General features: G+C 42.3%; 1 protein-coding gene, 1 long non-coding RNA gene and 1 other non-coding gene across 9 annotated transcripts in view; 2 read left to right on the top strand and 1 right to left on the bottom strand.

Annotated features, from left to right (window-relative positions):
- Nucleotides 1–6,703, top strand: part of LOC120725715 — a 20,339-nt gene extending 13,636 nt beyond the window's left edge. Inside the window, exon 3 of the long non-coding RNA XR_005694198.1 lies at nucleotides 6,692–6,703. This is a non-coding gene — a long non-coding RNA (uncharacterized LOC120725715). The remainder of the gene's footprint in view (nucleotides 1–6,691) is intronic.
- Nucleotides 6,704–16,263: 9,560 nt separating this feature from the next.
- pfkpa (phosphofructokinase, platelet a) lies at nucleotides 16,264–38,010 on the top strand. 7 transcript variants are annotated; one of them, XM_040018728.1, is made up of 23 exons: nucleotides 16,264–16,534; nucleotides 19,099–19,172; nucleotides 19,983–20,060; nucleotides 21,164–21,353; nucleotides 21,609–21,774; nucleotides 22,038–22,082; nucleotides 22,169–22,277; nucleotides 22,924–23,019; nucleotides 24,197–24,289; nucleotides 25,948–26,073; nucleotides 26,674–26,738; nucleotides 26,988–27,057; nucleotides 28,000–28,146; nucleotides 29,285–29,355; nucleotides 29,571–29,658; nucleotides 30,388–30,540; nucleotides 33,151–33,315; nucleotides 34,481–34,542; nucleotides 34,796–34,907; nucleotides 35,231–35,330; nucleotides 35,658–35,663; nucleotides 36,978–37,083; nucleotides 37,207–38,010. In XM_040018728.1, the coding sequence occupies exons 1-23, from the start codon at nucleotides 16,441–16,443 to the stop codon at nucleotides 37,361–37,363; spliced, it is 2,373 nt and encodes a 790-aa protein (XP_039874662.1). In that variant the 5' UTR covers nucleotides 16,264–16,440; the 3' UTR covers nucleotides 37,364–38,010. The 7 variants fall into 7 exon arrangements, with proteins under 7 accessions (XP_039874662.1, XP_039874667.1, XP_039874666.1 ...); XM_040018726.1 differs by lacking the exon at nucleotides 30,388–30,540 and adding an exon at nucleotides 31,572–31,724 and having other exon boundaries at nucleotides 16,266–16,534; XM_040018727.1 differs by lacking the exons at nucleotides 22,924–23,019; nucleotides 30,388–30,540 and adding exons at nucleotides 22,473–22,568; nucleotides 31,572–31,724 and having other exon boundaries at nucleotides 16,266–16,534.
- Nucleotides 27,323–27,395, bottom strand: trnat-ugu. The gene has a single exon. It is a non-coding gene; the product is annotated as a tRNA-Thr (tRNA).
- Nucleotides 38,011–72,089: the final 34,079 nt, after the last annotated feature.

The following is a 72,089-nucleotide window of genomic DNA, read 5'->3' as shown; positions in this document are numbered from 1 at the left end:
ATCTGGTTGAACTAATAGGACAGGAAGTGACTCTGCGTTCTTTCATCAGGGAGAATACTGGGGCGTTTCATGCTGGAGCACATACTCCTCCGTGATTGATCACTCTGCTTATAATTTCCTAATTTCCAATCCACTGGGGGACTTAACTGGAAGTAGCCATTTTTCCTGAGCACCGACCAGCTTCCTTTTATTTCCGCACAGGGCTAAATGGGAAGAATCTTCCAGCCCATTAAGCAGACTTTCTGTGTCATAAAAGTTTGGTGGCAGAGTCTCTCTCTCTCTCTCTCTCTCTCTGTCGTGCTCTCTCTCTCAGCAGCAGCATGGAACAGTCTGTTTGATCTGCAGGCTGCAGGTTAATAGAAATCAGCTTGTTCATCAGCAATAGTGGATTGAACTTAACCACCCACCTCCGCCCTGTCAATTCACATTTGGAAAAAACCCACTAACACTGGCCCTAGTCTCATTTCCCTCTGTCAGGTACTAAGTATCTCACTAAAATGCTTTTCATGAAGAAAATTACAATGACTTGCACTTGATTCTTACAGAACAGAGAGCTGAAATCTTGGAAACACCACCCAGGTGGTTTAAACCCTGAAAACACGCTGTGATGCTCATATGCTGAGATTACATTGCCATCACAATAATTCTCACTTTAGAAAACCCCCAAAAGAAGTGCAAAGTTGTTACATGCATGCCTAAATGCTAACAACATGACACTTCCTGTTGTGTTTATTATTATGGATTTTCACTTTGTGAAACATCCTGCAAAAACAAACTAAGCTATGCTATTTTTGTTTTATTCAAATTTGAAATGAAAATACTGTTCAGTAGTTATGTGCAGAATAAACAGGTTAGCTTGCGTTAATGTGGTGAATTCAGAGTAAAGGACTGATACAGAGTGGCTGTGGTGGTCAGTGTTAGGTTACATCAAGTGTAGCAGAGATTAATTATACTGTTAGTGTCGTGTTAGCTGTGAAACATCTGCTGAAATCCACAAAAAGTAGCAGGTCAGCTGATCACAGCATGTACACTAACCTACAGAAGCTCACATTACAAATGATTGTGAGCTGTTAGTATTTTCCTCACGTTAAGCCACTACAACAGATCTTCGTGTTCCCCCACTTGCCGCATTTCACTTTAACCCCTGACTCTTCTCATTTTTCTGTTTAGGTGTGGAGGTAAAGTCGCCCTCTGCCATGTAGGCAACACAAAATCATTATTTTTAAATTCTCTTTTACTGCATGTGTCCTAAATGAAAGGTTCAAGGTGAGCACATTCATTGCAATTAGAATTTAGACGTGAATAACATGTGTATTCTCATGTACTGATATTATTTTTGTTTTATATTAATATAGTAGACGGTCCAGTTACCTGTGCATAAAAATAGATGGAAGAATTGTCCTTCAAGGAGATACTCTTTACTTTCTTGCTTTGAGTACATTTAATAGTCTGTACTTTTTCACTTTTACTTACTAAGAAGTTGATTCAGATTCAATTTTTGCTGGAGTATTTTTTGTATCCTTACTTCTGCTTAACTACAGTTGTCTGTACTTTTGCCACCTCTGTGTGTTACAAGCACAAACAATGGGCAAGTTCGAGTGTTGATAAGGCCCTCGTTGTGATGCCTAGATAACTGTGTCAGGGCATCTCCAAAACTGCAGCTCTTGTGCGGTGTTCCTGGTCTGCAGCGGTTAGTATCTATCAAACGTGGTCCAAGGTGGGAACAGTGATGAAGCAGTGACAGGATCGAGGCTCACTGATGCACGTGGGGGAGTAAAGGCTGCTGTGTGGTTCAATCCAACAAACAAGTTCCTGTTAATAACAAGTTAACATAGTGACGGACAATAACAACTTAATCCTGGTTCTGATAGAAAGTTGTCAGAATCAGAGTTACCCATTAGACACAAAAGCTCCTCTTTAATCTTGGGCTGCAGCACCACCAAAGAGTAACATAAACTGAGGTGTTGACTTGGCCTCCAAATTCCCCAGATATCAATCCAATCAAGCATCTGTGGGATGTGCTGGACAAACACGTCCAATCCATGGAGGCCCCACCTCACAACTTACAAGATTTAAAGGATCTGTTGCTAACATCTTGGTGCAGATACCCCAGCACACCTTCAGGGGTGTAGTGGAGTCCATGCCTCAGTGTATCAGGTCTGCAAAAGTGGGAGCAACACAACATTAGGCAGGTGATCACAATGTTATTCCTGATCGGTGTAAACCTTTGGTTCTATCCGTACCTTTGGTTCTTGGAGAAGAAGCTGGAATGGTGGCAGCTCAGGTGGTTCTCTGTATATTGTGACAATCTTTCACTATATTAACTGCAGCTCGAACTGCACAGGCTGGATTTCTGCCCATTTTTGCGGTCCAACAGTTTGACAGTTATTTTACTCCTCACAACAAACACAACACACAACAGCTGGCAAGCTTGAAGGAAAACATGAATCTGCTCCACTGAGCTCTGTGGACGCGTTTTCTTCTGCTCCTTCAGTCTCTTTAAATACTAACTGGTCACTTGGACTGAGGGTGTCTGTTTGTTTGATGATCTTATCACCAAGGTACACCAGAAACAGAATTTGCATTGGAAATCTATTAAGTGGTGACTGTTTTTTTAACAGAGGAAGTCAGTATCACAAAATACTTTATTTAGAATTAGGCTGCTCAATCTGACTTTGTGTTTATATTGCGGTAACATTAAGGTTGTTTTGCACAGTATTTTATATAATCCTCACATAAAGCTGAAGTCTAATTTGCTGTTTTCCTTTGAGTGATGCTGATTTTACTGTCAGCACTTATTGTCGAACCTTGTCTTTGTACGGCACACAAATAACTGCAGGAGTATTTTTGCTGCAGGATTTTCATTAAGCTCCAGGTGGTGACGGTCAGGAGGTTTAGCTCGTGGGTTAGTATTTTTAACACACCGTGTCAATCACATGTCGGAATTTGGACTTTAGGAAATGTTTTATCAAGAATGGTTGAAATAAAACTCAAGAAAGAAACCAAAACAATGTAAATCTTGCATGAGTGTCATGATGCAACAGGTGCAACAGCCCCTCACAGATTTAACTTAACTAACAGCATGATTCTTTTAATCAATAACAAGCACTCCAGTGTGTTTTCACTGCAATAGCCATTATTGTTACCTGGAGATACAGCTGCAAAATGCCGTTTTTGTGACCAAATTAAATCAACTCGTGAGTAAAAAAAGATAATTAAAAAAAACTCCAGGCTGCTGATAGTTTCAGCTTTCTTACATTATCTTTGTTGGTGTTTTAAGAACTCAAAATGACCAATATGAGTGTTTAGTTAAAGGTCTTGTTGGTACAGGCCAATATGCTATCTTATCTTTGCAGCACTTCAAGGTCCTGAATTGAGCTTTAGGATTACTGTTAATTGGATGAAGCCAGGCTAGCTGTTTCCTAATGCTAATCCTTCTTGGTTCAAGCTTCTTGAGAACTGTATCAATCTTTTCCTCTAACTCTGTCAAGACACCAAACAATTGTCTATCCAAAAAATACGCTTAGATTTGATGTATACTTACACAAGCAGACAACGATACCCAAAAAGCTCCGTGTACAGAGCCAGTAGTAACACGTGTCATCCCTGATTTATGTAGCTACGCTTCTTCTGCTTGTTTAAAGACTCTTGAATCACTATTGTACTCACAGCATTTGCAGGTAGCAGTCAGGTCTTCTGCTTCCCTGTTTGACATTAAACACAAACTTGATGTCACTAATTTGAATGTCCCAGAATCTAATCTGTGCAGCTAGTCATGGAAATACCTTTTTTTTAAACCCATCTTGGATGCAGTTTCACTTTATCTGGGTGTTTTACAGCTCTCACTGCTCCTAAACGTCACCATTAGTCAGAGACAAAACATGATGGCAAAGAGACCAGACTTTAACTTATTGCTTTAATCTGTCTGTTGATGGAGGGATGGAGCAATGATGGGTTGGTTCAGGCTCTAAGGACAAAAAGGGAGTCGAAAGAATGGGAGGATACAATAGGTAGAACAGTTGCCAACCTTAACACCATTAGCTGATTAAATGAAATAAATGGAGAGATGATTTTTAGGATGTGGGGGGGGGTCCCACTGTATGTTTGCATGTTATAATCAGGTGTTGATTACAGACTTAGCTACTGATTGAGAGACTTCAATCAGCAGACTAAATACATCACCATACGCAGTCAGGTGAGGGATCTTTCAATCATCATTTAATCATTAATTAATGGTGATGAGAAAAAGATGCGACTCCACAAAATCCTCTTTTAGTTACCGGGTGAAAACAAAAGGACTGTGAACTTTTAACAAGGTTAAAATACATACAGCCAGGGTTTGGGATTTGTTATTCAGCAGCCTTCATTTTTCTGTTTAAGGTGTGTATTTTTGAGTACATACGCAAGCTCCTAAATCAAACATGGCCAAATTGGTGAAGGAGGGGGAACGTGTTTGTTTAACAGTGTAAATTCACTTTGAATCGAACTGGGATCGTGAAGAATCCCGAGGCCACAGAATGAACTGCTTTGTAGGAAAGTGAGTACATCTCTTACCTCAGATATTTCCTTATGTACCATCCTGTCCTTTCTAAGCTTGTATCACAGCTTAGAAAGGACGGGGTGTTGTCTCTGAGGACAAGTAGCCCATTGTAACTGGGCTCCTGCACAGTGGAAGGAATTCATAATCAAAGTCTTAAATCTTTCATTTTCACTGACCCGAGGGTCACAGGAGCGTCACCTCACAGGCCTCATACAGGTCTACACACCGCCATGTCACATGATTTCACCTTTAATAGCGTATCATGTTTATGTTTAGTGGTAATCAGTTAAGTATACAGTTGGTTCAAGCAGGCAACAGTCCCATCAGATCAGCTGATCTCAGGCAGTGGCTCAGCTCTACAACATTCATTTGACTGTCTCACATAAACTGTTTAAGCCGTTTGAGCCTGCCTGCTGTCGCTGTGCAACTCCAAGCCACTTTGCAACCCGCCTCCTTTTGTCTTGAATCTGATTTCATCAGTGTTGTGTTTGTTGGGATTGGTAGGTGCTCTGTTTTGTGCTGGTCCCACCTTACACAACCCAAGAGTCCGGTCCTGGGACACAGCCGCTGTGTCAAACATAAATTAGTGCACATGGAAACATCAGTCTGCTTTTGAATATGATTGTCCTGATTGTCCGGTCAAAATTTTATTGGATAAGTAATTTACTTCTGCATACTTATTTATTTAATTTTGTTTAAAGAACTTATGTTGGTTAGGTGGGCTGCTGGGGCACTTCTGGAAGTCCATGTCACTGTCCAATCCGTACAGGAAGAGCCAATTGTTTTATGAATGTTCAGAAAATGTGGCTAATTCCTTTAGTTTTTTTAATCAAAATGATGTATTTAATCCTAAAAAAATATAATTTTCAGATGTGGGTATAAAAGCAAGAAGGGTTCAGGGAATTCAGTACATCTGAGGTTTAAACAAGTTTTTTTTTTTTTTTAAAGATTTCTAGATTATTTGTGTTTTCTTGTTTTTAATACATTTTTTAAGCAGTGGTTATTATAACAATACTAAGAAATGTTTATAGCATTGTATTCAAACCCTAACAAGCAATGGAAATATCCTAATTCTATCAGCATAATATCCAGACTGCTTTGAGAGGATGAGAGGCAACTGTAACTCAGATAATCATGTGTTCCAACCAAAGCATGCAGAAGAGCATCTCTGAACACCCCACATGTTAAACTTTTGTGAAAAGAAACCGTGTGGTCCAATCATCTCAATATGAACCAGCAGTGTTTCCAGCAGCTCGTTAAATCTGTGCCATGAAGAATTAAGGCACTTCTGAAGCCAAAGGAGGGTCCAGCCTAGTACTTGCAGGTGTACTTATTAAAGTGTCTGATGAATGCATGTTTTTATCATGAAAGTTATGGAATTAGATTCAACTGTGAAGCTCAAACTTAAATTGAACCTACCATTTTTCAAATTTGATTGGTACTTGCTGCACTTGAAGCGTAACTGTTGTAAAGATAAAATGTAAAAACTTATTTAATGTGGAAATCATGATACAGATTAAAAAAACAACACATGAAGATAATAAATTGGTTAAGGACTTTACACACCTGTAAATTATAAGAGTTTCCTGCAGCAGTAAACTTTTTTCGGCTTTTGCCAACAACAGAACTCTTGCACTGATGAAATTTATTCATATAATAACGTCCTGGAAAGTCTGAAGCGTAAAATAATAGCCAGAAAATTTAAATCTTTTGAAACAAAGAGTTTATTGAACCTTGTGAAAAATTAAAGAAAGGAAATTACATTTGTACAATTTTGCTACATGTATTTCAAAGAACAGCACTGATAGCACAGCTGATTTCACATTTACTCACTAACCCTGTAATCAAGCCCAGATGCTTTGAGGTTACTGTATCATATTTTTGAGAAACAATTGAAAACGTCTGCCGTCTGAAGTGCTGAGAACCAAACAAACACAAAAGCTCCTCTTTAATCTTAGGCTGCAGCACCACCAAAGAGTAACATAAGCTGTGAAAGAAGCATATTTTCTATATGTGCACACGTTTGATACAATCAACCACACAAACACAAGAGGCACACTGTGGAGCTGACAAATGGTCCATATGCTTTCTGGGTCAGTGCGAAACACCGAGGCATATGCTTGTGAATACTCTTGTTGGATTGCATTTGAGAAATTAGATTTTGTTAAATAACATTATACAGCTGGAAAATTCCACTACAGCAGAACTTCAAACATGAAATCTAGTCTTAAATGATACCAGTAACCAGCTGTGTAAATATGATTTTCAAAAAGGCACTAATTGATACAGGAGTGTCTGCGGTTACAGTGAGAGGTGCACGACAATAGCATGCTTGTTTGGTTCGTGGATATGAGCGGTGAAATGCGTGCGGTTGGGTGACAGTGACATGTTGCAGGGAAGCAGACAGGAACACCAGGTGCTGACAACCAGAGAACTGTGATTGTTCCAGAAGCTTCTCCAACAAGAAGTCACGGCAGATGCTAGTGATGACAGAGCGCTCCTGGAGCGCAGTGACAGACTTCAGCGCACGTCAAGACCCAGCTGCAGCACACTGCACTCGACATTGTGTCTGCAAGCTGTGCTGCTCCGCGCCACGCAAGCATAAATCTGTGCTGATCGACCCGGCTCGGTCCTCAGGGAGAACTTTTTTTGTACTTTAAGATCTCTTACAGAAATGTTTCAGCATATAGGCAATGCTCTTATTTTAAATGTTAGTCTTTTTTTTTATCATGTAGGCAAAACCCTTTATTTCTATCCATTCCTTCTCTATGACCATGCAAGCATGCAACTGTCTAATGTTAAACTTTGTACACAGATCACTTTCCGTAGGCCATAAACATTCAAGTTATACAAATATAAGGAATATAGTTCAGCTGCATTCATTTTTAATAAGTTTGTTCTCTGTGTTGGGTATTTTTATATAATATTTTTAAGCGTGTTGTATTTAAGAAGGATAAGTTACATGAACTTAACATATTGTAGTGCGCCAAACTTATGACAGAAACACATAATTTTAAGAAAAACCACACAACACCACAGGTTAGTAAATATTATTGATTCGATTCAGTTCAGTTTTATTTCTAAAGTGTGAAATCACAACTCAAGCAAAGTCTGTCCAGCACAACACAACAGAGAAGGAAACTTAATGTCAGCTTTTGCCTCTTTTTCAATGTCACATTGACATGGTTTGTTTGAATTGTAAGAAAAATAACCACACTGTACTTAAGATGCTAAGACTGCAGTTCTCGATAAAGCAGATTTGATGTCGTCGTTCCAGTTTGGTCTATTTCTTGAAACAAGATGATTCATCTTTTACAAATAACACAGGAGCTTAAAAACAAATGCATGAAAACTAGAAAATGTTTGTTTTGTGTGAGATATGACTCAAAACAATATGTTTTCAAGACTTTTTCACTTCCTACACCGCACTGAAATGTTACTGTGTAGCTGATTGTGTCCCTTTTTCAAGTGTGATGATATTTTGACTAGAATTTAGAAAAATATGCTTTATTTAGGCAAAATTTTGAGGTTTTGCATCTACATTAATAGAGAGAAAATCTCAACAACTCATCAGACAACTCTCTATGTGCAGCATTTGGTGAGAGTGGGAAGGAAAAACATCCTTTTAACGAGAAGAAGCTTCTGGCAGAATTAGGCTCAGGGAGGGGCGGCCATGTTTCGGCTGTATGTTGTTCATCTCACATATAAACATACCCTCGAGAACCAAAGTCTAAACACAACATGACTGAAATAATGATCACAGTCTTGAGTCAAATACGTGTGATAAAAAGTAAAAAGGCAAAAGGATTATATTTCGTATGGATAGCTCAAGTTTAAAAACTTCAGAAACTAGTATAAGTTAATCAAATCCACAAATTTAAATAAAGTAATTATATTCTTTGCATGTGCAGAGCAATTTCATGTTAGAGACCAAACCAACCTCTGAGAATCAGTGCCATCTATTACCTTTTCAGCAGGGATGTACTACTCTCTAGTGGCTGCCTAGCATCATTGCAGCCATGCAGAAGCATGTAGGCACTCGAACAGTCACAGCTGCTGTGCTTTTTTGTATACTTTCCCTTCATTTGTCAAATCTCTCAAGCTTTAATGCCAAAACTATATTTTCAAATATTTCTTTGAGCTCTACAGACAAGTGTGTCCAGCTCTAATTTCAGTTTTTCTTGCCAGTACAACGGAAATATTGAGATTTTCTTAAAATAGAGGGAAACACAGAATGAGCTTTGTGCGTATTTTGCTTCAGCTGGATTCGAAGGAAACGACCTCACACTCGGCACCAGGCTGCTCTGTCCATTATGTGTCCTAATAGCTTGCTCAATGGTGCAGTCCGTTATGTGGGTTGACTGGTCAACCAAGACACACGCCATTAGCCCGAGCAAATGTTGCCTTGCAATGCTACACAAACCATACCTTATTTGTATCACATTAGCTCTTTGATGTGGCATGGCGCATTATATCAACAGCTGCAATTTATCAAACAATTTTGGCACTGGATTTGCCTCACTAGCGGCAGCAGCAACTGTAGCCGCTACACCACCACCAGCAGCCATCTTCAATTCTTTCCCCTCTTTCCTCTATGAGAAGCTGCTGCAGCAAATAAATTAAACATGTGTCATTGAGCATGCTAAATGGCTTGCAACACATAATCATCTAAATAATTATGAGGCTGCCATTAAAGTGAGCTAGATGGATGACACATGAGGCGTTATGGAAAAACTGGAGGTAATGGTGCAAGATTTGATACGGCAGAAAGAGGAGATGGTGGGAGGATTTGGGGGGAAAAGAAAAAAGGAAATGCAGTTTTCTGTGCGATTCCTTCAGTCGCTCTTTTTCTTCTTGCCCTTAAAAATCCCAGACTCGGAGCTCTGGGGGACAATGGGGTGATTAGCCCAATCAGAAAAAGCAGTGAGGGATTGTGGGTAGGCGCCGCTCACAGTCGTCTTTTTGTCCTCCCACATTTCATTAATCAGCAACCTGAGGCCCCCCGAAATCAGTTCAGCAGATTGGCAGCTCACTCATTTGTTCCCATGTGGCAATCAGAAAGGGAAAGAAATCAGTTCACCACCTTTACGCTATTACCTAACATTATAAACCATCTCTTTGTATTCTTTTTGTTACTTTCACGTCTTCTTCTTTTTTTATGCTGCTGCAAATGTGTGCTGATGCCAAACGTGACCTCTATTAACCCCAGATCAGGTATTTTTTTAATACGTGTGGTGGTAACAATATTGTCAATTGATTTCTTTTTAGAAGAAGAAATAATCAGCATGGTTAAGTACTGCTCGTATACTGTATGTTACTCTGCGTTGGAAAATCAGCTGTGAAATAGGCTGCCATTAGGCATCTCAGTACAATATCTTAATGAGTCTCATGCATCAACCTAAATGATGCATCACGTCACCAGACAAGGACGACAAGCACAATCATATTCCCCTCTTAGAGGATATCGTTCATGGCTCTCTACTTTCAACAGACCATTAGCTCACAATGTCTGTCCGGTGTGCTTTACATGATCCTGTTTTAAAGTAGAAACAAGCCTTTCAAACGAAGAAGAGAAGAAACACAAACAGCATCCGTGTTGCATGTGTCTGTTAAAGGCATCCTTGCCACATCATAAAAGCAGGAAGTGCATGACTGCTTTATATAGGGATGCAATAAGCTGAATTCATTAGTGGCAGAACTGTTTTAACACTTTCAATTTCAACCCGTATTATGTCATTTGCTGATGTACTGCATACGGTAAAAGCTTTGGTGTCGACCAAGCACAAATTAGAACCAAATCAACCAGATTAGTTTTGCATATTACTATTACTACTACTGTAACTATTACTATTACTATGTAAATAATGTAAATAAAGCAAGAAAACAATTCTGGGAACTTGGACAGTCACTAGCTTCTCTCCCCAGACGAATGTCTAAGGAGGGACCTAACCATGACTTTTTAGTGCCAATGACAGGATCCAATAATATTTAAATAAGAAAAAAAGTCCAGCAAATGGTTTAAACCAGCGGTCCCCAACCCCCGGGCCACGGACCGGCACCAGTCCGTGAGCTGTTTGGCACCGGGCCACGAGAGTTGAGGCTCGGGTTTGAAATTTATGGTTTTCAGGGTTTTTATCGTTAACTCAGTTTTCCTGGGTCTTTTCCTGTGTTGTAGTCGTGTGTCTTATTTTGAAAGAAATATTTACGCGTTACCATAGCAACCAGAGAGCATTAAGGGGCCGAGAGGAGGACGTTACTCTTAATGTTGTTGGAACATTTCAGGAAGACGCTGCTAATAAAGTTACACAATTACACAGTGAATGTGTGTTTATTATTATATTTACAAAACACCACAGTTTCTGTCTTGGTCCTATCGTTTTATTTTGTTGTATTTATCCGCGACACCTTAAAGGCCGGTCCGTGAAAATATTGTCTGACATTAAACCGGTCTGTGGTGCAAAAAAGGTTGGGGACTGCTAATTAAAACGGTTTAATGAAGTGAATTTTGCAGTGAAACTAATCGTATATTTTTAAATTTTTTAAATTAAAAAAAACAACAATGAACTCTTTCCATGGAGGCAGTGCAGGTTTGGAGACTGCAGTTCGCCTCTTGGGATGGAAATAGATTGAGCTCTGTCTCTTTGGGTCACAACATCTGCTAAAACCTCATTCCAACAAAAAGGACCAATCTGAATGACAACCTGCAGCCAATATACAAACAATCAATGCGAGCCTATATTGCACAAACCTGTTCTAAATTGGCACTGGATTTCCCTGGGGATCCGTGTGGCAATAAGGGATGAGGTTTGTGGTGTAAAATTACAAGGAGGAAATGTAATTTGACAGAGAGTGAGTTTCTGTGTGAGGGACAGACGACTGCTGAGTAGGTGTAGTGGTGTCATGAGTGACTGCTGCTGGGGGGGATTACCGGATAGTCCCGTTAAATTGTATATTATTGCACATTTTAATTGGTCCAGACTGGAAACATCTCAGACACCAGTAGACATTTCACAGTGATTTGTCAAAGTGATATTCATGGTCTCCTGAAGATGACACCACGTACTGTCTGTAATGTTTATGGTAGCTTTATGCTAATAAAGAGAAACAGAATATCATCCAAAAATTCTGAAAAAAGTTATAAATATATATTATAAATGTAAATATAAAGTTACAAGACTGCAAGAGGCTTGGTGAGAAGGTGACAACTGCTGGTGCGATTGTTCAGAAATGAAAGAAATGAGCATCAGTTGCCTCCTGGGGTGAGGATGATCTTAGGAAAGCTAGTGGATCAGCCCAAAACTACATGGGAGGAGCCTGGGATCATGGTAACGCTATGTCATAACAAATTCCTCTGCTCAATAAGGCACATGTACAGGCCTGCCTTAAGTTTTCCAGTGAACTTTAAAATGATTCAGAGAAAGTGCTGTGATCAGAGGAAACTAAAGTTGAGCTTTGCGCCAGTAACTCGACCCACCGTGTTTGGAAGAAGAGGAATTCTGAGTATGACCAAAGAACACATTCCACATAGTCAAGCATGTGGGTGGAAACATTATGCTTTAAGGCTTTAAGGGTACACTGTGTGCTTGCGTGTGTGTAACAGTCTACATCGACTCTACAGCAACTGCTTTTTGTACCATGTAGCATGGTTGCCAATCTAAAGTGGCCACTTGCAGCTTTTTGTATGGTGGGCATTTTCCAGCTGTGGGTGTCTGCCTGGTTTTCAGCGATTTAGAAATTCTACAGTTATACGAGCTATAATCTGATCAGCAAGAAGAAATGTGGAGGATCAGCATTAGTTGTGATGGAAAAGTGCTGTCTTCTTGAACCTGTTAGTGCAAGGGAACCCTTCTGTGGCCTGAATACTGTAGTGCTAGCTGATGAAAAGCATCCATATTACTCAGTGAGGCAGCGTGTCACTGAATCTGTCTGAATCAACACACTGTAAAATTCCTCTATCAGCTGATGCAGAGGTCAATAAAATGACTGGGCTGAGCTGAATGGATGTGGATAATTAATGGATCCAGAGCTGAACACTTTCTCTAACATCTGTTTGAACTCTACCAACACAAGGACAGGTGCAAAATACATTTGACCTCAAAACACAATACGTTTATTTACGTTACATGTAATCTCACTATTGTATCGAATTAGATTATAGACTGAGTTCTTGACTTGTTATCTTATCTTATCATTCTGAGCATAACATGTTACCATCAAGTTCAATTGGGCCAAGATCATTAGCGTGTCATGTTTCCGACAATTTCTTGTCTATGAATTTAGTTTTTAAACATCTCTGTGTTCCACACCCAAATAAATAGCGCATTTTTACATTTCTGTGTTATGTTTATTAATATGCAAAAATAAAATATGTCTTTTGGCTCTCTCTCCCCGTGCCCATGCAGGAAATAAATAAGTCAATCAAGAGTAAATCTGTGGTTAACCACAACTTCCTCTTTGGTGTCGTAACCCCCCGGAGTCTGGTTGCTGCTCTTGGAAGTAGAAAATGAACTGGCAATACAAGAATCACTTTTTTTCAGCACAGAATACACAGAAGTGTAATACCCCAGAGGAAAAACACCCCGGCAATGGCTGCTACGCAACAATGATAAGAAAACACAAGAAACTACAAATAGATGTAAAATTCTACATTTTAAAAAGAAAAATAAAAAATCCAACTTCTTTCAATTCTTTCATTTCTCTTGCTTTTCTACAAGTCCCGTCTCCCAACACTTGCAGTGACGTTTTAAAAGCAGTCTTTTCCTACAGTCTGAGGAGTTTTACCTGCAGGCTGCCTCTGACAAACCAGACGTGGACACATTTACGTCTCTTCGGCTCAGTTTACTCAACCATTCTCTTTCCATTCACTATCAGTTCACTTACATGCTTCTGGGATGAAGCTAACAGACTTTAATGGACAGCCCCGGTTTTCCTGTGGGAGTGAGTAACTTAAGTCCGCACATGTATTTATTATACAGGTACGGTGAGAAAACAACACCGATGGCAGCTTGCCTGCCAGCAGGCCTTTCTTTAGGCTGCTCACATGCACGACTGATAATGATGGTGTTTCTCACGCTTTTCCAAGAGATTAGCGTAATTGAAATCTTGGAAACTCTACATGTCACTTAACGCCCTAATGGATACTTACAGTAGGCTGTACTCATGTTACCTCGCACACAATATGATGTGCTGGAGAAATGAAAACAACAACATTTGTTGTGTGTAAGAGTTGCACTTATTTGTCACACAAATTAAGCTCTTTGTCGTCGTCTGCTTCATGCTACAGCTGAGGCCTGACGATAAACCAATACTGTAGCAGATGACATAATTTGACGGATACAGAGCTTTCGTTGTTATGTGAAGCAAAAAGCTGACGGCAAAGAATGATGAGTTCAGATAAAGGATCCACATCGGGCCTCCAGCTGGCAGTCATCTCAACAGTATACACCAAAGTCGTCTCGACAGCACGTGGAGTGAGACCATATGATGGCTGTAAGTGCCTGAGGGCAGAGAGGCTTGGTAATGTAAAGGAAGCCATTCGCTCCACTTGAAGGTTTAAAAAAAGGAAGATAAATGAGAAAAGTGAGAGCTTGTTATTTGTGCTTTTTCACTGGGATACTTTTACTGTAACATGTACAGATGGTATTTTTAGCACAAATAAACTGTGTTTGGCAATTATGCCATGATGAGACCCAACAGAATGACTACTCAGATGCATAATTGATGCCTAGAGACTTTCTTTATACTTTAAGTCACTGATCTGCAGTTCCACGGGAGCACCCTTTTGGTTTTCAGCTCACTTGTAAATGAAACTGACAGTTCCAAAATGTGCTGTTTCTTGAATGGCCAATTAGACTGTTGCCAGTCATCACACAAGACTGTGTTTAGTCTCAGAGTTATGCATGATTTTGGGCACATCAGCTATAAATGGTTAGTTTGTGCTGATTTTGATTTATTTTAGTGTTAATGAGTTATGTAATGCTCCCCAAGGATCTTGGAAGTGAGCCCTTCCTTTCATGATGTAGCATGAAAGGAGGGGCTGAAATGGAGGTGGGTTGCTAAGTGGCTTGCAGATGTGCAGCAGCTGAAAAAGAGTCCTTTACAGGAAATTTGCAAATTGGATGTGTAGATGGGTATCAGCTAATGTACACTGGCACTGAGATGAGCTGATCAGGAGAGATTGCATCTGAGTTTGGCTTTGTGGCCTGTCTGAACTAACACTATGCTGGATTTGTTTGAATATACCTGCAGATGCAATTTAAGTTTAATAAACTAAATGGTTTTTTTTTCTATCTAAAGACTATTTAACTCAGTATTTTCTTTACTTTTATTTGACTTTTCAGGACAGTGAGTGTGATCAAATTGAGACAGTTCTCATAACTGACTGGAACTAACACAAAAGCGAACAGCGTCTTCTCCAGGGAAGCTGTAGGAGTGTGTAAGGGGACTGGGGGGACACATGTGAGGCAAGAAGGTGCACAACTATCAGTGATGTCACTAGCAGGATCACTTTCTATATCCTTGTATGTAGTTCCTGAAGCGTGAGGGCTGTCATTCATGCATATCAGAATGTTATTTTCTTCTGAATCGATTTTGAGTTTGCAGGAAAAACAGTTCTTCTGATAATAGGGTGATTCTGGACTAAAAGCACAGTAGCCTCATTTGCTTGTTCTAAATCATATTGCAAAGTACTCTATAATTGAATTAGGTCATTCAGCGGTGTCTGCTGTGTCATGAAAATAATTCAAAATAACTGATTTCTTTTTCTTTCTGCTGATGACTCAGGTTTTGTTGTTATATCTTACTAAACAGACCTTTACTCACACTTTTTGTTTGAGACCAATACAGAGCATGCGCAGTACTTCCGTTTTATAGCTTTCCACTTGTAGTTTGGCCTTAAGGCCACATGATGGAGACAACGATCCAAAGTGGAACCTTCCTCATTGCGTGTTTCATAGTTTTACATTCTTGTGTTTATCTGTGAAAAATCTTAAATAGTCAACGCTAACTTACTCTGTGTAGTGTTAGGAGTCCCATACACATAAAGGTAGTAACAAAAATCAGTGGCTCATAAAAAACGACCTTGAACGGAAGTCATAGCTCCAGTGCAAAAGGATTTCGGCCTGAAGGAAAGCGCACAGTTTCAGTGATGCAAATGTAAAGATGATATTTAAGCAGTGATCAAAACACAATAATACACTTCACAAAAGAGTCAGCCTGGGCCGTAAACGATGCATTTTACGAAGAATGGCATAAGGTAGCGCATCTGTGGAAGGTTTGTTTTACCTTACACAGTTGGGCAAATACATCAGCAACAGTGAAAGAATATAGATTTAGAATACTATAAAACATACACAGTTGAAACACAAGGATTACCAAAATGTTGATGATCGAGCAAACCAGTTACTGCAATAAAAACATCTAGGCCTAGAAATAGAAATAAAAATATTTATATTGCTATTACTACTCATAGTATTAATTTAAAAATAATAGATTTATTCGTCTTTACACTGTATGATTCAGGTGTTTCTGTGTGTAACTTTCGTAGCCTGTTGCTTCCTCCTCACTAAGGTTCACTGAAACCTCGCCTGCATCCTCTAATGATAGACCCGCCCACACATCTCTTATTAGTTTGCAAGCGAACGGATGCTGCTGGAACTATGATTTGATTGGCCCGAGCTTCTGCCAATAACTGTCCTCGCGCTCGGCCTATGCAAATCAGCGACCAGATACGGAACAGGCAGGAGAAGGAGACCAAAGCGGGCATACTGTACATAGGTAGAGGGCATAGATTGTTGCCCTTCATCATTTCAGTACAGTTCCGTACTGTCGGTGTTCTTTTTTATCGGCTTGTGCCAGGAAACACATATTTATTTATATTTATATAGTGAGTTGCAGTGAAAATGGCGCAGCCGGACAGCAAGAAGATATTTTTTGAGAACCTGTCGGGAGCGGGCAAAGCCATTGCAGTGCTGACGAGCGGAGGGGATGCTCAAGGTAGAGTATCGAGTTACACTTTTTGTGGATACTTGTGTGAAGCATCGTATCAGTGAGGAAAGGCCCGCAAAGGGCGAAGATACACAGCCGTGTCATAGTGAACTGCCTGTCAAGTCGGCCTGGCTTTTATTTAAAAACGCGGTGGGGCGGGGTGGTACAGTAAGGCTGTGATGTTATGTGCCATTTACACGGTTAGCCGGCATGCTAACACCGCGCACCCTGCTAAGTCGCTAACAGCATCATCCTGTCATTGATTCAGAGGCATGTGTGACATTACCCAGCGGCTCAGACAGATGCGTCAAGGTCGAGCCGCGCGGTTTGCTTTCCTCCTCACAGTTTATTATTGCATTATAACTGACGGGCTTGTGTTAGCATTTAATTAGCGCAGATTCCCAATTAATTTAGGTTGTGCAGAAGCCAGATACGCAGGAGTGCAGGGCGCTGTGTAACCATTAAAAGCTGGTTCTGGTGGATGCGTAGGCCACTAGCGCACAGGTTGGAAATTCTTACACAGCGTTTCTGTCGTGTTCAGTTTTAGCGAGACTAGAGACTTTGGATTTTTATTAGCACAGTGGAGGCCAGCGGTTGTGGGATGCCGGCATCCTGTGTACGTGATGAGCAGCATATAACTCATCTACGTCTCTTCCAGTCAACTATACGTCACAGAGGAAACCCGGGTCATGTGCTCACCGGCTCATCTCGTAATTTCGCTTAAGCACATGTACATCTACTACTGCCGTGTAACGCCACATTGTAATGGCAGCCGGCTGATCCGAATGAGTTACATCATCTTATAATTAAACAACAAAAGTCGAAACTTTATGATTTTATTTAAAGACAGGATGTGATTATTTTTACCTGTTATGTAACTTATTATTAGGCCTACACGTGACCAGTGTAGTAGAGGAAACATAAAGAGAGAGTGAATCCATCCTGATAGCTTTCAAGCTGTAGAAAGTGAAATATGAGCAAAACATGAATAAATATGGATATTTTAAAACACTTTTTCTTCTTATTGTTTTCATGCTGCATGGAAAGTTATTAACAAACCAACTGTAAATTGTAATTTGACAAAAATAGCAAGAAGCTTTGTATCTTTGTGGGGAAAAAACTTCTTTATCCTGCTTTAAAAATAGTCAGAAAGCACTTCAGCTTTTTTTTTGGCTTATTGATCCAGATATTCTTCCAATATTACCCTGAGAAGCCATGGTCAGATCAAAGTTGTGTCCACTTTTAGCATTGGATTGTGATACAAAGGGCAGCAGCACTAACACTGCTCTACAGCATTAAAGAAGCTTCTTTATTTTCTAATGTTGTTTATGTTAAAATCTTCTGCTAAATAACCACCCTGTTTTAAACTTTTCAATACATAATTTAGACAAATGTTGACCTTTTCTCAGAAACCACCTGTTGTTGTTATGTAAGTGCATTTGTGAACAATTATTAATAATGTATTATTATTAATTATACCAGGTGTTCTATAGTGTAACCTCCATCCTTCAGGAGCTCAAAGAGTGAATGTGGTTATTCAGAAGCAGTGAATTGATCCACTTAATTGCAGAACAAACACGCAGCGCTGGCCCCAGAGTTAAGCAGTGAGTCTGCAGCATGCTAGCTGAGACCGTGCATCAATGTCAGAGTACATTGTGTAGCCTTGGCTGAGTGCTTTCAGTCAGTCAGCAGGAGAAAGAGTCAGTCACGCAGAAGAAGAGATGTTCTGCTTTGATAGAGACTTTGAAACCTTCAGCTGAGATATCTACGCGAACATCTTTTCATATATTCTGCCTCTGTTTTCACCACACTCTGATGTCTGATGCCCCTGTGATTGTAGTTATGTAACAAGGACAGCGTGCCATGGATTATACAGTGGGTTGTATTGTTGGTCCTTTTCTAATAATTCTGGATGCTTTGCCGGCTTCATGAGCAGATCACATTGCAGAGGCCTCCTCCTAATTTGTTCCCTTCCCTCACTGCTGTGTCCTCTGCTTCACGAGTGGGCTGAGCCTTTGTGTTGCAGAGTAACAGTACTGCTTGGTTCACAAGGAAACCCAGTCCTTTCTTCCCTTTGTTTACAACTCTTCCAGTTAGCCAAGTTCCCCTTCCCCTCCTTCCTGTGGGTAAAGCTTTACGTTTTTATCCCATCTGTGTTGAAGCCACAGAGCATGGTCTTACTGGTTAGTATTTTCACTCAGACTCACAGAACCTGTAGGAGGAGCTAGGAAAGCCTTTTGACCAAACATGGCAGGGCTTTCTGATGGGGCAAAAAAATCCACAAGTGACACACAGACACTATAAACACGCAAAGGCTGGGCTTACACACATTATCTCCCACATCCAGGACATAGAAATACTCATAAAAAAATAAATAAAGGTTTACAGCTGCACCCAGACTAAATAAATATCCATGTAGCTTAAGCCCTGGGAGACCCATGCAAATTGGGGTTTTACAATGACTTGGTGCAGTTGAGACACATGTGTTTTCCCTCTCTATAGTTTAAAGTTTGACCTTGTAAAACAAGTTGTTTTGTGATTAAGATTTCTTCTTTTAACTCTTTCTCTTTCAGGAATGAATGGTGCTGTGCGTGCTGTGGTTCGAATGGGGTTGTACGTGGGGGCAAAGGTTTATTTCATTCATGAGGTGAGCCATAAATTTATCTTTAGGACTATAGTAGCATTTTCAAGGAAAATCACTATAAAGTATTTGGAAGACATTTAAGCCCAACTTTAATGGTTGGATTTGTGTACAGTACTAGCCAGGGGTCCGGTATCAATACAGGGATGTTTATTTTGTTTTCATGAAGCAGATGTTAAAAGAGCTTTGGGAAGAGCCATGCTCTGTCTGCTCATCCTGTGATCCCAGCACATCTGTGTACGTGTGGCTTCTGCTCACACACAGTCTGATGTTACATAACTGAGGCTTTAGATGCCTCATATAAATACCCTGCACCCAGCTAAGGTAGCACAGTATGATGATGCACCAGTCTTATAGTTAATGATGTAAATTTCATTGGTTTTGAATTATGTGGAAATATTTTGATTATTTCAAGTCATGATGACAATAGGATGTCGTTGCGTTGTATTTTGGGCCGTTAGCCAGAGGTTATTTGGAGTGTGTGTTTGTTTGCTTAGCTCGTGCAACACTCAGAAAGATGATTCTTTGCCCTCATAACCATGAAGCAATATTTTGAAATAAATTGCAGCAGAAATCAAATGGTCATGTATTCAAATAAATAATTAGTAAGGAAAATAAACTGAATGTATACTACTTGAGTAAATTTTATTTGCCCAGATTCCATTAAATGTAACATTTCATGCTGTACTTATGTAACAGAGTTACATGGGCAATTTATATGTTTATTACATGTAATTTATATCTAATTAAATTAGTTAAAGCCACAATTTTAGGCATAAATGTTAAATGTATATTCTTTTTTTTCTCTGTAATCAGGGATATCAGGGTATGGTGGATGGTGGGGATAACATAAAGGAAGCCACATGGGAAAGTGTGTCCAGCATGCTGCAGTTGGTGAGTAATTATCATGGTCTATATTAGACACATGTAACATACACAGAGTGAGGTTTTTATAAGCAGGTGTTCTCTCTCCTTTGGGCTCCCGGCTTATATCGGAAACATTCGAAAGTAATAAGTCCTTTTGCAGTTCTTGGACTGCAGTGTGCAGTGTTTCCCACATGGAAACATTTCTTGGATGGGCTGGCAGGTGTTTTAATAACTGTCCAAAAACTCATTTAGCTTTTTATTTGTGTGGAGGAACGCCTTGATGTGTGATTGATTTATGATCTTCTCACTCTGCAAGTTCATCATCTTCCAGTAAGCTAACTCTGGCCCTTCCTGTATCGTTTTTCTTCCTGGCTCTCTGACCAGGCTACTGTTGTGATGGTAATCAGCGTTATTCAGCTGCTTTCTCTAGAGAGGATCACGTCCATTTAGATGTACTCCAGTTCCACTGTTTTGAACTGCAGCTGGGGATAGTATCCTTGTGCTCCTCCGGTTGTCCTCTGTGAGTTTGAGGAACCATTCTAACTAGAACCTGGAGCAAGTGGAGACCCGTTTGATGTATTGGTTTGAAGTCCACCGAGGCGACTTTGGAGTATTGTCACCAGCTGCAGTTCAAGACAGTGCAGTTAGAGTTCATCTTAATAGATAAGCAGCTTATTTTACTCAAAGCACTTTGCAGAGGAACAATCTTCATATCGACGTGTTTAATAATTAATAAATAACCTAACCTCACATCAGATTTATTTCTTGAGATGTTTATTATAAATTGGAATTATTATCCTTTTTATTATGGCGTGACTAATGCATCCACATGCCCTCTTTACCCACCATAAATAAAATATAAAAGTGTGGAAAAACACTGAAATATGTATTTATCAAAGTTAGGTTTATCTTGCAGGAAGCAATGCACAAAGGAGGAACATGTAAGTCATGTGACACAGACGATAAGGCTGTTTAGTGGTGAAACATTACAACCTCTAACATCGCACTAGGCGGTGTGTTATCAGTAGTGCTTTTCCTGTTGAAGAACAAACGCAGGAGTTCAAACCAAAAGAATAACCATGTGATATGGGCCGGAGACACTTTTAAAACGTTCCCATTATCGTCACCAGGGAGGGACCGTTATCGGCAGCGCTCGCTGCAAAGAGTTTCGCACTCACGAGGGGCGCCTGAAGGCTGCCCACAACCTGGTGCAGCACGGCATCACCAACCTGTGTGTGATCGGTGGAGACGGCAGTCTGACGGGAGCCAACCTCTTCAAGGAGGAATGGAGCGGGCTGCTGAATGAGTTGGTGGAACAAGGTAGTGGAGGCTTTATGGCTCTGTGTTTCCTATTTCCAGTCAAGACAAAATGCAGTTTATATATTCTGAGGACATGGTTACACTGTTGAAAACAATTCTGCACAGCATGTGGAGCTGGGAGTCATTTGGTGCCATACTGAGAAACCGTATCTCCTGCCAGTAATATCAGAGATTTGTGTTTGTAGGAACAGCTGTGACTCAGAGTGGTTACTCAGACAAAAGCCCAGTCCTGCTCTAAGCTTCTTTTCCTTTCAGGTTTGATTGAGGCCGATGCCGTCCAGAAGTACTCTGCCCTTCACATTGTGGGGATGGTCGGCTCTATCGATAACGACTTCTGTGGAACTGACATGACAATTGGCACTGACTCGGCTTTGCACAGAATCATCGAGGTGGTGGACGCAATTATGACAACTGCACAGAGGTGAGCAGTCAACATAAGCACCTTTAGCAGCTTTACGTGTGAAAGTTTGCTGCATATGTGACAAGTCAGTCGCTAGTTCAGGCTTTAATTATCAGGGTACATTTCAAATATAATAATCCTTCACTCTTACCAGCAGCTGTTTCAATCACTCACCTTGAAGTTGAGAAAAGTTTAACGCAGGAAAAAACTATCATGGTATCTTCTACACCTGCTCTCGGGTACATCAGCGTTCCTACATCATATTTCCTCTCCTTATCTTTCAGTCACCAGAGGACATTTGTTTTGGAGGTCATGGGCAGACACTGTGGGTAAGAATAGATAAACCTTAGCAGATCCAGAACCATCAACTCTCAGTCAGAGACACAGGCCTTTATCACCCGTGTGTGTTTCCCAGCTACCTGGCCCTGGTGAGCGGCCTGGCTTGCGGGGCAGACTGGGTGCTGATCCCTGAAATGCCTCCAGAGGATGGCTGGGAGGAGAAGATGTGTCAGAAACTATCCGCGGTAACACAGTCAGACTTACTCAGTGAAGTGTAGTATTACTGGGTTGTTCTATGAGATGTAATGTTATATTTACTCTGATAACATGTTGTTCCAAACCTTTCTTTGTTTTTCTACACAGACTTTAAATCACGAAAGACTTTTGTGAGATTTTGTTTTTTCTGCTTTGAAAAAAAATGCCAATGTTCTATGATTTAGACCCGTTCCAGGGGAACAAGGCTGAACATAATCATAGTTGCAGAGGGAGCCATTGACAGGCACGGGAAGCCTATAACCTCTAGTTTTGTCAAGGATGTGAGTACCTGAGTGTTAAGAAAGGGGAAGCCAGAAGCACGGAGACCTGACTGATGCAAGCCAGCCATCTGAGCTACACACCGCCAAAATCTTTGGTTACAGTTTTCTTACAGTATCCACATTCAGTCCCGTAATAACAAAGTGTGGACAAGCAGCAATAAAGACAGGATACACCTGATAACTAAGTGTGAACACAAGCCGTGGTGACACCAGGCTTTTATTGTGAACAAATCTGTCCTCGGCTCCCAGGCTGCCGTCGTCGTCCGGCTCCCTCCCCGTGCTTCTGAAAGCCCACGTCACAGCCACAGTCTCAGTTTTTCTGTCATGTTGTTTCTCCACCACGCCCTCCTTGTAGAACCGAGCAGGGATGAAAAGGCTGAATATCATAATTGTAGCCGAAGGGGCGATTGATCGTAACAACAAACCCATTACCACTGAATATGTTAAGAATGTAAGTACAGAGTGTACCCAGTTCCAGCTTTGACTCCCTCCTGAATGACCTCTACTACTGTACTGCTGCCCTGGTGTGGCTTTGTTGCTGTGTTTCTGGAATGCTCTGTAAAGCACACTTGCTAGATTGGTAAGAGGGCTTTCACCACACTGTACTGCCAAAGCACTGCAAGACACCTTTTCTAAACCTCACAGCTATTATAGGTCTTATAGCATTTACTTATAGCTGCTTCACACATAGCCTTCTTTTTCCTTACAAATTGGCTTTTTAACTGTAAATTGTGAATCATGATGATATTATTATGTAATTATTACTAACATTTTTATTTGGAGATTCTGTTTTTATTTAAAGTAGCAGAGTAATTATTTTTGATTTCAAATTAAAAGCTCCTTTCTAACATGACTGAAAAATTAGAACGGCTTGCTTGTGCTTTGTTGTTTCCCCTTCTCTTCAGCTTCAGATCGTGTTGATGTTCAAGTTTGTGATGTGCCAGTTTGTTTACATGTGTTTTTGCATATACCTTTGTTTTGTATATATTAGTGACACAGTTATACCTTTATTAGTGTACATATAATATGCATTAGATGAATTTAGACAACAGTAAAGCAACACTTCACCCATAAATCACATAAACATCCTTTTCTCTGGTCCTATTTATCTTGTGCTGTTTATCCATCTAGATGACTTTGCCGTCTGCCTTCTCTTCAGTCGATTTGTGGTGCTCAAAATCCATTTAAAAAGCTCAGCAGGAATGCTTATTTAAAAAAACAAACACTGAACCCCCCCAACACACACGCACATTTTTTAATTTATTTTGTTTAACCGACTAACAGTTGTATCGTTATGTGGAAGGAAGCCTGCATGTACCTGTGAGGTTTATTTTATATGCATGTATTTATTTAATTTTTGCTTCTCTGATCAGCACTAGGCAAACATCATCTGATTGCATTATATTCAAGAGAAAACAGACTTACCAATTGGAGCTGAGCGACTCACACCAAAGCAAATATAGGTGATAAACAGCAGCACAGGCCTGAGGAAAGTACAGACATTTGATTTTAGGGTGAACTGCCTCTTTAAGGATCCATTACCTAAATGAACAGCTGTTATTTTCATGAGAATGTTGATGATGTGATGCCAGGCCATCTGCTCAAACTTGTTTTTCTTTTCCTCGCAGCTCGTGGTCAAGTGCTTGGGTTTCGACACACGAGTGACAATTTTGGGACACGTGCAGAGAGGAGGAACCCCATCTGCCTTTGACCGTATCTTGGTAGGTCCACCCTCCTGAGTTATGAGCCAGTGCTCTGATGTTTTTTTGCTAAATGTTGAATTACTTTAGGGGCCAAAATATCAAACATTTGTTGGGTTCACGTGCTCAAAAAGCAGGATTAATTTTTCTCTGTCAAACTACTTTGCCTCTGGCCTGTTGGTTAAATAAAACTTGTTTTAAAAATAAGGAATGAAATGATGCCAGATCATTTGATGGAAATGAACTTCAACCTCCAGAAGACACCCTAAAAATCAAATTACTGCAGGCTAGTAGTTAAAAATGGTTCTCAGTAGTTTGTGTGACCCCCACAATCTCGTCAGCATTCCTGACAACGGGGCACGCTCCTCATGAGACAAAGGATGATGTCCTGGGGAATCTACTCCCAGAGCTGGACCAGAGCGCCACTGAACTCCTGGACAGTCTGAGCGTCTGTCCAAGGATTTCATCCTGATACCTAATGGCAGTCAGGGTGCAGTTGCCTAAGCTGTTGAGGTCTGTGTGTCCTTCCATTGGATATGCCTCCCCAGCCCATCACTGTCCCACCAACAAACCAGTCATGCTGAACGATTTTGTGGCTTCTCCAGATCCTTTCATGTCTGTCGCATTTGCACAGGCTGAACGTGTCCTCATTTGTAAGAAGCACAGGGCAGCGGTGCCCTGCCACGGTGCCAGGCAGTGAACACAGAGGGGAAGCCAGAGGACATCAGGCCCTCAGGCCCCCATGAAGTCTGTTTCTGTGTTTGGTCACAGACATCCACACAGGTGTTCTCCTGGAGGTCATTTTGTAGCTCTGGCAGTGCTCATCCTGTTCCTCCTCGCACAAAGGAGTAGACAGCGCTCCTGCTGATGGATTAAGGACCTTCTACGCCCCCGTCCAGCTCTCCTAGAGTAACCAAGCTTCTCCTGGGATCTCCTCCATGCTCTTGCACCTGTTCTTAATTTGATCAACACCGAAGCAGCTGAAACTGATCAGCAACCTCCTCTGCTACTTAACTGACCAGATCAGTGCCCACAACTTTAACTGACTTGATGCTTTACTCTGATTAAAAAGGATTCCTTTCATTTTTTTTCCAAGCAGTATCTTTTGCTTTTGGCCTGTCAAATAAACCATGTTTTTAAATTTATCACGTGAGGTTGTTGCAACTGACATTTTTGACTATTTTGGCAGTTTATAGGCACATTTATGTTTTTGAGCAGCATATTTATTAGTGTTTAAAGTGTTATTCCTAATTTTAAAAGCCATTATATTATCAGAAATGATTTCATTTTCACAATTTCAATAGATGGTCTTTTGAGAATTTATAGTAAATGTTCCCTGTCCGCAGTATTGTTTTGAGGAGTTGTCCAAAACATTTCCTGTTCAATCCCGTGTGTGTCTGAGGAGCGTTGCCCTCAGGTTTTACGTTAAGCATATTAACAGATTTGTGGCTCTGCACACGAGCAAGTGTATCCCAGGAACCCTTCCCGTTTACTACAAAACGTCTACAGATGAAAACAAAAAAATGATGGATGTTTAAGAGGAGAATTAAAACCAATTTTAGATTTAAAGTAAATAAAACTTAAAAGAACAAAAGAAACCCTGAGCAGGGGAAGAATGTGTTGGCATAGAAACGATGAGTGAGGAAGATGCAGTTTAATCTGTGCGTCTCACATTGCAGGCCAGCCGCATGGGTGTCGAGGCTGTTCTCGCGCTTCTGGAGACCACGGCCAACACGCCGGCCTGTGTGGTGTCTCTGTGTGGGAACACATCGGTGCGCGTGCCTCTGATGGAGTGTGTGCAGATGGTAAGTGCTGCTCTGTGCTGGAAACAGTCCAAGACCTTCACGTATTCAATAGGCATGCACGCACACATATTTACAAAACCAGAGAAGCCGAGGAGAGACAGACACAGAGTCCATAAAGACAAAGAGCTTAAGTAATGATTTCAGACAGCACAGAGTCTGGAGTGGCAATAGTGTCCACAAGAGAAGTGCATTGTTTGAGATGGAGCCACTGGTTAATCATTATCTGTTTATGATGATGTGTACCGCCATAGAAATGCACAAAAAAGCTTTGTTGTCGTTCTCGCTCCTTGTTTGGGTTTAACAGAGCTCACAGTGAAGACCTCACTGACGTCATGTAGCAGGAAATGTTAGAGGTGAGAAGCAGGTTACGTATTAGTCACCTTTTTTGCCCAAACACACGTTATTTTTTCCTCTGTCCACACTTCAGGGCAGTTTCTCCTCCATGCAGCAGTTGTGACACTTCAAAGATCACAGACCTTGCATGCAGATGTTTATTCCCAAATCGTGTAGATTAAACAAATTGAAAAGTACTTTTGAGCTGCCGTGTCGAAATGCAGATTTCAAGCAATGAAACAATCTCCTTTCTTTTTTTTGCCCCAGACTCAAGAGGTCCAGAAAGCTATGGACCAGAAACGCTTTGAGGAGGCCGTTAAGCTTCGGGGCAGGTATGACCGACAGACCTGAACTTCACTCAGTCCGGTGTTTCTAAGTGCACACAGGGAAAGTGGATCAAGGTGCTATTTTAGAACACCATCAGTCTGTTGTTTACACTCAGTGTTCAGCAGGATGAGGAAAGAGGGAAAGAATCAGGATCATGGACTTCATTTTCAAATACACCTCCCTTAGTTTTGAAGTGTTTACTGTGTATTGAAGTGTTGGAACAGATGAACTCACTGCACTTGGTTTTTCTGCAGGAGCTTTGAAAACAACCTGAAGACATACAAACTGCTGGCTCATCGTAAACCAGAATCCGAGCTGCCGACTGTAAGTGATGGTGTCAGCTTTGCTTGCTCACACTTAACACACACACAGAAATCAAAAAGGACAGAGCCCCCCCCCACAGAATACCTGTAGAGCAGGTTGTTTTTAGGGAGCCAAGTCAGCCTAAGGTTCTGCCCAACAAATAATGACTCAGCTGTGCCTTACTGCTGCTGCTATTTTAAGAGCTGTCTTTGACAAAACAAAGCCATATACTTTATTTATCTAGAGGTGGAGGCAAAAACAAATAAAAAAGTATTGTCCAGGTATCAGGCCCCAGCGAGGATTGAACTCGCGACCCCTGGTTTACAAGACCAGTGCTCTAACCACTGAGCTATGGAGCCTGCGCTACACACCTTCTGAGGGAGTAACCTTATTACCATTGTTCTGTAGACAGGTGTGTGACATCAGGCTGAGGGCATTAGTATTCAGCAGTCATATGCGTCAGTGGTTCCCTGCTGTTCATTATAAAAAGATGAAAAGTGCACATAATAAGAACAAGTATTGACTTCTAACCATGTTGTTCTTATTTACTGTGAAGCCTTAAGGTTTAGTGAGCGTGGGCTTCATATGGGGCCCGGGTGGCCACTGTTGCTGTGCAGTGATATTAGATCACACCTGGCTCCCCTCTGAGGGTTGGACTTGATCATCCCTGCCAGGAGCTGCAGCTCCACAGGAGGTAGCTTACACTGAAAATCAGCGAAGTGTAGAGGCAGCCTGACAGACTCCATGCTGTGGAGCTTGCCTTAGGGTCTGACTCCACCCTCTGCCTCTGTGATAATGACCACTGTAGGCTCAGCATGTGGCTGAGAGTACCCCAGAAAGCATTTATTGATTTCTTCTGTAGAGCGTGATCATCCATGTTCAAAAACACACTTTATCATTTGGTGGGATTATTCCAGAGCCAGAATGTATGATAACCTGTTGCTGTGCATTTTATGTCTTCAGAGCAACTTCAATGTGGCAGTGCTGAATGTCGGGGCCCCTGCAGCGGGCATGAATGCTGCTGTCCGTTCAGCTGTAAGGGTGGGCATCTCTGAGGGGCACAAGATGTTTGCCGTCAGTGATGGCTTCGAGGGATTCTACAAAGGACAGGTGAGACTTGTAGCACTGCTGCTGCACTACTGCATGTCATTATAATCGGCCTGAAACTAATGAGATTTCATGTTATTTAAATGCATTCATAATTTCCAAGCTTAATAAAAATCTTCTGTGTGTGTGACTCCAATTTTTTCATCAATATCTCAGACAGAATTGGCTTAGCTTGATGAGAGTCAGACAGTGCACAGTCACACTAAAGCATAATCAGGGAAACCCGGGGGATAATCTGTCCAGATTAATGTAAACCAATTTCCTCACGCTCACTCGCCCTGCTCTGCTCGGCTCAGTCGAAACGATGCAGTACCACAACTATCCAGTGGGGGGAAACAGACTGTTCTCCCTGGGCTGAGAAACACAGCTCTGTACTGATAAGTCAAAGAGTTTCTCACATTACCTATCACCACAATGTCACAGGATTTATGAATACAGGGTAAAAGCAAGCAGCACCTGTGTGACTTTTAACAATGAAAACCTGTACTGATATGTAATCTGAGGTGATACCGTTTCTTTGTTGCATGACTGGTATAACTAGTTTCTGTCCTCTAGCCTCCTTTGACGAAACCGCTCAGAGTGTGGGGTCGGCTCAGTGAACAGCACTTAAGAAACAATCGGATCATTTATCTCTATCAGAATGTCTCCACTGTCACTGCTTAGTTAAACATCCTCTGTGAGACCTGGATTCAGACTGTGCCTACTGACCCCAAGAAGATTAGACCAGAGGGAATAATGGATTTCTGTTATTCAGGACTCAAGCACTCTCTGCTACACGCTTTGTTAGTTTCCGCTGCGACATGAAAGAGATTGTCCAGCAAATTAACTCTGGTGTTTGCAATGTCTGCCCTGAGAACCGGGAGGATAGGACAGAAACTACACAACTGTGAGAGAGATGCAAACTTAAGAAAATAAATTGGGGAGAAAACAGCTTCCACACTGGGACTCATTAGTCTCTGTGCAACTCTTAACACAACAAAGAAAGAAAAAGACCAGCTTTTGGAGCTTTTCAGCTCATTGCAGGTTAGAAGAGCACTAAATTAGAACATTTAAAACAAAACAAAATAAATAAAAGCATCCTGTGAACGACTCCACTCATCAGTAATAGCTAACATATCTGTCTCATCCATCTACCCTTCAGATTAAGGAGGTGAAATGGGGTGATGTCGGAGGTTGGACGGGACAGGGTGGCTCCCTGTTGGGGACAAAAAGGTAAAGAGTCTTCAGTATTTCTTATAAAATAATGATTAAATTGAGATATCTACAAAGGTGATGGAGTCTGTATCAGCACTGTACCAGTATATCCAGAGAATTTCCTCATAGACGGCTTTAAGAAACTAAATTTCCAGCCATACACTTTGTATTTCAATGATTTTGCATATTTCCATAATGTTTTTTTTTCATAATACTCATTTTGTAATCCTCAGAACACTTCCTGCAAAACACGTGGAGAAAATTGCTGAGCAAATGCGAAAGCACAATATAAATGCTTTGCTGATTATCGGTGGATTCGAGGTAAGTTTCACACTCAGTTTTTGTCTCTGCTCGTTTTGCTTTTAACTTGTTGAATCTGTCAGTAGATGCTTCTCATCTTTAAGTCTGTGTACAAGCTTAAAAGCTTTTAAATGATGAATATTTATGACATGTTACAGTAAACAGTATAATGTTTCCATCAGCCTTATCCCGCTTCATTTCAACACACCTCTGTATGGTTCCATGCATAGCTGTGTACAAAACTATGCTTTAAATTCAGTTCTCTGCCTAAAAGCAGAGCTGCAGAGCTGCAGAACTGCAACATTGGAAGCTAATATTTAGCATTACATGTTAAATGGTATATGATATATATGTATAGCTATATAGTGAGAAAGAAGACTCCTTAACATGATGTTTTTGGATTATTTAACTGAAGTTGACTCGATTTGATCTGATTTGGAAACAGAGAACACCTGCTTTTCTTCAGCCATTTCACGCACTCCTGTATAGATGCTCACCAGCTTTACTTTTCCTTTGATGAATGCAAGTAAATGAGTTATCTTGTGTATGATGTACGTGTGTGTGTTTTTGAGGGTGAATGTGGAGTGGTACCTGTCTGTTTCGCTGCTGTCCGTTGTGATAGACCTGGCTCCTCCCCTTGGCACCCTCCACTTATGTCTTACCCTTTCCTTTGTGGCAAGTAGCACCTCTCTTCCAGACCAACCTTCCAAACCCCTCGCAGACACTAAAGCACTTGGCTCTGCCCTGCAGGCCTTCCTGTCACTGCTGGAATTGTTAACGGCTCGTGGGAAATATGAGGAGTTCTGTGTGCCCATGGTTATGGTCCCGGCCACCGTCTCCAACAATGTGCCGGGCTCTGACCTCAGCATTGGCGCTGACACGGCTCTGAACGCCATCACTACTGTAAGTGATGGGGCCTGCCAACAGGAATAGACAGACATGACACAGACACACAAACACATCCGCTCACTTTACAAGCCAGCCAGCTGTGTTTCAACAAGGGGGAAAAACCCACAGTGTTGTGTTTTACCAGTCACCAGCCTGTCAGGGGATCATTCGGAAGAAATCCTTGTAACGGTGGCATCTGTCAGCCACACGTGGCACAAAAAGCCTCCCTAAAAACTAGAAATTCAGACAGACAAAGTGAGTCATGTCAGCACCGTGAGGCGTGACTGGTAAACGTAAAGCTCCCTTCAGGTAAGTAAGTGAGTGTCAACATGGAGGCATGCTGTGAGGTGCACACGTGTTGTGGCCGCCATGTTTTGCTCTGCTTGCCCTTCTCCCTGTCTGTGTGTTTGTGATAGTGTCCTCTGACACGTCATGACGAGTGGCTGGCTGCATGCAGGTTTTGACGTCTACACATCGCCAGAACACAAGCTTAACAGCCTGTAGTTCAGGTAACGTGTGCTGTTTCAAACTGGAATCGCAGCTTGGCCATCTTCATGTCCTCCTGCTGTGTATGCAGACTCGACTGGCCCTGCTTGTCCTGCTGAATATAAGCAGATCTGGCTGTCATGTGGTTGTTATATGCCGCGTCACCGTGGAGCAGATTCTGAGGCCAACAAACACACATCTCTCTGTCCTGTCTCTTCATCTGTTCTTTGTCTGTCCCTGTTTATCATCCTTCCCTCTGCTTTCTCTCTCTGCACATCAACTTCCTGTTCTGATTACACGTTCCCCTCTCTGCTCTGCCACTCTTTTTACACGTTCCCCTCTCTGCTCTGCCACTCTTTCTGTTCTTATTTTCTTTTCTCCACCACTCTGTTCACAATCCCATCCTCCCGTCCTTTCTGCCAAAGGGAAGCCATAGCCGCTATCACACGGAACATGCCGGAATGGCGGGATACTCTCTTGCAAACTGAGAGAGATTCACCCCTCTCTCTCTCTCTAAGTGACCGGTCGTCTAACGCGTTTTCTGTATACTGCTGCTTCAGGCGTTTGAGAGTCTGCTGCAGCTGTATGAGGCTCGCGCCAACTATGAGGAGTTTTGCATCCCGATGTGCATATTGCCTGCCACCATTAGTAACAATGTACCCGGCACCGATCTAAGTATCGGGGCAGACACAGCCCTCAATGCCATTGTGGAGGTAAGGCAGTCAAACCGCCGCCAGCAGAGCTTTGAGCGCTTTGTTCAAGATGCTTGTGCAAAGACACTGAATGTGAGGCATGATATGAAAGTGCAAGAGAGAAAACTGTGGTCCAGTGCTAATACTCAGCAAACTGTCCGCTTACAGAAGGTGCTACACTACTATTTTCTCTGGATTTAGGTTACAGTAAAGGCAACAAAAGTCAATGAACTAAACTTAGCCCGAACACTAACTCAAACATAAACTGTGCATTCATGTGCTGCTGCGAAAAATTGGAAAAAAGTGTTTTCCTACTGATCCCCCTCACATCATCAAAACAACTGAGAAAGATGGAAAAGTTTGGTGCACAACTTTCTCAGTTCTTTTAAATCATACACAAAAGCATGAAGTAAAATTGTGCACATTTAAGTACATCAGTGTTGTTTTCTAACATTAAATATATGATATGCTGAAGCACTTTGAGGGCTCCAGGATAGTGATTTACAAAATTGTTAGCTTGTGTCCATGCAGAGAAACAGATTTGTTACAAATGTTACTTCTTAGAGCTAACCCTGTTAAAAGCTAAAGCAACAGTTTATTTATTGGAAGCAGCTATAAAAATGGTAAATGGCCTGTATTTGTTTAGCGCTTTACTAGTCCCTAAAGACCTCAAAGCGCTTTACACATCCAGTCACCCACCGGTGATGGCAGTTACATTGTAGCCACAGCCACCCTGGGGCGCACTGATAGAGGCGAGGCTGCTGGACACTGGGCCCTCTGATCACCACCAGTAGGCAATGGGTGAAGCGTCTTGCCCAAGGACACAATGACCGAGACTGTCCAAGCTGGGGCTCGAACCGACAACCTTCCGATTACAAGGCGAACTCCCAACTTATAAGCCACGATCGCCCTGTGCTGTTTCAACACATTCTCATTTAAAAGCACAAGGATACACTATAGCACGATTTCCCATTTTTGGGAGACGGGCTCTCTGCAGAGCACGTGAATTCACAGTAACACATATTTTATATATTTTTACCACTGCTGCAACTTCTAAACTGACGCTAGATTATCTCATATTTATCTGATTGTCAGCACTGGGCTATCAAAATAAAAATTTAGCACAGGAAGAAAAATGTTTCCACATAGAATTTAACCAAGTGTTTGCATATGAATTGTGAATTTAATGTTACCATCTGACGTGTTCTGTCGTCTTTCGCAGGATCCAGTCTGTCTGGTGAAAGCAGCATTTAGATGAATCTGTTGTTGAAATGTAGCTATTCGCTAAATAAGCATGCTGTTGTTCTACTGTGTGGAAAGTCTTAAGTTAACACTAATCTTTATGTTTACCTTGATGGGCAAATATGAGCTCAGGGTTACAGAGGTTAGCTTTGACACATTGGTGCTGAATGTGTACTGACTTTGTGAGCTCATGTGCGTGTGTCAGACCTGTGACCGCATCAAGCAATCAGCCAGTGGGACCAAGAGACGTGTGTTCATTATTGAGACTATGGGAGGCTACTGTGGCTATCTGGCCACGGTGGGGGGCCTGGCTTCAGGGGCCGATGCTGCTTACATCTACGAGGAGCCGTTTGACATCAAAGAACTGCAGGTATGACGCAACCACAGAACCAGTATGCATTCATTATTTAAAGTAGACCTGTGATGGTCATTTCAGCACCAGCTTTTTATTCTTGGACTGAAGTAGCTTTGCATGAGTCACAGTTCCAAAATAAACAAACAAACAGTTTTGGCTCCTCTCTCTCCAAGGACATTCTCCCTTTATTACAGTTATTTTCGTATTGTCCAATGAACAACAAACAGTGTTATATAAATGCTCAGAAATAAACACTGAAGTAAGCAAGCAAATAAAACATTCTAACAAAACAAACAGCAGCAAAAAGAAAACTATCCTGTATGAAAACAAAAACATTCAATAATAACTTTAATAATGATGGAATCTGTTATATTTATAGTGTATATACACTTAATGCCCACTTTTGTAGGTACACCAGTTTAAATTCCTTTTAATCCAAATATCTAATCAGCCAATCACATGACAATTACTCAGTGCATCCGGCATGCAGACACTGCTGATCTACTGGGATTTGAACCCACAACCATCTCTAGGATCGATCAAAGAATAAGGAAGCATCCAGACAAACTGCAGTCCTCTTGGTGAAAGGGCCTCGTTGATGCCAGACGTCTGAGGTGAATAGTCAGACAGCTCTGAGCTAATAGGAAGACAGCAGTGACTCAAATAACCACTCGTTACCACTGTGGTTTACAGAAGAACACCTCTGAATGCACAACAAGTCAAACTACAGCAGCAGGGGACCACAGCAGGTTCCACTCCTGTCAGCTTACAACTGCAAGCTGAAGCAACAGTTAATGTTTCCTGGGCTGTCGAGCCTATTTCTGCTACAGCTTTGGGACTGCAGGGTGAGAATTTGACATAAACGGCATAAAACCATGGCTCCATTCTGCCTTGCATTAACTGCTGGTGGTGTAATGGTGTCGGGGATTTTCTTGGAAAACTTTAGGCCCCTTATTACCAGCACTGAAGGCAAAAGAGGTGTACCTAAAAAAGTGGCCGTTAGTGTATATGGCAGTAAATAAGGTAAAGCAACATAGGTCCCCTTTAAGTTTCAGGCTCAGTTCTTTACATGTCATTCCTGGTTTTATCCACTAGATGTCACCCTACTCTAGTTCTAAGGCAGACCTTACAGAGCCACCTATGTGTTAACATCAGCCACATGCACTACTTCGTCCCACAGGCCAATGTTGAACATCTGACAGAGAAAATGAAGACGAGCATTCAGAGAGGTCTGGTCCTCAGGTAAGAAAATGACAGTCACCTTAAATTTCCAGCCAGCATCTCTTTGTAATGAGCTGCAGTGTAAACATGCATTTCCATCCCTCAGTGTTTGAAGCTCCTTGTATAGTAAACAAATGTTGTGGTGAAGCCGACAGTTTTGACAGTGCTGACATTTTACGATCCGGCTCCCACTGATGACGTCCAGCTAGCGTGAGCGTCAACCAAACACATCGTGAGTGTGCCTCTGCTAACACTTTCACTGTGTGTCTGTTAGAAATGAGAACTGCAATGAGAACTACACAACAGACTTCATCTATCAGCTGTACTCTGAAGAAGGCAGGGGGGTGTTTGACTGCAGGAAGAATGTGCTGGGACACATGCAGCAGGTGGGCTGATTTCCCATTGTATAAATAATCAGTGGTAACGTCTCCTCCAGAGTACAGAAGTGCCAATTTTCCATATTTGTATCATGAATATGCATGTTCTCAGTTTACATGGCTGGTCTTTGTTGTATTTTGGATTTGTGTATCTTGAGATTAGCACATAAAAAAACTGGAACACACAAAACTTTGATGATCTCTGAGGAAAATCTAGTTTGTAATGAAAAGATAGCACAGCTAGCAAACCACATCAGCAAACATGTGTTCAATTAAGAAGAAAGGGGGGAAAGATCTGGTGGATGAGTGAAAACTCTTAATTTTTTCCAAAGGGAGGAGCGCCGTCTCCATTTGACCGGAACTTTGGGACCAAGATCTCAGCCAAGGCCATGCAGTGGGTCTCCAAAAAGCTGGTTGAGACATTCAGACAAGGTAAGGTTAATGTTCCCTGCAGCCTGTAATTAGACCCGCGGTAGCCGATCCTCCCTCCCTGCAGAGGCGTGGCTGTTGTGAAGCAGATCTGTCATGGAGTCACTCTGTCTGACATTTTGATGTATGTTTATCCTCACAAAGAAAATGAATTATTGATCATTTACACTCATCAATGTAGCATTTTAATGAGGACCGACACACTTCCTCATCTGATACGACACAACCGACCTGTACACTGTTTGTGTAATAAGGCCGCCATTAAAGTTAAAACTCCTCTTTTTGTTTTGTTTTTTTGTGTCCATTTCTCTTACACTCGGATGACATAAGATGAAGGTAAATCCTTTTCTTCATGCTGGCTCCATGACCATCTACATATTTAGCTCCTATCCTGTGTTTTCATTTTAGCGCCATACTCCCAGTGTGCGTGTGTGTTTCTGTGTGTGTCATTTTCACTGTTGTGTTACACACATGTAGGATGCAATCTGCCCATGCCTTCCAAATTTACCGGCAGCCACCATGCAGTGCTGTTTCCAGGTCCTTTCTGAAATGGAAATGTGCAAGCATGGGCTGTGTGAGCCACACGCACATTTCTTTTTCCTGCTTTTCCAACATTTTCTTGGTAGCGTGCGGTGCTTTATCTCAATTCAGCTGCTTTTTTTTCATGGCTTCCATATCAACACCTCTTTGTGCTTCAGTTTTCTCATCCTCTTAAACCACACTGCAGCTGTTTCATTTATGATGATGTTTCAGATAGCCACTAGCTGGTAGAAAGAAATCACTGTGAACCACCCCCACCTCCCCAAATACCTCTCAATGTGAAAGCCACTGGGAATTTAGCCAAAAATCATAACAATTACAAATGGTATCAAAGTTGAGAGTTTAGGTGAGCCCTCGGCCTTTTTGAGGAGACAAAAAAGTCCAAAAACATTAAAAACTGAGCTCAGTCACTGGGATTACACTTTAACAAAAAAAGGACTGTAATTAAAAAACAGAAATTATTTGTGAATTGAAAAGCTATCAAGCAGGTCAGGATGGACCCTTTGGTTGTCTGGTTCTGGCCATCGGGTCGTATGTTTGCTGATCCTTGTTCTGCTGTGATTGATCTTCTTTAAAGCTACCGATCACAGAGAGAGGCAGGGTGGGGTGCTGCTGCCATCTGCTGGTAAGGCAGCTGTGGCTGTTGGTGGTTGGCTACATAGACGCAGCTTCAAATCTACAGTTAACTCACTTTATACATTAACAAAATATTAATAATGAAACGACTAGTTTTTCTGGTGCCAACTAACAAAATCACGACTTTAAGAAGGGAAGCAGTTATCCTTATCCACCTCCACGTTCGTACATTCTGGGGGGGATGTGAGGGTAACCCTGATCACCAGAGTAGTCCACTCTTTCTCCAACAAAAACAATGACACTAGTCATTTTCACCAATGGGCTTTTAAATCACTGACACACAGAGGTGTAGGAAGTTAAACCTAGCGATCAAAAAGTTCCAAAATAACGGCACTGCATAGACCCTAAAAGGTACAGCTGGAACGCTGTTGTAGGTTTGGGTTTCCAGTGGCTTTAATTCCACCCTAATGCATGTTTGTAAGATCAGGGACTTCCTGTGTTTGCACCTTTGATTGATTCAGTGTTTGTGTGCAGGTCGAGTGTTTGCTAACACCGAGGACTCCTGCTGTCTGCTGGGAATGCGCCGCAGGACTCTGGTCTTCCAGCCTGTGGTCCAACTCAAGGATGAGACTGACTTTGTGTATGTATCACAGTAGCTCGCTGGCACACAGGGAGATTAGTCCAGAAGAGAACTCGGGAGTCCAAAATGAGAAAGAAATGCCGAAATAAACGCTGACACTGACGTTTCTTCATCTGTGTGCAGTCACAGGATCCCCAAGGAGCAGTGGTGGCTGAAGCTGCGTCCTTTGATGAAGATCTTGGCTAAGTACAAGACGAGCTACGACGTCTCCGACTCCGGACAGCTCGAGCACGTCGTACACAATCGACCAAAAGACTCGGACGCTTCGGTGGCCATGTGAAGGCTGTATGACGGTCTGAGTTCAGTCTTTGTGTATGATGGAAATTTTGTGAGGTGTCAGTCTTTGTGTTGTAAATGAGCTCCTGTTACAACATGAACACTTTTTTTTCTGGCCACATGCTGTGTTCATGTTCTGTTACTGTCATTCCTTTTAGTGGCGCTCCTCTCAGTTTTGTTTTAAAAAACTCACCAACTGTAGTCTAGCCTCTCTCCTCCTCTTATCAAATGCACACACACACAGCTGTCCTGCCATGCATCTGTGTGTCCTCGTCGCCCTGGATCTTTTTAGTGTTTTTAAATTGCACTTTCTGTGTCTTGAGTTGCTTCGACATTCTCTGACTGCAGAGCTGCAGAGTAGGCACTTTATCTGCAGCACAAACCAGTGCGTATCTTCTTAGAACGAGTGTGAGGTTAAGCATATTTATATGAGACTGATGCAATATAGTTTTGCTGCAAGCCAAGAGAACTCCATTCTGTGCTTTAACAAGGAAACTAATATTTATCTTTTAAAAATTATTTTTGCTTGTAAATGTGGATATATTAAAAATGTAGGCACTGCTGTACTGAGTAGCTGTCTGTTATATTGCACCAACAGAGTTAGATGTATATGAGACCCACAGAATAAAATCATACTTGAGATGTGCCTGAGTCACGATTGTCACTTTCCATCAAACGATGTCCTTTTATTTCATCTGGGATTATTACAGTTCTTCCAGTCATTTAATTGACATTTTTGGGGTTTAACTAGAGCTTGTTTAATCAAAATCGCTTTCAGTTGACTGACTCTTGGTGAAGCCTGAAGATTAGTGAAGCCAGTTAGCAGGCTCGTGGCCCCGAGTGTCAGATTAATGAGCCATTCATTAGCTGTGTAAATATTTGTTGTTGCAAAGTTAACCTAATGACAAACTACTTATCCAATTCATGGTCATGGAGGGGCTGAAGGGTGAGAGGCAGGACACACCCTGGACAGGACACCAGTGTGTTGAGTTAACACAGAGACACAAAGCCATCACGGCCACATTAAGCCTTTATGTCCAATTTAGATAAGCAGTTCCCCTCACCCCACTACCTGCATGTGTTTGGACTGTGAGAGGAAGCCAGAGCACCTGGACAGAAAGGCCCCAGGAGGTCCTGGGGCCTTTCCTGTGAGGCAATAGTGTCGACTGTATTAACTAACTAAATTAACACGATGTATGCATCTACTTCTCAGTCACCCAGTCGCCTTAACGCCCACTCACATCCTGGGCCATTTGACCTCAGGAAATCACATGATAGGGTGGGGCTAGGTTTCACTATGGGCTCACCCGAAACCTTGGCTGATTGTGACCTACACCCGTTTTCACACCCTGGGGTGTGTGATTAGGTAGAGGATCAATAGGGGGTCCATGTCCCTCTCGGGAGACACTCCCACAGGGTTTAAATCTGGGACTCTCCACCATTTGACCCTAGAACTGAAGAAGCTTCTCGGATGAAGGTGAAACGTCTTCAAGCAACTCAAAGAAGTCCAGACGCTTTTCTTTCCAAGCTCCTTAGACTAAATTACACAAAATAAACAAACAATACATAATAAAATCAGCACAAATAGAAAAACAAGATAAAAAAAGAGGCAAACTGTAAAGAGAAGCAAAATGTTCAAACACAATAAAGGATGCAAAGTAACAACAAACTACAAAGAAATACGAAGAAAAGGAAAAATCCACCATAATGTACAGAGAAGCAAATATAAGCATGAAGAGAAGCACAACAAGGGAGACACAAAAAGAGCCAAAGTAATTCGAAACGATAGTGCACACGTGTGGTTGCACCATACATACAGCATCTTCAGAGAGACTGAAAACAGTTACAAGGTGCCAACTAACGGACCAATCGTTGTTATGCACTTTTTCTCTTCAGTAAATGCAGGGATGGCAAGCATGGAGGAGGTAAACAGAAACTCCTAAAAGCCCTCTGTGCTGCACCAACCATGATATACGTTACAGCCAGCAGATGGCAGCAGAGGACCGTCAGGCCTGCGCTGTGCCCCGGTTCATTGAGTCCACTATGACACGGATTCCCTCCATCAGCTGCTGTCCACTTCTCTCTTCACTATTTCAGTGTACACTAGCTTATTACTAAAGTAGATTAGCTGTGTGAGGCCTTGTGTGAGTGTGCACGTGTGTGTGCGTGTGTGTGAGGCCATAATTAGGAATTAATCTTATCATTTGAAAGAAAATTTCAATTTCCCATGGGTGTATTAATTGTGTATACATGTAATTGGGCTTCTTTTTCCAGCCTAAACGGACCTTTTTTCCTCCAACTTAACGGCAAGTAATTACATACATATATGGCTGTGCTGAGGCCATCGCTTAGCGACAGTGCCGTGACGTGAAATGCAATTTGAAGAAAAAGCTACCTGAATCACCTTTACTCCCAACAGACCCTCCCAGAATAATTATCATCCATAACTTAAAAGCGGCGCGTTTAATTCAGGTTCACGCCCACGCCTCTGCACAAAAAGACGCCTTGTTTCTCTTCACTATAATTTGCTCAGACCCCAATGGGCGCATGGTTCATTGTGGAGGCAGTTTCATGTTGCCGGCTACTTCTCTCTGAGCATGAAATTAGAAAATTCAATAATTTGGGTTGATTTAAGAATGCAAGAGGAGACTAAAGGGTCATATGCACATAGGTAATCAATACTCATTACCATTTCATTTCTCTCCCCTCCTTTCTTTTCTCCTACAATCACACGTGAATCTGATCTCACTGGACTGATTAAAGGCTGCAAATGAAGGGTCCTCACTCCCCGATTCTCATCAAAGGCCAACCACACGCTCGGTAACTTTGTCTTCATTTAATTCCAAGTTGTCTTCAGACAGGCCTCCAATTATAAGCTCGCAGTGAATCTCCAAAATAGCTCATGCACATTGACCTTTTTAGATTAAAAGTGCATTCTCCGTCTCTCATGGAGTCCCCCCCCTGCACTCCGGTTTCACTACTAATGAACCGCAGCGGTTGGAATTTCTACTGCTGTAATAACTAACATTAGAGGTGCGATGCTAAAATAGCTTGCTATAAAGGTGCCTCGGTAACAGTAGCGACAAGAGCCAACAAATCCAAGCTGGCTGGTGCCGAAAAAGCCATATTTTTGCTTTCAGATAAATCACCTATTTGACGTTGCGGGGATGAATATTTATGAACCAGAGGAGCCATGCAAAAAATAGATGAGCTCACAATACATTCGCTGCGAGATGAAAAAGCACAGAAGAGCAGAAGTTATAGATTTTTGATATGAGCCTACTGCAGTCCCCATTGGCTGCATGGGAAGCTCACACTGTGCCGGCGCTGGCTGCAAAATAAACAGGAGTGAATCACAGGAACCGTTTCCAGACATAGGATAAGGGATTTGATCCGCCTCGCACACACCAGAGAAGCTCTGCCTTAAAACAAGTCCAGTCAGTCGCACTCCAATTTAGGCTTCCCACAATCCAGCGGGCGAGGGCTGAAATGCTCATCTGAGAATCTCCTCTTTTTGACAATTAAGACACCCATGGAGGCATGGAAAGCTCTCAGTTCCATTAGCCTCTGTGCCGTGTTTCACTCTATCTGTCCACTGAGCCTTAACTTACTTATTAGTACAAGTCTGCCGTATTTTGTTAGGGAAGCGATTAGTGAAATCTACATGAAAAGGCAATTCCCCCCCTCTTTTCTTTCCCCTCACTCTCTCACACTTCATTGAGATCAGACAGATCTAAAGAATGGCATTTGCGCACTAATGAAATTCGCTCTGCATCATTTCGGATGTTAATCTGTGGACGGAAGTGACTTGTGTCTTTATTTACTCGTTTCTGTGTGACAAACGGTCAGAGCTGGCAAAAATTACATCGGCGCTGGTGTGTGTGGTGCACCCCCCCCCCCCTCCCTATTTAACCAAAAAGGCTGGGAGCATCGGCTGGCAGTCAGCTCAGAGACCGCAGCTCCTCTTTGATGTATTGGAGTTAATATCTTCCTGACATTTCTCAGGACAGATTTTCATCACTGGATTCATCTGTACTTTTGGGGCTATGTGATAAATGAGTCAGGACATTCATTTTCTTCTTCTCTGTTGCTTCTGTGGAGAAAAAGGCGTGCGCTGGATACAACCGTGTGTATCCAGCGTTGAGTTGAGTGCACGAGGTTGTACTGTGGGTGTGTGTGGGGTGTGCCTGGGCCCGGACGTGCTCGTGACGTGAAATAGACGGCGGCATTAATGGAAGTGACATAAATTTGAGAGAGAGCGCTCACTAACATGCGAAGTCACTCGCAGTTCATAAGAATAATATTAACTCGGCATTAACATGCAAGGCTGTCTGTTGCACCAGATGCCGAGCGTTTTGGAGGGCGGGTGCTGCAAGCCTGTCTTTCTAGGCCACGAGTGGATCGTGGCTCTGGAGCGTGCACAACGAGAAAAGCCTCATTCTTATTGAGGCGGTGCTGACACACTGACACTGCTGCGGCGGGGAGATGCTTTGCAGTCCAGAACACTATCCAGCAGCATTCTCAAAATAGCTAGAAGCAACCTGATGGTGTAAGTTTAGGGTTCAGGCACAGACATAAAACCTGTTCGTCGATGCAGAGCAGATATAGCTTTGTCAACCTGATGAACTGCCAGCATGTCCTTGAGCTGAGCTACAACACACAGACACACAACACGCACACACATTTACGCGAATAACAAGCATAGCTGCTGGAAAAGCTGAACGCTATTTAGTCCCGGCCATTAACACTAATCAAAAACCACTTTACCTGATAAGAACTACAGGGGTCTTCTACCTGCTGCCGGCATCCGCATTTCTCTTTGCTGATACTGACTGGGTTTAAACAAGGTGCCACTAGCAGGAGCCATGAAGGTGATGAAGAGACACAGGTGAGAGTGCTAATTCGCAACAAAGCGATTGAGAGATCATTATTTGCTGACCTGAACGATTACTCTATGATAGACTGCACAGTTCTGTCCCGCATTAATGCTTTTGTGTCTGTCCATGTAGCGCATGTGAGTCTTCACTTTATGGGTCAGAGCGAGGCAAAATATGTAGCGCGTGACCAGGAGAGAACGTGCAGGCGTTCACCTGAACACACACACTCCCATACAGTATGGATTAGGCATTGACCAGAGCTCATGAAAGATGCAGTTATGCAGATGGACTTGGGGTGAGTGAACACAGGCCAAAAGGGGGCTGATGTGGAGCAGCCCAAAGCTTCCCAGTCTGCTGAATGGGCAGCTCTTTCAGGCAACATAAACTTCCTGATATCACACTGGGTCACACTAAAATACAATAATGCCTAGTGCTCATTTCTAAGAAATAATGACACTGTACACAAGTCCCAAAAATCAAATAATTACGATAGCTATAGATCTAGATCTAGATATATATTGCAGTGCCTACAATAAATATAATATGTGCAAAACAGTTGGTGATGGCGGGGAGGAAGAACTTCCTGTTAAAATATATTTTTGAAATATCTTCTAACTGCTTTCATAGGTCAGTGATAAGGCTCTTAAAACCCACTGTGCACTCGATACCCAAAATCAGACATCTGGTAGACAACTTTAGCATGTAGCTAATTGGAAAATTTGAGAATTTAGCAGTTAAAAGTCCAAATATTTCCCTCAGTACTTAACAAAGGCTTAAAATTAAGCTAACGCCTGGCAGACAGAACTTAAACTCAAAAAACAAAGGCATAAAAAGTTAGCTGCTTCCTTATGTTTCAGTTAGCTCTATGCAAACGCAATCATGCTAAGTGCTAACTGCGTTAGCAAAAAGATGGTTTTTCATAAAAAAAAAAAAAGGTAGAATGATGCTGCTCTTACACAACAGGACAAAATCAGAGCTACTTTATATATATATATATATATATATATATATATATATATTATAAAATCAGAAAAATTTAACATCTCTTTCTCTTTTTAAAAAAAAAAAAAAAACTTTTAAAGGCTGCTAGCTTTTTTAGACAAATCCAAGCTAGGCTAATCAGCTGCTGGCTTAACCCTTCACAAATAAAACTGTAACAGTATCCTCAACAAATCAAAGCGTAGCTCCTGGTTTCACGCAGCCTAAATTATCTATTTTTTGACTGAGTGAAGCCATTTTCTTTTCATACTGTCACTAAAACGAGAGCGTAGTTTTCCTCAACTAATACCAGAATAAAATATCAAGATGATCTCACTACAGCAGCACATCAGTAAACACTGCAGCATCTTCCATAAGAAAACCCAGACTTCCTTTTCACTGCTGTGTACTGTTTCTTAAAGCGGTTCTTGTTTTATCCTTCAACTTGTGTTGGCTTCACCTCCTACACAGCCTGCTCAACCAGGCTGTTTGTGTCTGCAACGCTTTTGATGTTCTCACTGTTGTGCGCACTCTTTACCGAGGAATACTGTAATTTACCGTGCAGCAGAACAGACACCAGCGCATCAGCACCCACATACGTGCTGGAGTCTGGAGGACGAGAGAGCGCATCACAAGCAGAAACGAGGGGCGGTTTGCCGAGATGATCATGTTTAAAAAAAAACAAAAAAAACAGACAGCACAAAAACTGCAGTGTCCTACTGCAGATTTCCATTACTTCATACATGCATAATTCAGTGTAATATTTTCCCATTTTATGGCCCTTAATATTCATGAGTGATAAGAGCTCGGGGCAAACTTTTCCAAAACTTGGCCAATCTGAGAAAACTCCCTTCTTGGTACGTGTGTTTTTGGCCAAAGCTGGGGGATTTTTTTTGTTTTGTTTTGTTTTTTTACGTCCCCCCCGCCTCACTTTAACAAGATCAATATCGCGACGCCGCTTCACCCTCCGCTCCAGCACGTTGCGTTAAGTTACGAACTGTCACCGGCAAATGAAATAATGAATTCACGGCTTGACACAAAGGCAGATGAAGGCATATTTGAACATTCAAAGAGAGAGCGAGGGGAGAAAGAGGCAGAGAACATTCCCAAAATTAATTTTCATCTCCAGGGTTCATGCATATTTAATAGAGAGCGCTTGAATATCATAGGGTAATACTAGCCCGGCATGCATACAGAGGCTGGGCTGCGGAGAGAAAATAAACGACCGTGATCGTTGTCATGAGCAATAACTCTCTGTAGAGCTGGGAAACAAAATAGCCAGAAATGCTTTGATGAAGGAGAGGATGACGAGGAGGTGGAGGGGGAGATAGTACAAGCAAAGGAAAGCAAGTGAGACAGAGAGAAGCTGTAGCAGAGGTTAAACACTGGTGGAGCGATGGTCCCTTTGGATCAAGCTGCTGTGGCTGCCTGTCTCTGTTTTGCATTTGGGGGGGGGGGGGGCTTGTGATGGCTGAGTGACAGTAGTTGACAAGCCCTGTGGACGGGATCCCAGGAGGCTTTGTGTCACCCCCCCCCTCCACTCAATGAGTAAACATCACAGAATCAGCACATGCAAGCATGCAACTGTGCATGCTGGTGTCACACCTACACACACACAAACATATACGAGCTGTCAGTGAGGAACACACTGCACTCAAAAGCTACAGCCACTGCTTTTCCCTCCCTTTTTCATCTTTTTTAAGCACACTTTAAATACAACAGCCTCTGCCATTACCGAACGGCGCGCGCGCTGGTGCCGCTGATAATAAGCTCACGCGGTTCGCGTCTGTTCTCCACCTGTGCGCTCGAGGTAGCGCCGCACGCGGTATAAGCGCATACCAGCAGTGTGTATTTACCTATTAAAAACAGTCTCGGCGCTTATCCGGTATTCATCCCACGCGTGGGGAGGGGGAAAAATGAGGCATGAAACAGCGTTGTCATGCTGAACAGAATTTTAATTACCGACACTCTGCTCCTGTCCGTGTGTGTGTGCGCGCGCGCGTGCTCCCAATTGGTCTGAAATAACAGCGGTGGGAAAAAAACAGAAGATAGGTGAATGAAAGAAGGCGAGGCCTTTCTGAGGGGCAGACAGCGCCATTAACACATGGCGCTATCATAGCGTGTGGGAAACAGTCACTATCAGAGGGCAATATTAACAGCATACTGCAAAGAAAGTAAAAAGCTAAAGAAAAGAAAATATATACGTCATTCATTATGTTTGAAGGTCCACAGCCCGTCTTATTCTACTTGGGAATGAAAACCATGGAGAATTTGATGAAAAAGAGGAGGAAAAGCCACAAAATATGCTAATTTTCCATGCAGAATTCATGCTAAATAACTCAGAAGCTAAGCGAAGCCTTCGCTTCTTTGAAACGAATCCCTGGTTTCCTCAGCTAACCGCTCAGGCTTCAACTTGCTGAGATGTGAAGCGAAGCTAAAGACTGACGTTGATCTGAATAAACTTGCTTGATTAGGACGGCTCTGCCCCCCACCCCTCCCTCATCTCTCCCCCATCCCTCCCTCTGATCCCCACCAACCCCCTCGCCGATACAGCGAGCTCTCTGACAGCTCGGGGAGCACCCACTAACTCATCTCAGCTCCCCCTCCTCCCCTTCCCGGAGATCCGACACCCTGCTTGTTTTATTTCCCCACCCGCTAAATTGAGTCGTAAAGACTTGTGAAAATAACGACGGGCCGCGTTCTGTTTTGTACACTCCCCTCCCATTTCGCCCTTCCCTTTCCCACGAGTCCCAGGTGGGCTGTTTGCAGAGCCCCTTAAAAAGCCGTGACACGTTAACAAGAGCGCCAGGATATTTTACAAAACGCCGGCCTCCGGTGCGGCTGAATTCCTCAAATTTGACGCAGGTGTGCGTTAAAATCATCCCTCCCTCTCTCTACCTCAGTCAGTTGCAGGGAGGAGGTCAAGGTGCAGACAGATGTGTTTGCATCCACTGGTTCTCCTGGGCTACAGGCCGAACATGTGGATACAGTAACATGAACCCAGACCTCGTGGGCTTAATCCTCAGGCCTAGCGTGAGAACACACACCATAAATCCCACTTAGGACAAGAGCAAATCAATCTTTCATATTCTCTCATTAACCATTTCAGCATCGATTGCTTTTCTTGTGGCAGTTAACCCGTGTTAAACAAAGGCAGTAAAATAAAGGGGGGGGGGGGGGGGGGGTTAAATTCAGTCAGGAGCAATACAATTCATTAGGTGTAATTTGGCGAGTGTGTACCTCATAAATCATTCTCTGCTGGGTGGTAGCTCTGCACCACTGTACTGTATGGGTGGGTGGGTGGGTGGGGGTGAGACACAAGCAGAATAATGTAACCCAGTCTGCAAAAACCGTTCTCCCTGAAGCATGCTATTGCTCTCAGAGACTAAAGTACATCAGAGCCACAAAAGGAGGAGGATGTAAGTTATACAAGTCGGTTAACATGCATAAAAAATGTATGCATTAAAAAATGCATAAGTCCTGCAGCATTTAATGGCACCCTTACTGAAAATCTTTCACATGGCTGTGAGTTCTCCACTTGGAGGGAGATACAGTCCGATGGAAAAAAATGAGCATGCCTTAAACTTCCAGTTGTGGGAGAAGAAACTGCAACAGAGCAGCCAGACAACTTTGTACTGAGAGTAAAGACGACCGCTTTTTCACCACATGTCCTCTTGTGGACTGATGGCGTGCTCTCTCTGCTGTTAAGATGTCCAAACGCCGAGCTCTCTTCTGTCATTAATTCCCCACATTCTTGTGTGTGTGTGTGAGTGTGTCTGCAAATATGTGTCCTTGTACATGTGAACCTGCCTACCCCCGCTCAGGTGACGCGCAGCCTCGTCTCCTTCAGGACTCAGCCATGTGTGAAGGAGGGACACACTCAGGCGGCTTCTGTTAAAAGCTTTCTGTGCTACCAGTGTCACTGTGGATCTCTTGTCACTCGTCCTCTCCGAGCAAAAGTGATGAAGAGATGACGTATAGTTGCTATACGGATGGTCAGCTGTGGATATGGATAAATACTGATCAGCCACGGCATGTTACTATGGCAACTGTCAATAGGTGGGATATTTGAAGACAGCTTTTTAACATAGCTTTTCAAAACAAACTACTTGTCCTGAGAAGGTATAAATATTTCTATTTGCACATATTAATGGAATTATTTCAGAAAAATAAAAAATGATCAGCGTCAATGTTATTAGCTCTCTGACCTAAAAACTGACCTTTTTATTAAGCCATAGCACAAGCCTCTACTGTGCAATGATGTTAACTCACAAAGCAGGAGATGGATATACAAAGAACTGGAGGGAGAAGTGTCATCAGGAAACGCGCTGAAAGCTGCACAGTGCAGAGAACGACTGGCAGAGGCAGGAAGTGAAAGATACCAAGGACTCAAAGACAACAGCCAACACACAAGCGAATGACTAAGAATTGTAGTCTCAAAGAAGACAATCACCCTAGGACCCTGCACGGGAATGGACTGCGAGACTGCAGACCAAGAGAAACTCCACTTCTGCAGAAGAGACAGTTTCAAGTAAGACTCAAGTATGTTAAGGACAACCTGGAGGAAGATTCTGCACACTGGAAGTGTTTCCTTTGGTCAGATGAGACAAAACTCTTTGTAAACAGAGACTCTTCTTATTTTTGGAGAAAGAAAGAAGACCGTCCCCAAAGTGAAACAGGATGGTGGGGAGTAACAGGGGAATCCCGTCATGGTGGAAGGAATCACGAAGAATGATGAATATGTGAAAATGATTAGCAGCAAAACTGGGCGCTTTATCTTCCAACACAACAATAACCCAAAACATGCCTCCAAAGACCAAAATGACTGTTCCTGATTGGTCGGTATAAACCTCTGAATTGAGTCCCCTTGAAATCCTCAAAGGTGAACTGAGGACCAAGGTCCATGACAGAAAACCATGAAATCTGGAGGAGCTTGAGAGTCAGCAAAGAAGAATGGGCTGGGATTGTTCAGGGGACGTACGTGAGACTGAGTCAGAAAGCTTGTGGTTTTCTTCCACAGCATGTCTTTATCCTGTCTTCCTTCTCTCACCCTAACCGGTCGCAGCAGATGGCCCCGCCCCTCCCTGAGCCTGGTTCTGTTGGAGGTTTCTTCCTGTTAAAAGGGAGTTTTTCCTTCCCACTGTCTCCAAGTGCTTGCTCATAGGGGGTCATATGATTGTTGGGTTTTTCTCTGTATGTATTAGTGTAGGGTCTACCTTACAATATAAAGCTCCTTGAGGTGACTGTTGTTGTGATTTGGTGCTGTATAAATAAAACTGAATTGAATTGATTTCCAGCTCCAAGTTCAATCCTGGGTCCAGAGCCTCCTCCAGGCCACATGTTCAGGTATCTTTGGGCAAAGGAGGTCTTGGGTCTCAAGAACCTTGTGAGTTTCTGACATGTAGTTGATAGTATCTACTAGTGTTAGTCTAAGAAAGGAACATCAGAATGGCAACAGGTTTATGGGCACTCAAAGTCTCTTTGCTTGATCATGAAAAATTGTTGCAACAAAAATACTCCGGCCACTGGCACAATAGAAGAAAATGGCCATGTCTCTCTTTTTTTGAAGGTCATGTGGACTGTTGGGGCTGTGAGCTAGGGAGTGTATGGTATGCATGATCCTTCTTTAAAGACTGACAGCAATTATTCAAAATCGTATTATTTATTTGAATATTCAGGAAAAGAAATCTGAAATATGATTGTGAAAAAAGTAGAAAAGTAAAATAATAACAGCAGTACAAGCTACTGTGTTTCCACCAGGCTGCCCCTGTGCTACCAAAGCACTATCAGCTAGCAGTACCGCACACTGTGTGACACTGTCAGTAAAGCTGATAGTGGTGTTGGTGCAACTTGGAAAGAAAACGGCTTCAGACTTCAGATACTCTGAGAGCATGTGCACATGAGAGAATCATGTAAGTGGGGAACTTAAGTGGATTGATATCATTTGAGCAACTAAAAGAAGTCGGGTCCGTTCTTAATAAACCTTTTTCAAGCATCCCTTGTGGTAGTAGCTCGTTTGAACTGCATTTAGGTTTGTAAAAAACTGTGAAGAGTAACATAGGGTTCAGTTTAGGTGAAATAAATGGCAGAGAGTTCCCAATCCAACTGTAGTAAAGAAAGCGTCAGCTGCACTGAGTTCAGTCGACTTCAGACTTTTCTCTGCTCTGACTTAATAGCTACAGCACAGGCCCTACGAATATACTAATGGGAAAACCCCTTTCATGTTGAGGAAAAGATAATTATTGTTCCATGTCTTCCAGAGCTGAGCTCACTCAGAACATTGAATGACCCAACTATTACGTTTGTTTATTTTGTAATCTCTATGCATGTAACCTTAAAAGAAAATATGTATATGCAAAAAAATAAGCACCTGTACTTATGCGTCTTTTTGTATTGGTTTGCTTCCTGTAGGCTGTAATGTGCCATTTGAATGTTTCGAACCTTTATTACGTATCAGCATGTATATATCACACTTGTTTAATGTGGGACATTAGACAAAAATCCTACCACAGTTACCTCTTTTGCATTTACTTAAGGATCACATAATTGTAACACGTAACAGTAACGCTTTATAATAGCGCCTGAAATTAAGGACACAATTCCACTGTAACTAAATGGCATTTCAAAGGATTTTATTTGAAAATACAACGTAATTACTTTTAACTAGAAATACTTAAAGGTAGGTACACTAGAAGAGGATAACAGGTCGGATTTTTATACAAAACAAAGAAATATTTATACTTTAAGTAAATTTAAGTAATGAACAAGTAATCTTAGGTAGTAGATGAATAAGTATTTTAAGTATTGCATAATTTCATGTATTTTACAGGAAAACGAGACACAAATTATCCTGTAATACAAAGGCTGTGATTTGCACTGTATGTAGGACACAGCGCAGGCATTCCTTAACCTAACCGGGAATGCCTAAACCATTACACTGCAAGGAATTACTTATATTGCCCTATATGTCCCTGATCCTTAACCCAAACCCAACCACGTGTTCTGCAGAGACCTCTACCTGTGCTGTTAAGATCACCACCAATGCAAAAAAGGCCACTGTTTATTTAAGCTAAGCAAGCCAAAGCTTCCATTCACACAATGGGGATCAGGATAAAAGAGACGACAGTTAAAAACAACACAGTCTATTGTCAAGGTAACCTGCATCATGTCACAGTAACCTATTGTGTGTTTAGAGACAGAGCAACCTTATTAATCTGTAGTGTCCTACTGAAACATCGCAGGATTTGTTCGTTTTCCAGCCCACACACTCAATTATGCATGAAATTTCTCCTCTGGACCACCTCGATGGCAGCTGACAGACTGGTTAAACAGATTTGCGGGACACCTACAAAGCCTTGAAACACAGAAAAGAGAGGAGAAGAAAAAAAAGCCCAGGAAGAAAGCGAAACTGTCAACTCACAAGCTATTCATTGGTCCCACAGAGACACACGAGTGTAGTTTGCATCAGTGAGCGAATAAGCTGTGCAGCTCGGCCTTTTTTTCCTCACTGCGAAGGCAGGGGCACGCATGCCGTATCTGGAAGGAGAAAATAGAGTATCATCCTGAACTCGAGGAAAACGACTCAAAAGCTTGTAATATTTTCGCCACCTCGAAATCTTTGATTTAATCTAGAAGTAACTCTTTTTATTCAGCGTTTCCATGGAAACAACTGAAGTTGGGGCAAGGGAGAATAAGCAGGGGGGCCTGATAAGGGGGAGGAAGAGAGCAGAGTAAAAGAGGAGGAGTGATGAGGGAGGGGTAGTTTCATTTAGGAAGCGAGGAGAGGGATGAAGGGATGAGGATTAGCTGTCATGATGAAGAAAAGGTGCCTGTCCTGTAGCTTTCTCTTCGTCTCTCCCTCTCTTCCTCCCGTCACCTCCTTGTCCTTGACAAGCCTGCTCACAAAGGTATTTATCGGCCTCCATTCCATTAATTACCATCCAATTAGCTACTCCCACAGTGGAACTGCAGCAATACAGCACAGTGTCAAGCCAGTCCACTTAGCGAGCCCTGACACCGTCATGTTTCCTGCTTTCCTCAAACTCGCAGTGATAGAGCGGAGCAAGTTTTCACAAAGAATCCCTCGGCGTGCTAATGCGTCCATTAAAACTGTATTCATCTCCTCACTTGTACATTAGCCGTGGATTCATGCGCCGGTTAGACGATTTGTCACTAAATAGCTATTTTAGCTAATTGGCAAGGCAGCTTAGGCTTGTGTATTTGATGTTTCTTGCTAGGCGTCTTTCATGCCAGCGATACAGGCTTATTAATGCACAGACCCTTTACTCTCCTCGCGGACCTACTTCATTCAAAAGCCTCCAAGAGAGGAGTGGAGGGAGGGGGGGAGTTTAGAATGATTTTTCAAGGCGGGGGGGGGGTTGACAGAGCCTGAGTGAGGCTGGCTAATTGGTTTGCTTTGAGACTGGCCCACTGGGCTGTGGGCAAGGACAAGCATGTGGCATCACTGACTTGTTAGCATGGAATTAGCCTCCGAGAGTGAATTAGACCGTCCGCCTCCAGCCACTAGCCATCACATAAGTGTATTACACTTGGAGAGAGCTCCAGCCTTTGACAGCTGCAAAACAAACAGGCATTTGCACTTGCACAAACAGTGACGCGCACACGTGCACCGCACACACAACTGTAACGCGGCACATACTGCATGCACACACAAGCTCATTAAGCCTATAGCCAGAGACTAAATACCCCAAGAGCTTTTTCGCTGTGTGCTTTGCATTCACAGCAAATCAAATTCTAGTTTCTCATAACAAGCTCCTGCACTCCAGATTCTTAACCCCCATTAAAAAATGCCCGTCCTCGTGGGGAACAAGCACATTTGCCGAATGAATGCAGACAGTAAGCATGTTAATGTGTGTACAGACGGGTCCGTGATGAAGATGATGTGTTTGTGTGTGCACTGGGTGGGGGGGTTTCTGGGCTGAGAGGCTGAGTCTGCAGCGCATCATCCCACACACCAAGCACAGCGCCTGGGGTTGTTGATGAGTTCTTTAGCCATGCTGTGTGCCCCCCTACACCCACCCCATCCCCTCTTGGACTGGGAGTATGCTGACAGAGCAGCTACTGAGATGGACTCTCACACGCACACACACACTGAAGTTTGCTAGTTTGCTTTGATCAGACAGTCGTACTACAGCCTGTGAGCTCAGAAAAGTTAAGATGTTGATGTTTAAGGTGATTATGCATGTGTGTGTGTGTGTGTGTGTCCATGCGGGTGTGAGCGAGGAAGCAGTCTGTCAGCTTTCATTCAGATATAGGTCACTGCTGGAGAGTGTGTCAGTTGGATTACACTTCAAATAAGTATATCAGGCTGATTAGCCTCAGCCCTATAACATAAAATGAACTTTACCTTAGGTTCTGTCTTAAATAACCAAAGTGTGAAATTGTCTTGGAGTCAAATGCATCACTTTGATTAGAAGTGTATCTGGCATTCTTTTTATTGAAGCTTGTAGAAAAAGGCTTGTGACTTAAAGGTCGTCAGTTTGAATCCACAAACTGACTGATAATGTGGCTGAGTGACTGGATACATTCAAAAGATGTTAGAGGACCTTGTTAGTTCATCCTGTGTGGAGCATGAATGTTTGAAGCATGGATATCTGTCCAAGACAGGGGTGGGGAACTCCAGGCCTCGAGGGCCGGTGACCTGCAGGTTTTAGATGTGTCCTTGATCCAACAAAGCTAATTTAATGGCTAAATTACTCCCCAACATGTCTTGAAGTTCTCCAGAGGCCTGGAAATGAACTAATCATCAGATTCAGGTGTTGTGACCCAGGGTGATATCTGAAACCTGCAGGACACCGGCCTTTGAGGCCTGGAGTTCCCCACCCCTGGTCTAAGAAAAGACGTAATACATAACTATAGAAGCTGTAGTGACACCTTATTCACCTTTAATTATTTATCAGCATACCTGATCTGTGAGTTTTCAAGGTATATTTCTTGCCTGCATGGTTAGCCTGCTGAAAACCTAGTGGGAATACATTCACGGCACATACAGATGTACAAAGCTACACACACAAAACCTTCCTAACAGAGAATGAGATATAGAGTGAGCTCAAAACTTCAACTGAATCTTTTTACATTCAAGCACCAAGTAAATGTATATTAACAAATTAACAAATCAATCAAAATTGAAGGACAATACAAATAGGTATTTGCTTCTTTCTTTTTTTTTGTGCTAATATTTATGAGTGACCCCGCACCTTTTAGTTAACTTTCAGCATTTAGCCCCACCCTTTTTAATAAAAAATTATCTTCCAATCGTTACGTCAGGTACCTTGTTAAACTTTATCTGACCACTTGGAAAATCCCAGGTGCTCCTGACCTGCCACTGCCTTCAAAGGATTATTTTTTCTTTTCCAGTCACCAAGAGTCTCAGTTACTGTGGTCCTGTTCTTTCGAACGAGCTGCCGCTGACCCAGGATCAATTAGAAATGAGTCAAAAACAAACTTACAGAATTTCTTAATAACACTTGATAATACACTGTGTGTGTGTGTTTGTGTGTGTATGTTAAATTAACCAGTTTGTAAAGTTTTTGTTTTTATGACCTTAAACGATACTAGACCTAAATAGGTTTTCATGTTTTTATCTTTATTGTGAAATGAAATGTGCTGTACAAATAAAACTGCCATTGCCACCAATATGGAAGGGACATAGAAATAACAGGTGGGTAATTCGTATATGAGTCAGTTTCATGTTTTAGGAATTTTTGAGGTTGACTTTAATAGCAAGTTAATAACTACAGAGATGTAGTCGATGCACGCGAGCGTGCCTGGACCGACCAACGTACATTTATCACTCAAAGGTTCCTCAACGACTGGAAAATGTTTTTTACCCTGAGGTAGGTACTAAAAAATAATAACGGTCATTCCAAGAATTTCTCAGTTCCAACAACAACAAAAAAAAGGGGATGGGATCTCCATCAGTAGATGGGAGAAATTAAGTCTCAGAGCTTCTAATAGCTCATCAAAGTTATTAGGGTTCAACCTCTGGGGAACGTCGAAATTTCATGGAAGTCCATTTAACAGTAAAAACTTAAAGGTTCACATGCATCACTGGGAACACGGATACCTGAACAAAGCCACAAAAGTAATTCATTCAGTAGTTCTTGTTGCAGTCTGATCAAGGAGTCTGATCATTCATAAAGGATAAGAAAAATGTGGCATGCAGTTATTTAAGTGTGCCTAATAGCGGGTAGAGTACACACGGTAAACAGCCGTCACATGTCCACCTACATTCACCTTAGCATAGAGCACTGACATGAGCTGGAATATTGCATATTAAGCTTCAATCAGTTCAATCCCTTTGCAAAATTTATGAGAAAGAATTAAATCAGGAAGGAAGGTTTTAATAAATAAAGCATCACATGAAGAGTGCGGGAGTGAAGCCTGGCCAATATCTGCATTTCTGCTGATTCTGTACCAACTATTAAGGCCTCACAGCCAAAGACATTTGTTGCTGTGGATACTGCATTAGTTTAAAAAAAATGCAGGCGTTCGAGTCGCAGTCACAAAATGGAAAGGCGAGGTCATTAGCCATCCTTGGATGTAAAGCCAGGGCCCAGTGGAAGGCGTTCAGAGAAAAACATGTTCTTAAAGGACTGATTACGGTTGTGACCTTTTATCTGATGGCTCACTAATTGAATCATGTAGTAAATAGATGATGATGGTGGTGGCAGTGATGACGACGGTAATGAAGAAAATAGCTTTTTTTCCCCTTCCTTTTTTTCTGGAGGAGTGTCGAAGAGGTAATAGTAGTAATTGCAGTTTAAATGGAGGGCGCTGTAGGAAAAGTCAAAGACACAGCGATGACATGAATAATACAAGAAGTAGCAAGATAAAACTAGAAGCCCTGAGCTTGCACTAAAATAGAACTAACCTCGCAATTATTACTGACACAGAGTGAAAATGATCATTATGGGGACCATATACAGGCCGTTAGTAATTTAGAATGAGCTACCAAGCTCAAAGGTAATAGTGCTAGAGGCGGGCAGAGCATGAATTTTTAAAAAGTTTTTCTACTGTAAAAAGAGAGAATATACCTCAGCCATCAGACACATGAGGAGGAACGAAGAAGGGAGCAATGTGAGCTGCTGCGAGTCGATGCCACGTGGAGCAGAGAGTGAAATGATTGACATAATCAAAATCGTAATAATTGCCACGGAAATAACGCTGCCAATCAAGCAATCATGTTGGTGTGCAGGCTATGGTAATTGGAAAACATGGTGACTGACAGTATCAGTGTGAGCCATCCCCACCAAACACCTGCTAAATTGCAACTGGCACAACACAGGCATAGTATGAGCTGAGTCACGCAATGCTAACGGACTAGCCTTTTGATATTAATGTGGAGGGAAAGTACTGCCCGTGACTGAAGAAGGGGAATATGGGGCAGATCGGACTGTGTACAGAGCACTGAGTCAGAACAGACACATGCTGTCTTTCTATATTAACCCTCTCTTCTCGCAAAATGTCTCATGTTGGTTTAGATTTCATCGCTGCTCAGATAAGTCATGGTAAAAAGTACGAGCAGCATTTAAAGCACAACTTTAAGTTTTACAACACCTGCCCGTTTCCACCTCTGCATTTAACTTTCCTGTCCTTTAACTTTTGGTCCCGTCTATGGGTACGCGGTGTACTGTCTGTTTATTGTGCTAATTCAGCATTAGCATGAGTCTCAGTAGCAGGCTAACGAGACTCATGCTTATTCAGCATTAGCATGAGTCTCGGTAGCTAGCTAACCCAGACAGAATTTTTCATCCATAATCACACAGTGTGATTAGGAACGTTTCTGCAGCCAGCACAGGCAGTTAAGAGACACATCTATAACCCGGCGTATCTCATTGCATCCAGGTACTGCAGCAAAACCCGCCAAATACCTCATGCTTTGGAAATTCTTCATCTTAGCATTGCATGCCTCACCTCTCCTAGCATGTGTTCAGCTAGAACATTTGGAAAATGACATATATGTATACATATTCTGTAATTTTGCATCTGTACACTGCAATGGTTATTTTTAAATCAACCAATCAAGATTTGATTGAAGTGCACACTGGTTTCCAGTTTTTAGAGGCAATGTGATACATAACAACCAAAAGGCCTTGTGCCAGGTCACTAGTGCTTACTGATGATATGACTGCTAATAGAAGTAGTTCTCAGATTTATTCAAATGCTACTAAACCGACTGGATGAGTTTTTGCATCCAGTCAGATACAAGATAGAAAACCAAAAGACAAAGAAAATGATGTTCTTTGATGGCTAAGTCAGCCAGCTGAAGGTGGCTGCAGTAAAGGTCTGGCAGAGTGTCTCAAGGGAAGATGTGCAGTGGTTGGTGATGTCCACGGGTTCTAAACTTTAGGCAGTGAATGCAAAGAATTTTCAGACCAGTAGTAAAAACAATCCTGATCTTTAAAATTATGTTAGCTTGTCAAATTACGTTTGAGCCGCTGAAAACGGCGACTATGTACAAAAACACAAGCTGCGTCTGCACTTCAATCACACCTCGACTAAAGATCCTCTGTTGAGGGAAAATTACCAAAAAAACTTTCTTGGTCCAAAAACATGCATGTTAGGTGCACCGACTGGAAGTGATGAGTGTGGCATCAATGCCTGCTTAAGCATGTCGTTATAGCCTAAGATATGTAACATAATACTTCATAGTTTTTGTGATACGTTTTCAAACTTTGAAGTTTTAAGACTTGCAATGACCAACAAACAGCAACTTTTATGTCGACTTGTCTACTTGATGTAACGTTGGCATTAGAATTTAATGTAACCGTCATTAAGCTGTTTAAAAAACAAATGCAGCTTTTTGATTGCTAGCTAGCTTCAGCTAACCATACTAACACTGCCTGTGTGACTTAAAAGTGAAACTTTGTGGCTGGAACATTCACTTCACATGGATTTGAACAGGCTCTAAAGTTACTGACCTTATTAAAGGAAATGTTGTGTGTGCAGTTTTTTATATTGTTTGCATTGCGTGGCCCTTTTTCAAGGTGACTTTTTTGTGCTTTGCTCAATTCTATGACTTTTAATAATGTATCTCTATTTTCTCAACTAAATTGCACAAAATGATCCCTCTCTCTGCCTCTCACTTGTCACCACCCCTCCACGCTAAAAGCCTTGCTGGAAATTGTCTCTCCACAACAGCCCATTGTGGCCTCAGGTTGACTCAACCTTAAGTTCACCCCTCTTACACACACCCCGATTTCCTCGCCACGCTAATCTCCCGGGTGCATTTTGCTGCACACGGCTCGCTGTTTGTCTCAGGCTTCAACTTCCAACCCCGGGGCAGGTAGCAGTAATGGGCTATACAGGAAACAACATTGAAGCAGCGCCCTGTACTCTAGATCCTAATGAGAACAGGAACGAACAGACACACGGGCGCACACACAGACGTGCACGCATGCACGCAAACATATTTCTTTCTCAAGCCACAGGGGAATTTGATTATTAAAAATGGTTCTTGTGCAACAACATGCCAGTCACTTGAGTCTCAGGGCTTTTATGTAAAGTGTTACTCGCAGCCCACCCATCACAGAGGAATATTCAGTCGACAGCCCAAGGTGTCTAAATATAAACATAGAGATGTGCTTTTATTTTTCATCTAAAATTAAAGTAATAGCCTGCAAAGGTGCTGATAAATATGCCTACTGTAAAAGACAGTAATCCAATAAATAATGGCCGTGCAGAAACACATTTGTGCAGGATGCTTATGGCTTCGGCATTCGTGTAAAAAGCACTACCTCTGTTTTTATAACCGCAGTATAATCTGAGGATACAGTTACTCTACAAAACACCTACGCTGGCTACAAGATGGTATCGCAGATTTCAAACAGGTCTCATATTCCAGGCAGGTACTTGTAACAAAATTTAAGTGTCTCCATCTGCTGTGACAGCCTTTATTGCATTTGTGAGTGTGAATGCGTCTTCGTGTGCGCGTGCGCGAGTGTGCGTGTGTGCACGTGGGCGGGCATGTGTGCCCACATCAGTGATGGAGTGTGTTCACCAGACTCTGTCATCACACGCTTTCATGGCTTTGTGAGCTCTTGAAGAAACCCCACATTTTCCCAGTCAGCACTTTCCTGCACACACACACAGTTTACGTGCACGCTCACACGCCCGCTTTGTTTCGGTTTTGTCTCCTCCACCGGTGGCTGGCAGACTTTCTCACTACCTCACCGAGTCCACAGAAAAGATCTGGCACTTTTTTTTTCGTCCTTTTTAACATTTTCTCAAACATATTGGCTTTTGCTTTCCCATGTTGCCATGACGATGCGACACACTGCACGAAAATGCCCCCGTGCTCTTGTATCCCGGCGAGCCGAAATGATATGAAAGAGACGTGTAGGTCTGTTTCGGTTATAAAAGCAGTCATCACTCTGTTCACAGTCACGAATCACGACATGTCATGAATTATAACTGTATTAATGCTTTTTTACGCCCTCAATTTAACACTGCATGAGAATTGATAGTAATAAAAATATCATTTGGTATTTAAGCTGTCAGGTCCTCACACTTCTTTGTAATTGCCCAAGCTGCACATATTCAGCAGCAACGTCGTGGCTCTGGAAGATAATGTTATATAAAAAATATTGTTAATAGACGAGCAAGAGAAAGTTTGAGAGGAGTTTTGTAAACTCCTCAGTGAAAGTGAAATGTGGGAAATGAATATTAATGCTGGCTTTGTTTGGGGGGGGCGTTCTTCTTAACGGGACAGTCAAATTAGAGCAGGAAAAATACACCACGGAAACTTCTCCTTTTTTTCTTCTTCAGTGGCCTAAATGTAATTTATGTGAATAATTAGGGATAATTGTATTAAATTATGCACTTAATGCTAATACGACTAATAATACAATTTAATGAAGACAGCCTTGACAATTTATAATTTACCAAAGTAGACTGCTTTGCTTTAATTGAAAATCTGCTTTGGCAGTAAATGTGTGGAAAAATATTTAATCCTCCTGCTATCCAATTCCCCCAACTGCATTCACTCTAGTTGTTGACAGCACACTAAAAAATACAGGTGGTCTGTTCCAGATGAAGAGGGTAATAACATGCTTAGCTGTTATTATCATAAATATTGATGTTGTAATATAACCCTGACCCAGCACACATACATTATCAGGCTCTTTAAAGGTCGTAGCATGTCACGCTATCAAATCCTTCATGAAACTGATTATCACCATCACCTCACCGCGCACCGATCACATCATTATTTGTGAGATGGGCCACATACTACGTAGTGTATTTTGATCTTTTCGGGGGGGTTCTTTCGGTCGGTCGCCAGCGGGCAGACGGTTAATCCAATGAACGGCGATTGGTTGAAATGTAGAATGTGACCTTTGCTAAGGAGCGCCAGCACCATTAACTAAAGGTCAAACCAGACGACACATTTAACATTTGCCACGGCGCTGACATGTAGCCACACAGGACCACAAACTCACCACTGGTCATGGTCAAAGCGGATTGATCCGCTTGCAAAGCTCATGTGGTTTGCTTCAGTCAATCTGTTTAGCCTGTGCCCATAAGACATGAGAGACTGCTGTATACAGCGTTACGAAAAGCATTCCTCCCTTTCCAAAAATGTTATCTTTTGCATATTTTCACTTTTAAATGTTTCAGGTCATCAAAAACATTTTAACATTAGCCAAGGATGACCCGATGAAGTACAAAATGCTGTGGCCTGATTATTGCCTGTTGAATCAAGATATCACTTAAATAGAGACACTCTGACAAAGTGAAGTGGGCTAAAAGATCTCACAATCTAAAGAAACTCAAGAACAGCTGAGAGTCATTGAAATCTGTCACTTTGGAAAGGGTTACAAAGACATTTCTATGGCTTTGGGACTCCAGTGAAACACGGTGAGGCAATAAAACATTGAACAGTGGTGAACTTTCCCAGGAGCCGGCCTACCAAAAATACTCCCGGAGCTCATTGATGACTCATCTAAGAAGTTACAGAAAAGCCCCAAACCATCCAAACAAATGCAGGCCTCACTTGGCTCAGTTTCGGTCAGTGTTCATGATTCAACAACAAGAAAGAGAATGAACAAAAATGGCATCCGTGGGAGAGTTCAAGATAAAAACTACTGACCAAGAAGAACACAAAGACTCATCAAACATTAAAACATGGGGAGCCCTGTTACATCTGGCAAAACAGCACCACATGGAAAAAGAACCTGATAATAACAGTTAAACATGGTGGTGGTAGTGTGATGATCTGGGGCTGCTGTGCTGCTTCAGGAGCAGGATGATTTGCCATAATTGACAAATTCTGAGGACTTTCTGGTACAGTCCTCTGTCCTGCCATTGATTTGTGCCCCGAAGCTCAAGTACTCTTGGGTTCTGCAGCAGAACAATAATACAAAACACAAAAAAATCCACCTCTGAATGGTTGAAAAAGACAAACAAAATCAAAAACAAATGTTTTGCAGTTGGCTTTTCAAAATCCAGACTCAAATCAGAGTGAGATGCTTTGGCGTAACCTTAAACGTGCGGTTCACGTTTAAAAAAAAATGTCCAATGTGGTTGAATTCAAAGAATTCTGCAAAAGGAAAGAAGACCAAAATACCTACACAGCACCATCAACGACTCACTGCTAGTTATTACAAATACTTGGCGGCAGTTCTTGCTGCCAAGGATGGAACAATTATTAATTGCTAAATGTATTAGTAATTAAAATAAATAGTGGACAAATGGTTCAAATAGCAGGTCAACAGTTTTGTATGAATGTTTAAGATGATTGGTTGACCATAAATAAACTAAAAGTAGAAGCTATGCTGAAAGAAGCCTAGATCACTTTATTTGTCACATGCAAAGTTATGCATTACACGTTGGGTGTTACACACAAAGTTACTTCAAATGAACAAATGTGAGCATAATGCTGATGAGTCTGCCTGAGCTTTAGATATGTTTTGGAGGCCAAACAGTTCAAAGGTTGACCAAAACAGTGTGTCTGAGCTCATATGCACCGCAACCTGACTCGCCATGCAGCTAGCACCTGGGACCTCAAGCTGTTGGAGCTTGACTGGATGTCTTGTTGGATCAAGGTTTTGAGTTGTTTGGCATGTCATAGTACATTGGATTAAAATGTTTAGGAACCACTGGTTTGGCATCTGTAACCAGGGTCAGGTTGAGAGCAGTAACTAGATACGAGAATAACTGGGGAGACCTTTAGCCCAGCCCTAAAGGTCTCCTAAGTTATTTTTAAACTGAGCTAATGGAACGTCAAACAGGTCTATGCATCATTTCAGACAGAAAAAAAACCTACTTTGTTGTTCTTCACTGTGAAACCAGCAAAAATAACACAGCAAGCATAAATGTTCCCCTCTGCTACCAAACCAAAGGCAAAACCTCTCTGATGTTCATATTTTTTAAGTTACAGAAGGTAGGGTGTAAAAATAAAAATCATCTCCAATAACACCTCACTAGACTAAAGTGACTATCAGACCAACGGGAGCCTAATAGTGCATACTTACAGTATTACTTATATATTCCTTGCCATTCATCCTTCACTTCTTTCACTCTCAGCTTCACTCGTTGAAGCCTGAAAATGTCCTCCAGTGAAATAAGAAAATATTATAAAAAAAACATTAATATTTTTGATCAGTAACTTAAGATGCACAAAAGATGAACTGCATATTTTATTCTCTTGTATCAGCTCCTGACACCTCTGCTCTCATATCCTCCTCTGTTCTTCTTCTTTTTTAATTCTGAAGACATTTTCAAGTCTTGTCCCTGTTCTTCTCAACAGGTTTTCAAATCTCATTTCCTATTTTCTCCTCTTTTGCTCTTTAAATTCAGTCTATCACACTCACGTCTGTCCCCTTCTCATATATCATAGCTTGCTAGGTAGCAAGCCTGCTCACTGAGGTGAAATATCATAGGAAGAGAACAAAACCTTTAACTAACAAAATGTTGTAGATTCACATTTAATATAAAACATTTTGTCCACTAGACCCAGTTGCTAGCTAGGCTACTTGGTACAATACAGCTCCAAGCTAATTGCTCCTTCTTTAGCCTTCAGTTAGCTAGCTAGCGCTAAATGACACTTTAGTAAAACCTTCAATTAAAGGTTAATTCAGACTCCTTACTACTCTCAGAATTTTCAAATAATAAAATTTCACACTCTTAATTATACACATATGGCTTCCACTGCTTCTGACAATGAGTTGAATCCTGTGAAGTGTCTGTATAGCTCTCTGTCTGGGTGGCGTTTGACCCGGGGGGCCTGTTAACACTCATGGCATTGGCATGCTTAGACTGGTGTGGATAATGGAGCAAAGGGACGACCTTTATGATGAATTAATAATTGATAGAGTAATTGCGTTGGCCTCTTACTGGGCCGAAGGAGTCGAAGGTTTTGCCTCGCGCCGCTCAAAGAGGGCCATTATTCTGCACTGTGTGGCCAGCAAAGGGCAAACAGCAGATCAAATATTCACCACGGAGAACACACACACAATTATCCCTGACTTAATGGGGCTGACTTCACAAAAAGTCTTTGCTAAATGCGGCCAACTGGAGCTGACCACAGTTATTGGCGGTCACCTTGGTGGAGTTGGTCAACATTGGCGCTAATACGGCCCGGCAGAAGACCCGGCGGTGGAAATGATGTTCATCAGGCTTTGTCAACAGAATAGCAGGATATGATTAAATATAAAAAAGGGTTGGTAGGGGTGAAGGGTGGATATTTGCACTGCAATTAGACTAGATAGCACTAACACACAATTGCTTGATGGGAGAAGATCTTACAGCGGGTGGTGCAATCCACATCCTGGTGTGTCACTCCTCTAGCTGTCCTCCCCTCTCTCTCGGTTCCTCTTTGACGTGGAGATAAATGTGCTCTGCCATCTCGTCTTAAATGCACCAAGGCCTGCATATCAATTTTTGACAGCGTGGCTTCAGCGTCCATTAAAGCGTAATTATGTTAAAGATCTTTTATCTATTATTTGGTGCTTAGCTGTGCACACAAATCGCAGCGAGGTCAGGCTCCAATCGAAGTCTGCCGTTTAGTGACTAGGAGTGGCTTGTAGGTTTTTGTAATTGGCCTTTTGAACACTAATGGTATGTCATGACTGATGAGCTGCTCAGTTTTGAGGCCCAACGTATGCCTTTTTTCCCCTGTCAAGGCCAGACATTAAAGAAAGCGGACAGGGAAAGAGGCTTGCTGACTGTGAGCACATTCCTGCACATTACTGACAAGTTGGTATTCTAGTGATAAAACAGCGTTCGCATCAATTTATTGTGAGCGCAGGACGTCGGGGGTAGGGGCAGGGAGGAAGTCGGAAAGCTAAAGAAGGAGGTGGGTTCACAGGGTTCCTGCTAGAAGCAAGGGTGAGTTACCCTGCCTGACTTATGGAAAACACTGCATATTAACTGAGGTGAGCTCACTTGCTCACTCACACAAACTGAGCGAATACTGCATATATAATGAGTAATTCGTGTTTGTGTTCGCTGCGGTGCGCTCCCCCTTTGCTGGCCCCTCATACATTATTTGTTGCTTTATTGTTTTCCAGCTGTGAGTGAGAACTCCACTCTTCACCTCTCCAAACACCAGGACGGAGAGGAGTTTTGACTGTTTACAGCTAAGCGAGAGGTGACTTGACTCGATGCTTTTGTTGAAATTATTTACATATGCATATATTTATCCTTTCTGTGGTAAGATAGCCCCCCACCGCCACCCCCTCGATGCTTTCGCATTAACAAAACCTGGAACAATAGCTAAAAATGGATTGCTTTTAACAAAAGTGTAACCAAAGAGCCTCGCAGCAGAGATGCGTTCTTTGAAGTGCACTTCCTGCGGCTCAAAGCGCCGGAGTTGCAGCGCATCACCTCCCGAATGCTCTCGCAACAACATGACAACCAGTTTAAACGTGTTAGCTGAGAAAGACGAGTCCACCGTTTACAAAAAAACCTCCCGAAATGAAAAGACTTTAAAAAAAATATATATTGCACAGTCCACCCCTCCCCCCATCCCCCTTCCCTGGGTGGGACTGCGGTTGAAAAGCATGCGGTGCGACGTGCACAGCAGGTGTTTCCAAACTCCTCTGAAACTCTGTTAAACAAACCATAACTGCTCGTCTCTCTCTTCTGCCTGCGTGGATGCAGGATCAAACAGGAGAATGCTGACACATAAAAAAACAGCAAAGCACGACGACGAGATCAAGTGGAATTTTTTCTGTGTCGGCTCGGTGTGAGTGTCCCGTGCTGGATGGTTGAAAGCGGCCCTGCCTAATTAGCTATTCCAGACCATCTCCGAGACAGTGCTCGGGGCAGGTGGGCTGCACGGAGCACGTCTGGTTTCCCGCTGTGATGAAAGGCGTCTGGTTGTCAAGCAAATTTGATTGGATGCTGTTTAATTGCCGCGCTCTGGTTGGATGGCGCACTGGTTAATTGTAACCAAAGCTGGCCTGCAAGCTTGGTTTTGAGCGCATATATCAGAGTAAAAGCATGTGGACATGTAACATATGGCACGGGAGCAATAAATGAGATTTGTGCGGGTTGTGCTGGTGGGTTACGGCGTCGGGATGAGCATCCCCTGTTTATCCGGACATGGAGACTGTTTCATAGCCTGGTTGGCAGAGTGGCTTCAAATCGAGTCGAAAAGCTGAGAGGCACGAACAGTCAGAAAACAAAATCATAAAAAGAGTGTGTGTGTGTGTGTGTGTGGGGGGGGGGCAGAGACAATTGACTAATCCGGTGCAAACCCAAGATCTGGGTCTTATTGACTTACTGTCAGTGTAATCCATATCATAACCATCTGCTCCAGTGCTGTGAAACACCAAGGGCATATAAGCTGTATGTCTCCTGTGAGGGTTTCTGCTGACAGTAGCCTGAAGGGCTCCATGGAGTCATTTGGAAGAGTACCTGTAAAGCCAACACTATATGAATCCTAATTCTACTATTGTGCCTTTCTGCTGCTCAACATTCATCTTTCCCAGGTTAACATGGGAACCGTTCTCAGCCTGCAGATGAAAGTCTTTCGGAGGCAGATTTCCATCTCCCGGAATACTTTTATGAGCGACGGTACAGAATAATGCATAAAATCATCTTCTGAAAGCTTATCCTGTTGCCTGTGATAGTCACCCATGCATTATTTTTTATTATTTTAAATGGCAGCTGTCCATTTGGCTTCTCAGCCTCTGGATATTTCTGGTTACATCAACCTAGTTCGTAATAAACAGCTTGACCAAGCTGTAGCTCAGGCCAGCCTTTTGTGAGCCCTCAGTGCAACAACATATAATAACCTCTGCGGGCCAAAACACACTAGTTCATTTTATCTCAGTCACCTCCAGTAACCCTCCATCTATTCAGTGCTTTCCCAGAATCTGCACACTAACCAGCCTGCTGAACAACTCACTCTGGGGGCTTTAATGAAACCTGCTGAGTTCTCCCATTCCACTGTGACGCGACCTGGAATAATAACCGATGTAACGAATCTGTCCGTCTCCCTCTCTGGCCTCTCTGACAATATCTTAACTCTCACCTGATGCCTCCAGGAGCTTTCACTAGCTCCCAGCAGGAGCAGGTTTCCGTGTGACTGCTTGTGCACCGCTGGGTTGATTGGGGACAGCAGCGATAGGCAGGCAGCCCTAATCTAGTCTTTGTCACTAAATATCAAGCAGACCGCTGGTATAACAGAGCGTGACAATGCAGGATGAAGCGCTCTGGAGGGGTGTTCATTTCACGTCTATTCCTGTTCCCCTGTCTTACTCCGTCTGCCTCTGTCTCGTACCTCTCTGTTCTCTCTTGCTCCCGCTCGCTACCTCTTTCTTGTTACACTGTGTTATCCCGGCTCTGATCCTTGTTCTTAGTTTTAATATCTTTCTCTCCACCAGGTGAATCTCAGAAAATGAAACGCTGTGAGCAACTGAGGACTATGTGTGTGCCTGTGTGTGTGGACGGATGTGCCTCCCTGGGCCGCGGTCTGAACTGCCCGACTGATGAGTCAATACAGGCAGCGCAATCCGTAGCTTTTAGCAGAAAACCAATATGGTCCCTTATCGACTTGTCTAAAGATAAAACAACGCTATAATTTGGTGGCTTGAGCATCTGAAAAGCTGTAAATAGTTTTAGGTCTGGGGAGAGAGGGGGATGAAAAAGAATTAGGGTGTAAAAAGAGAAGGAAGACGTTTCAGGTTTTTTGGGGTTTTTTGCTGGCACTTTTAGGCCAAGGTTTCCTGATGATTTATAGACTCAGCAAGGCCTGGTTTCATTGTATTTAGAGCTACAGCGACATAAGGATGTCATTGACACTGTTATTTAGGGGTTTTTTTGCTATTGAAGCAGATAGCTAATTCTATTCAAAGCCCAATAACAGAAAGCTGGCAGTCGCCTGGCCCCTGAATCAAGAGCAGGAAGCTCATCACCTTTAAAGTTGCGGGGTCCAGGGCTTAAGCCTCAGAGGGGAATTAATTTGTTTCTGTTAAGGGGGCCGGGGGGAAAGAGGAGCCCGCAGAGGTAAAGAGAGATGATCATCGAGCTGTCCAAAAACATATGGAGACGGACCCTGAGAGACGCGGAGAATGAAGATAAAGCTGTTTTCCAGCTGCCGTGAGGACTTATCGGGTTAGCTAGACCGACGTACAACACCTCTGGCAAGTGGTGAGAAGCACCCCCCCCCTTCTCACTCCATGCCTTATAAATAAAAGCTAAGAGGGATCCTCCTTGTTGTGAATCATTATACACAGGCTCAATCAGCAACCCAGCCCCCACCCTATCAATCTCCCCACCTCTCCATAAATGCCAGGAGCCAATAATTAATGATAGATTGGCGGTTAATGAACGCGGCGTAAAGGATGCTCGGCAATATTGTAGCATGTTGGAGGCTTTTGAGCTTTGACAGCTAAAGGCACATCAATTGCGCCCTGGAGACGAGCGCCTGCGTAATGGCCCGACAGCCGTGACAGTTGTAGGTGAGGTTAGGGGAAGCTGGGGGGTGGGGCTGGAGGTAGCAGTCAGGCGCCCCTTGGTCACAAGTTGAGACGCACGGCAGAAGACGGCTCAGAGTGTCCTTGTGACAACGCAGACAACCATTTAACCTCCAACCCTCCTCAGGCACATCGCAGAGGGGCGGAGGGAGGCCTGGGTGGGACATCAGAGTCGCGCGCTCTCGACAAAATATTTAATTCCGACTTAAAAGGTTATTTCACAACAGCACCCGGTCCCCCTTGCCTCTTTTTCCTCCCCTCCCGTCTCCCTCCGTCTTCTTCCCCTCCACAGCATTCAATTTATTTCCTTCAGACGCATGCTTCACCGGGTACTGTAGTTGACTCCCTCTCTCACTACAACTGCCGGCTTATTAAGTTTCCATGGCAACTTGCCGCATCCACTCGTGTTTTATTCCAGCCTGTTGGGACCCCACAGGGTAAAGCTTTAAGCCGGAACACCAGGAAGTGATGGGTTTGGAGGGGGAAGAACAACCCAAGGAGAGGGATTGTTGGAGAATTGCTCATCGCCCTCCGCTCCATTTAACCTGTTATGAAGCAGTGGAGCTGAAGCATCGCGTTTTTATGTCACTGTGTCTCCTTGCATCAGGCCAAATATTAAAATATATTGACAAAGCCACCAGAATTGAAAAGTCCCTGCAGGGGCCAAAGCCGTCTTGGTTTTACAGCAAAACAAATGTTAATCATCTTTCATTTTTGATAGCGCTGTGCAAGCAAGTGTTTTGCTGCATGGCTGAGGGCACGCAGTGAGCCTTCTGTACTGACTGAAATATCTCAGTAACCAGTGACAGTTGTGAAGTTTTGCACAGAGGATGAATCCTTGTCCTAAGCCTCACCTTAACCTTCTTCTTGTTGTACCTCTGGCAGAGCAGCATTTTCCAGATTTTCCAACTGAAATGAAAGAAAACCCCAAAATGAATTGAGATGACACTGTGCAAACACATTCATGTTCCTTGAAAGAATAGCTCCGGCTGACTAACAACAATAAATAAATAATAAATACGTATATTTTTCCTTCTTCTTTGCAAACTATATTATAAATCATCAATTGTTAGCACTGTTAGCAGCACTGTTTGATGAACACTTATTTAAAGGTTTAAAGATGCATGGCAACACATTCTGCTGACCCCAGAGTGCCACTGCACTAAAAATAGTTTTACAAAATCTTTTTACAAACAACTGCTATGGATGATGGGCAGTATAAATGGTATACAGTAGAAATTATATGAATTTGGCCAACGGTAGCGATTTTGGGGCAGCACGGTGGCACGGTGGTTAGCGCTGTTGCTGCACAGCAAGAAAGTCCTGAGTTCAATTCCACCATCAGGCCGGGGTCTTTCTGTGTGGAGTTTGCATGTTGTTGTGTTTGCATGGGTTCCTCCCACCGTCCAAAGACATGCAGTTGGTGGGGAAAGGTTAATTGATTAATAGGTGTGAATATGAGAGCGAATGGTTGTCTGTGTCTCTATGTGTTAGCCCTGTGACAGACTGTACCCCGCCTCTCGCCCTATGACAGCTGGGATAGGCTCCAGCACCCCCCGCAAACCTGAAAAGGATAAGCAGAAGCGAATGGATGGACAGCGATTGTGACTATACCACTCTACCACGATAGCCCATATTGATGATATCGTCAAGCTGCGCCTGTTTTGGTCGAAAGCATTGCAGCGGCTGCAATCATGGAGCTTACACATGGAGGAGGTGCTCATAAAGCAGACCAGTGCGACGTCGGTCATATGCACCTGGTTTGGGTTTAAGCAGTCGGATGTTAACCAGAAAAATATCATCTGCAAATTATGCGGGGCGACAGTAATAGCGAAGAGACGAAGCACGTTTTCAATATGAGGAAAGCCAAAAACTCGCCCTCCACAAACGCCCAGTCAGTCAAGTGGAAAGAAAAAAGGTGGCCCCACACACCAGCAGACTGATCTTTTCCAAAGGCACATTTTGCACTTTATTGTAAAAAACTTAGAATTTAATGTTTTACTGATATTTTACTTGTATTTACTTTATTCAAAACTTTTTTATTTGTTATTTAAGAATTTGGTGTTTCATTGTCTGGAAACAGATCTGTTACATCTTAAAAATGATTTGAAAAGCTTTGTAAGTTGAAAAATTAAAAAAACAACAACTTTTGCACAATAAATAATAATAATGGATTGGATTTATATAGCGCTTTTCAAGGCACCCAAAGTGCTTTACAATGCCACTATTCATTCACTCTGACATTCACACACTGGGGGAGGCAAGCTACGGTTGTAGCCACAGCTGCCCTGGGGCAGACTGACAGAAGCGAGGCTGCCATTTCGCGCCATCGGCCCCTCTGGCCATCACCAGTAGGCGGTAGGTGAAGTGTCTTGCCCAAGGACACAACGACCAGGACAGAGAGCCCAGGGGATCGAACCGGCGACCTTCCGGTTACAGATGAGCTTCCCAACCACCATATATCTATATATGTGTGTGTGTGTGTGTGTGTGTGTGTGTGTGTGTGTGTGTGTGTGTGTGTGTGTGTGTGTGTGTGTGTGTGTGTGTGTGTGTGTGTGTGTGTGTGTGTGTGTGTGTGTGTGTGTGTGTGTGTGTAGCAGAAGAAAAGAATATATCGCAATATATATCGTTACTGCACATGCTTCAAATATAGATTTTAGGCCATATCACCCAGCCCTATGTGCACGTAATGCTAAGAGACTACAGGTGCACGTAATCTTACCATTCGTTTGAGATCTGCTACTACAGATAATATATACAATTTGTAAGTTGTTATAAAAATCATACCTGAAAGGTATCGATACCAACTTTGTAATCGGTATCTGATCAATAAGTAAGTTTTCCTTTACTTTAATACACAAAGACACCATGAAGTTGGAGCTGATACAGAATTAAAACAACAACAATAAATAAGTGTTGTTCAAACACTAACAGTAAATATCTATTTATATGAGAAATTCAAACATTTTAAGATTTCAAATTAAGTGACTTTTTTATACAGATAAATTAATTGTTGTGGCTTTCATGCATAATGCATAAAACCGACTTAAAAATGTATTAAAATAGTATTTTTGTTTTTAAATTTTGAATACAGTTATTGCTATAGCTGGTCACTGCATGTGGGTAATTGTTGCACCAAATAACATATCACGAGAAATCCTTTTAAAGAGATTAATAAGCAACAAATTCCGTACAAAAAAGGATTAAACCAGATATATTAAAATGCTCATGAATTTTCATGAGCTGAGATTTCAAATGTTCACAGATTTGTTTTGAACACATATATTAATAATAAATATGCAGGCGAGCATGTTAGCATCCAATACTCCAATTAAGAACAGAGCATTTAAACTCCCTGCCTCACACAGTGTGGGTCCAACACGTCCTGCTAAAACGCCTCGACCCGGTGAGGCACAAACGCCACAAGAGCGCTGAAGGTGTCCTGTGGTATCAGACACCAAGGTGCTAGCAGCAGCTCCTGGTGGCATCCTGAGAGTCATCTGAAGATTTTAAAAAGAAAAGTAAAGAGAAAAAAAATGTATGTATTTCATTGGGACAGAAAATTTAGGGATCATGACAATGGCAATGTAATACAGAACACCAGGGGGCAGAGTAAAATCCCAAATCCAGTCTTTAATCCAGGCATGGGTCATACAAAGAAAGGCTGCCAGCAAAACCAAACAATGTAGGCACAACGCAGGAAAAAAGGCAACAGGTCATGCATAAGATAGCCGTGAACACCAGGAAAAACAACAAGGAACACTGGGAGGCTTTGCTACAGAGCAAAAGACAATCGGGCACGTGGCAGGTGAAAGAAGAGAGGTGGACGTGGGAAATCTGATTGGTTAGCTGGGCAAAGATATGAGCAAAGCTGATTGGGTGTCCAGTGTTTTTCCGTTACTTAACATTAGCACTGTTGGATGAAGTGAGACGATTTAAAAAATATATGAAGTCAGTGATGTTAGACAAGACGCCTGGGTGTAGAAAAAACTGGGTGTGTGAAGTTTGTTTCTGCCACTGAAAGAGACGTCTGACGTTATCTTGAATTCAGTAACGGCTCAATTTCAAGAAAATAACTGTACAAACGGGATCCAGTCTGCGTGTCCACACTGGATATCTGCAATTGATGCCCACACTGGATGCCAGCACACTTTCCTGTGTGCATGTCCACTTCATACCTTTTCTGCAGCCATTCACAGCTGAAGAACCTGGAGCTTTCTGACTGACAGCGCTAACTCTCAGAAATTCTAAAAAGTCATTTAAAATTCACAATTTTTTTCTTGACGTTTTGACTTATCAACTCAAAATTTTGAGATACGTAATGCAAAACGTAACATTTTGATTTATTAACTTGAAATTTCGGGCAATGTGTGGCCCTTTTTTATTTTTTTTCCGTGGTGGAAACGAGCTTCCATGAATGAGGCTTGTAGTAAAAGGCACTTGGAGTAGAAAAGCACTATATGAATACCATTCAATTATCCAAGAGGAGTAAAAAAGCTTCATTATAGATCCATGATAATTATTAGTCATATTGCAACCTAATTCTTCAGGGCTTCTGCCAGCTTTAGGCAGGCCCCTCAGCCCCTTATTATTACTACTGCTGAGCTAATACAGACTGCCATTGATTAGATCATACATTTTCATTTCATTACTTAATTATCAATTCAACTCCATGGGACCTTTTAAAAAGCAAATAGATGTAATCTAAAACACTATAAGTTAATAATGTCAATTTGATTTTACAATTCAGAATTTTATATGCATACTAAGCAGGCCTGTTAAGATTTGGATCAAAGAGATAATTAATTATTTCACGTGCCAAACGAGAAATTGTCTTATCTTTAAATTACTCTTCGAGGTATTACACCAGATTTAGAGTTTCAGCTCTAATTTACGCCGTTCTTTCAAGGCGTCTGTGCCCAATTTATAG

The sequence above is a fragment of the Simochromis diagramma genome, unplaced genomic scaffold, assembly GCF_900408965.1.
Source record: "Simochromis diagramma unplaced genomic scaffold, fSimDia1.1 OVJJ01000717.1, whole genome shotgun sequence".
Taxonomy (NCBI): domain Eukaryota; kingdom Metazoa; phylum Chordata; class Actinopteri; order Cichliformes; family Cichlidae; genus Simochromis; species Simochromis diagramma.
Note: the sequence above shows the minus strand (reverse complement) of the source record. Positions and strands in the feature narration are given on the sequence as shown.

Excerpts from the sequence above, each read along its gene's own strand:
- pfkpa (XM_040018728.1), top strand. The coding sequence starts at position 16,441 with ATGGCGCAGCCGGACAGCAAGAAGATATTTTTTGAGAACCTGTCGGGA. Across the intron at positions 24,290-25,947 it reads CTGCCTTTGACCGTATCTTG|GCCAGCCGCATGGGTGTCGA; the intron begins GTAGGTCCACCC and ends CTCACATTGCAG. Across the intron at positions 28,147-29,284 it reads AGGGATTCTACAAAGGACAG|ATTAAGGAGGTGAAATGGGG; the intron begins GTGAGACTTGTA and ends TCTACCCTTCAG.